At 40.2% G+C, this 71,003-nt stretch overlaps 3 protein-coding genes across 3 annotated transcripts; 1 reads left to right on the forward strand and 2 right to left on the reverse strand.

Annotated features, from left to right (window-relative positions):
• Nucleotides 1-1,111: 1,111 nt before the first annotated feature.
• Nucleotides 1,112-33,280, reverse strand: itga7 (integrin, alpha 7). Its single transcript, XM_073468550.1, has 26 exons — nt 33,060-33,280; nt 18,304-18,431; nt 17,609-17,688; nt 17,153-17,408; nt 15,724-15,855; nt 14,966-15,073; nt 11,328-11,535; nt 10,565-10,761; nt 10,354-10,442; nt 10,138-10,265; nt 9,890-9,985; nt 9,717-9,778; nt 9,256-9,425; nt 8,284-8,433; nt 7,543-7,658; nt 7,264-7,450; nt 7,097-7,171; nt 6,789-6,868; nt 6,594-6,671; nt 6,061-6,163; nt 5,720-5,935; nt 5,070-5,186; nt 4,669-4,782; nt 3,971-4,069; nt 3,662-3,787; nt 1,112-1,267 (listed from the first exon to the last, which is right to left on the reverse strand). The coding sequence occupies exons 1-26, from the start codon at nt 33,278-33,280 to the stop codon at nt 1,112-1,114; spliced, it is 3,492 nt and encodes a 1,163-aa protein (XP_073324651.1).
• A 15,618-nt stretch (nt 33,281-48,898) lies between these two features.
• On the reverse strand, nt 48,899-60,487 carry LOC140998233 (protein shisa-5-like). Its single transcript, XM_073468443.1, has 5 exons — nt 60,329-60,487; nt 59,022-59,175; nt 58,399-58,538; nt 53,411-53,692; nt 48,899-52,066 (listed from the first exon to the last, which is right to left on the reverse strand). The coding sequence occupies exons 1-5, from the start codon at nt 60,393-60,395 to the stop codon at nt 51,873-51,875; spliced, it is 837 nt and encodes a 278-aa protein (XP_073324544.1). The 5' UTR covers nt 60,396-60,487; the 3' UTR covers nt 48,899-51,872.
• Nucleotides 60,488-65,152: 4,665 nt separating this feature from the next.
• Nucleotides 65,153-70,977, forward strand: alas1 (aminolevulinate, delta-, synthase 1). The gene is made up of 11 exons (XM_073467996.1): nt 65,153-65,362; nt 66,734-66,975; nt 67,156-67,338; nt 67,439-67,585; nt 67,818-68,037; nt 68,527-68,711; nt 68,840-69,019; nt 69,306-69,470; nt 69,968-70,236; nt 70,355-70,517; nt 70,646-70,977. Exons 2-11 carry the CDS (start codon nt 66,759-66,761, stop codon nt 70,804-70,806), a joined length of 1,890 nt encoding a protein of 629 aa, XP_073324097.1. The 5' UTR covers nt 65,153-65,362; nt 66,734-66,758; the 3' UTR covers nt 70,807-70,977.
• Nucleotides 70,978-71,003: the final 26 nt, after the last annotated feature.

Here is a 71,003-nt window from a genome sequence, read left to right on the forward strand (position 1 = left end):
GTAATGGGTAACTTTTAAACTTTACAGTGTATATGGGAGCAGGTGTACACAGTTTTGGTTTTTGGTGAGCGTGAAACAAGACAACGTCACTTGTTGATGGCTGTTGGGTGTGTAGTCTTTCTAATTCTGTATTTTCACAGTCTCACATTTCATTTTTATGACAAACTGTGACTTTTTAATTGACAAGCATCACATGTGTATTTCACAGCACAAATCAAATAGAATAAGACAATTACTCACTCACATTCACTACCATGCATAGTTTTTCTGGATTAAGGTCCCGTGGACCGGACGGGGTGTGACTTCGGCTCTTTATTGTGGCTTTGTTGTTCTTATTCAAGTTCACTCAGACGATAAACTATTCCTGCACAGTACATTTGACTGACATATTAACAAAAAAGTCTTTCCTTGAATAAGGATATACAAAAACCATCAGGTGAACTTATTGAATGGCTTCTTCAGCCAGCCCAGACAACAACACATTCAGTGTTCTGCAACATCTCACTTTACTTATCTTACATACCAACATTTCCCCAATGTTTACCAGTGCTGACTGAAAGGAAGTCCCAAAACATCATTTATATATATAAAAAAAAGCATTTTTTTTCATTGCCCATATAAGTCGTCAGTCTTACAGTAGTTAAGGCAAAAAGTAGTCTTTGTCACGGGCAGTGGCTTCTTCAACAACAATGTCCAGTGTGTCTGTATGCGTCTAATATTATACTTTAGTTTGTGCATTCATGCATGTCTTTGCGTTGTGATGGTCTGTCCTCCTTCTGTCAGTGAGGTCCATGTGAGCGTCAGCACTCTGTGAAACATATTGAGCAGCTACTCTGGTTCTAATATTGTTGCAGGCCTTCAGTATTTACTGTAAAACACTGATATAGATGCACAGTATTGATTGACTACCCAAGGCCAGCCATCAGCGGGCTACGGGAGGATATAGATCCAGTCAGAGTGTAACGAGTACTGACACAGTACAGAGTGCACAAGATGTCATGATCTCAGTCCATGTGCACGTATTTAGTCCGTTATTTCCAATGCAAAGACAGGATGAGTGCCACACATGGTGATTTGAATTAATTCAGTCTGTCAGTGCTTCAGGGGGGAGTTACGAGGTCCCGTCGCTCCAGTGCGTGGCCCATTCCTTTTTATGGACGGCTCCTGACTTCTCAGTCTGGAACTGTGGCCGGTCCTCGCGAGGAATCTTCACCGCGTGGTACTGAGGCAATTTGTCTTTGTAGTGGGCCCGCTGGAAGAAGCCACACTGTCGGCAGAGGAAGGAAGAAAGCAGATAGGCAGACATAGAGGAAGAGACAGGAAGGGAAAACAATTGTTAACTGATGGCATGTGTAAGAATGCGTTTGGCCTTATTTCATTAGATAAAATGGTCTGGTTTTTCAAAATCATGCACTGCAAGAAACGTATAAATGCTATTTATTCCACTTAAGTAAAGTCTTCTAGTTCATCCCAGACAGATGAGAAGAAAAAGTGATTATCTGATGACCTTGTGCAGTTAAGGTGACTATTTAATAAAAAGGTACATCCACCCAAAAAGCACATCCACATGCTCTGCACTTCTACTTCAGCATCTGTCTTAGGTGTCCTTGATTCACACTCCAACGCCAGGCTGCCAAAGTGCGGTTAAGAAAAATTGCACACATTAATACAAACTAAAGCACCTTCTTATAGTAATTTAAAAAAAAAAGTTGATTCTGGCACCTGAAAAAGCCTCTTGGTCATGAAATGCAATTAAAATCGGTGTGTTAATAGATTGATAACCGTGTGTCAAGCGCAGCGTGAAAATGAATGGTCTTCATAGATTGGTGCCAGAATGAACAAGTAGATAATTAAACTGTAACGTCGACAGCAGAGGCACAACACACAGCACGGCAGGCATCTGAAAGCCCTGAAGAAGAGATGGCTGGATGGTGTTCAGTATGCAGATTAAAAAGAGAAAACAGTGCTCGAGTAAGGCATCACTTTATAATCCATTATACAACAAAACATGTTGCTATCCATGATGCAGTGACAGAAGGCACCATAATGGCGTTCATGTTGTTTCAGAGAGACATGATGATATGAACATAAGCACAGCTAACTGACCATTCACTAAGCCCCTCCCCCAATTAGCCACTGTCCAATCATATCTTGGCAACCTTAACTAGACATGGTTGTGAGCTGTAAACGTTAGCATGCCTGGCTAACTGGCCTACAGTAGTAACTTAGCATTAACATATTCACAAGCCAACTCATTAAAACTAACTAACTTTTGCCAGCTACATACATCATCGGTTACTTCTCATCCTAAAAGCCTTTGCTCTTGTAATCTTTAAAACTGGAAACGGTAAAGCGTTTAACTCATCTCTGTCGTGTTTGTCCGAGCATGCAGGTCAAGTAAAGACAGCATCAGGATGAAATCTGTTGAATTTGTATGAAGTCTGATCCTACATGTTTCCTTATTATACTTATAAGCTTAGCTTTAGACTGAAATACAAAACAATGCTGTAACCAAGCCCCCAGGAAGAGCGTCACGTGATGCACTTCGGCCCAAAAAGGGCTATAAGTGAAAGGCCCACTGTTTTCTCTCTTTTTTATTTTGTATTTGTAGTTTGTAGTGTTAGATATCGCTCAAAATCTGACACCATTATCAGTGCAAATGCAAACTAAATACTAAGCGTGGCAACAGTAACTAAGGGGACTGGGGCTTAACAAATGGTCAACTGTCTGCCATCCCCCTGCTGCTCTCTGTGTGTATTTGTTTTTAAGAGTGCCAAAATGTGCTAATACTTCATACTATAATGAACACCACCAGCCACACCAGAGTGAGTCTGGGAACAAAGCGATTGTTTACCGCTTGGAGGGAGAGGAGGAGGGGAGAGCAGGCCAGAGTGAAATAGTCTTTATATTATAGTTCTGATGCCTGCTTCTCCGCCTCCGAGGGTTGGACCCCCAAATGGGCGCGGTAGTAGTCCGTCTCATAGTGTGGGCGCCGCTCACTGCGCTTGAAGAACCCACACTGGGCGACAGATCACCACAGGAACAAAAACAATGGGAAATGAAATAGAAAGGGGATTTAGGGATAGAGAGTCCCCAGATGACAGTGAGAAGAGACAAAACAAAATGGATGACACACAGAGGACACACAGGAAAGGAACAGATGAGAGTGAGCTGGAGAGAATAAAATGATTATAGGACAGAACAGAACAAAGCGGATAGAAATAATTGGACTAACATTGAAAGTGATGACAAAACACCAGCGGTGTAATGGCCAGAGGGGACAGGGATGAAGTCAAGGAAACTATAAACCTGTTATGTACCCACTATCAATATTAGCTATTGAAGGTGCAGTTTGTAAGATAGTTGATTTACTGAGTCTCATTCCCAGATTGTCAAATACTGATGCCTTGGTTTGGTGGCAGGCTCGACCTACTTACCCAGAGTATCAGTATTTGACAATCTGGAAAGACTCGACAATCAACTACCTTTTTGCACCATTAAAGTACATTTTAATGAGGCACAAGTGTCCAAACTATCCTTCCATCTTGAATATTTCAATACTTTTTGAAACAACCTTTCACATAAATATCTGTTTTGTGACTTAGGACATAGAACAAGAAGGTGTAGGCTATAGAAGGTGTATAGAGAGTAAAAGTGTTACCTTCCACAGTATGCAGACCAGTAGAGTCAACAACAGGATGCCTGCCAGTACGGCTATGAGGATGATCCACCAGGGGATCCAGTACTGGTCAGCGAGACCAGGCTCGGGATAGATCATCACTGGAACCTGGAGGGGAAGGGAGGATGTCATCTCAATGAAAAACAGAAGATATACTGTACACCACTGCTCAAGGTTGCATTAATCTCTAACTCAGGTCAGACATGCCTGTGATAACAGGTGAAATTTAAAAGAGCCCATATTTAATATAAAAAAACATCAAAACGAGATGATGATCTGAAGTGTGGGTACCTGCGCAGCAGCATCCTTGAGGACCAGGTGTTTGATGGTGGACTTCACAGTGATGTTGGCTCTGACCAGCAGCTCCAGAGCACTGACTGCTGGGAACTCCTGACAGACAGAGAACAGCAACAATCAAAACCATTTCAACTATTAACAGTCATAATGTCCTTTTAATATTAACATTTCAGCCAATAATATGTGAGCAGGATCTATACTCATCTATAATCTGGATTTATGTTTGTATTTACAGCCATCATTGATATTAGCTAACACATGCCCATCACAACAAATAATAAGAGCGATGGCTAAAACTGGGAATAAGACTCATGTTAAAAAGTATTTAAGTAAATAAGTCAAGCCACAGAAGAAATCTACCACCTCAAACCCATTTTATTGGATTCTCAAGGAAAAAGCAAACACCATGTCAGCTGGATATTTTCTTGTTACTCTTGGATCTCCGTCTGAATATGAAACCAGCAGCTGCAGGTGATTCAGAGGTCAAAGCTGACAGCTGTATTCACAGTTTGCTGACCGCCTTAACATCAAAGCTTCAGTCTGTACATGCACTTGCTGCAGTGATCAGTCATTCACATGCATTTGATCAATGTTAGTGTCAGCAGCAGCTGTAACAGCTGGACGGAAGCTGTGCCGGGCTGTAGTTCCCAAAAGGAGCTGATGAAATGAGTACAGGATTTTTCTTTTTTTACCTCTATGAAACTGCTGTTCCACAGCCTGGCGTGGATCTTGAGGACGGCCTGACCAGAGAAGCTGTGGAGGGGACACTGAAACAGGATACAGCGAGCCGACCCCAAGAGACAATCCTGGAGGACAAGAATGACAGTTAAACACTCTGGGGACAGACAGACAGAAGCAGCTATAAAGGTGGTGATCAACAAAAGTAATGGAGCCTGCATCTTTTCTATTGTGCAACTATGTTTTAGGTGTGTTTGGTAGCCTGTAAATACAGCAGCTGGCAATCAATAAATCCTGGATTAGCATTAAATACTGAGTGTGCTTGTATGTGAGAATAAAGAATCCCCTTCACATTTCCTCTGTGTTTCATTCGACTTCTCTCTCCTCTCGCCTGCTCTCTCCTTTTCCTTCTTACCAGTTTGAGTGACTTGCGTCTCTCTGAAGCTGCCACAGCCGGGGTGGTTCTTCCCACGCTGCCTTTTGTCATCACTTGACCTTCTTCCTCTGGGTAGGAGCGGCGCGTTCGCCCAACCTTGTGAAGGCAACACAATTATACAGACAGAGATGTGTCAGTCTGGTTGAATGGTTGAATTTTGCTTAACACCTTAACAATTGTAATTTAAAAGACATCCCCTCTCCTTCACTAACCACTTCTTTTTCTTGATCTGGATGGAAAATACATTATATTTAAGGAGAAAAAGGAGTTTTTATCATCTTACATATGCATCCCAACATGAATACTCAATTTCTCTCCATTCTGTGAATACCAGTAAAGTACCCAGAGTTACCTTAGTAAAAGTATCTGATATTAAATGTACTTAAGTATCAAAAGTACAAGTACAAGTAATTACACATATATTTACTTGTATGTATATGTTGTAAATGGGTCAACTGACTTTATCTGATTGCAGATAAAACAAATGTATTTAAAAAATGTTTTTTTAAAAACATTAATCAACCACATAGTCTGCATCAAGCCTTCTCTGCCACAGACAGAGCTGAACTTAGAAAAAAGTCTTTAGTCTTTATACTGTAGGTGCTGTTGAAATAGGAAATCCTACTTACTGTGTTATTAACATGCAGTGGAAGTTCTGTAAGTGAGGAGCTGTAGAGCTTCAGAGGATTCAAAGCCCCTGATGGGGTGCACTGTGAGTCTGAGTGACCATCAAACTTCAAGCTGGCCGGATACAGGAGCCATTTCTCATTGGTCAGCTCATAAGGCCACATGATGTTGAGGAAGGCCGAGCCGAGCGTCTGCAGAGCTTGACCGGGGTTAGCAACCTGACGGAAAAGAATACATGTGAGGAAACTTTGCAGATTGGCAGTTTTATCTCATATCTTAATTGACAGATTATACAAGATGTGTACACCTGCACAGATACACACACACACACACACACACTCACCACAAATTCTAAATCCACAGGGCTGCCGATGTCCTCCAGACTGGTCATTGCACTCTCTCCCTTCACTGTCCCGCTAAAGAACAGCTGGTGAGGACGAGCAAGCCTGCAGTGAAAACACAATCACATCAGTTGGTCTGACAGCTGCAGACACACACACACACACACACACAGCTTCATATATATATATATATATATATCTGTTTACAAGGTACAGTAGTCTGAGATTATAGCAAGTCTCTGATAACTAAGATCAATTTATTTAATATGTGGCCACAGAGTTTAACCCGCCTTAACAAACAGCAGCCCTCTGATCAGCCAGTGCAACAAATAATCAATAAGTTGACGACTATTAAATTAATTGGCATCTATTTTGATAATCGAATAATTGATTTGAGTAATTTTTTCAGGAAAAAAAGTCTATGACAGTAAACTGAATATCTTTGGGTTGTGGACAGAAACCAAAGAAATGTGAGGACTTTGGTAAACACTGATCGACATTTTTTTTTTTTTTTAACATTGAAGGTGTCACTCACCCACTGACAGACAGAGGGAGCTCTATCACCACTTTAGCAAATGCTGTGACTGGTACCAGGTCAGGCTGCTCACTGATACTGAGGACAAAACCATGAACAAACACAGTGATCATTGCATTATGTAGTCCAAACAAGTGAAATATCTGCAGTTAAATAATCGAAGCTTGATGTGAAAAAAAGATGTAGAGGGCTTACGTTGTCAGAGCCAGATCTGCTGTCAGCTCAGTGGTCTCAATTGTGATGTTAGATGTGCTCAAGTTGATGGAGAACTTCAGCTAAAAAAGGGAAACATGAATGGATATTTCAGACAAAGAAATACAAAGCATTACACTTAAAGCTGACCAAAGCATGACTAGTGGTGAATTATGCTGATTTTGTTCCATATTGAAGGAAGGAAACATCAAAAGGCATGAAAGTATATGAAATAATAAACCAATTTGTATCATTTTAATCCATTTTCAATGCTGACGTTTCTTCAAGCTTTGACTTTTGTGTCTCCTCACCTTAGTATCTCGTTTCACAGGGTTTCCCAGGTCACATTCAATTTGGGAGCCATTCTGGTTCGCCTGGCATCTCATCTACAGTCAGTCAGGATATCAAACAAACACTATCAGCAAAAACAGAAACTCAAACAGACACGATCTCACCTCTACAACACTACAAGACATACCTGAGGTGGGACTCTGGAGCCGGCGTACGACAGAGTGTTCGGGAGGGAGATGAGCAGCTGAGCGGCATGAGCGTCATCTCCGTCCTCCTCTGGGCTCAGCGGGTCAGAGGGCATGTTGGTGACGGTGATCTCCAGCACCACCAACCTCTGGTTTGACAGGGAGAACACCTGCACATCATCCTCATCTCTACATGAAGGGAAAGAAGAAGGGAAACACACATTTACAGTTGTGTACAGCGACATATTATCACACTCTGAACAAGCTCTGCAGATACTAACTTCGGCAGCGGGGTGAAGAGGTCGGAGTTCAGAGGTCTGGTTCCAAACTGGTACTTCAGCTTCAGGTTGCTCTGGCAGATTTTGTCACTGCCGCATCCTTCTCGCAGGAAGTTCACCTTCAGACGGTAAACGAGACAGGCGTCAACTCTTTTATTGAATCTCAAAGCATATTTAACATCAACTTTTTCGGTTTTTAATACAAGATTTTATTATTATCATTAGCATGATTAATATTGAAATGTGTTTATATAACAAAAAGTTTTTACTGCAGCATAAATTAGAGGGATAAGGGAGACAAATGACTGCATGGGATGCAGCCATTGAATGTGTGTGTGAGATTTTACAAGGGTAAGAATCAGCTTAAGGCTCCAGGAGAGGATGCTGACTCAAAAACATCTCAGTTTACGCTGCTTTATGTGTGTAAATGATCTTCACAGCAGGTGCATGTTAAGTAACCACTTTTTCACAACAGAATCAAAGCAAGAAATCCAGGGTTTACACCACTTTGAATCCCTGTGTTGCTACAAAAAATCTCATTTATCCATGTTTATGTTGTTAGCCAAAATTCATTAATCAGCTGGATATGATTTATGTGTCATAATTTTGGCTTTAACATTCCTTAAAAACCCTGAATGTGCCCCATCGAGCTCGACTTGTTTCTACACTAATCTGCGGGCAAGTGTAGCCCATTAAAATTAATCCAGACCATAAAATAGTTGTGCTTCCTTTTTCGGTACAGACCTCAGACTGCAGTGTGTTAGAGGGGGAAACACTCAGTACAGGCGCCAGCTTCTCCAGCTTCTTAGCTCCTGAGTGTCTGCGTGGTGGCACAGGCTTGATGGTGTGGGTTATCGCCAGTGAGATGGGACGCAGTTTGTCACGGATGCTCTCCTGCACGGACAGCGATATGAAAAAGATTAACAGACAATCAAACACTGGTTCAAAGACTTGGATTATAGCGCAAAAGTGTGGGTATTATTTGAATATATTGAGTGGAAAGGAAACTATTCAGTGCCTTGAAATTCAGTACAATCTTTAAAGTAAGATTATTTCTATCTATTTTTGATATCCCTTACAATAATTTCACATATGAAATTAGCATTTGCGCTTGGAGGGATTTCAATTAAATATTTTCACATTTTAATTAAAATGTGAACGTTAAAAGTTAATGTGAACTGGACATTTTTCAAGTGATTGCCATTTTTGCAAATGAATGAGATTTCCACATGTGAAATATATACTTTCATACTGTATATGAATTACAAATATTCACATGGGAATTAGAATTTCCACAATATTTCAATTTTAACATGTAAAAAGACAATAAAGTCACGTGAACTGGAAGTTTTTGTTATCTAAAATGTACATTTTCACATGTGAATTACATAAATTCAGAGGTGATAGGCTTTTTTTCACATGTGAAACAAAAAATGGCACACGCAATGTTCTTTTTCACATGTGAATTTCACATTTACACACATTATTTTTACATTCAATTGGCTTTTTTCACAAGTGAATGAAATATCATATGTGGTTGAGTTTTTTAAACACGTGGATTCGATTTTTCACATTTGGAAACAATAAAAGACAAAAACATGATACAGAATCACCAAGTATTGTTTAGAAGCTAAGCAAATAATACAGCAATAAATAACTATATTAATAATATGCTGTTTCTGATCTGGACGACATGAACGCATAGAAGTTACTTACATTGAGCTGGAAGGTAGCAGTGGTGCACACAGGGTGTAGCTGCCGATGCAGCGCCACTTCTTCAGTCTGAGTGTACTCCGGCTCCAGGGAACTGCGGCCCAGGAAGTTGACACGGTGCGGGAGGCCCAACTTCCTGCGCTCTGTGTCGGCTTCAAAGTGCACCACCAGGGCTTGAAGGGAGCAAAACGGTGAGCGATGCATGAAGAGAGATGAAGGGATTGAAAAACCAGAAATGTCAGGACACACACTGAGAGCACTTAAAGAACCCACCAGGGGCCGAACATATAAGAAACCCCCATCTAAGGGAATACAGTATTACACAGCTGTGATTTAATCAAAATAAAGTCTAACGTTACACCACAGATAGGGTTACTTTTCACTGTAAATAGAAATGACTGCTGTCACTAAGAGGGTGAGCTGAAGTCCCACATGAGAGGAGAACAAAAATGGTTGTGACTTACTCATGTGTGGTGAGTAGTGTTCTGGGTGGGCTTTGAAGGTGAAGCAGGCCTTGACCTCCACGCTAAAAACAGCAGATGGGGAAAAGTGCAAAAAAACACCTGTGTTACAGTGTTTACAACAGGAAAGGAAAATCAGTGGCAGTTTAAATATTGGTCACGCCATCAGCTCTTACCAGACTCCTTCTCTCCCCTTGCAGTTGTGCTGCTCCAGATCAATGTATTGAGGGTTGATGGATATTTCTCTGATCACATGGATGACTGGACGAGACCTTAGGGACACATAGAAAAAGATTGATTGTGAACATGCAATATTTATGATAAGACTTTATGTACTGTATCTTTCAGAGCTAAGAATTTGGCCTTTATGTTTCCTGTGCATCAAATGCATCTAATTTGGGTTTTCAAACAAATCTTTTCTCACCTGAAGAGAACCACTGAGTCATTAAGAGAGCCCACTGCAAGGTCTGGGTACTGGTTATTATCAATATCCAAACCACCTGAGATGGAGTATCCAAAACGTCTCACATCAAAGTCACGACCATCCAGCACCTGATGGGACAAGAAACACAGATCAGTCTTCACGCATTCAGACACATACAGCTCCTCCACATACAGTTGTATGAAACTTAGGACTCACCTGAGCAGGTTTGGTTTCAATTCCAGCATCTGAACCTCTGTAGATGAAAACTTTGCCATCTCCATCAAACGGTGCCCCGACAGCAATATCTGCACAGATGTAGAAAAGTGAAACTGAGTTAAAGAAATCTACACCAATGACAGCAGCAGTACAAACTAGTAATCAGTGTATCAGAGAACCCTTAAGGTCATGACTTTGTATTTGTTCTCACCGCCGTATCCGTCCTGGTCCAGATCTCCGATGTTGCTGACCGTCATTCCAAACATGGAGTCGTAGGTCCCGTTGAGACGGATCGGCCGAGCCTGATCGTCCCAGTGGCCGAAGGGGTTCAGGTACACGTACACAGCTCCACCGATCTCTGCTTTACGGTCGAAGAAATTAGGAGCTCCAACAATCAGATCTGTCCAGCTGGGAACAGAAACACAGACAGAGAATTAAAAGAATATTTGAAAAAATGATAAAACACTGAAGTGAGTTTTGTTAGCCCCTTAGTTTTGAAAACCATTCCCTCTCAACTTCTGCTCTACTACATTTCAGAGGCAAATATTGTTCTTTATTTGGAGGGGGGGTTGTTTGCCTATCCTTCGCACCTGTTAATCCACAGTTGTGCAAAGGTTTTGCTCTGTGAGATTGTCCAACTATAAAATATATTGTCAATTTATAAAAATTAGCTCCAACTCAAACTGCTGCAGTAAAGTGCTGTAATATGTTCATTCATCTATAATTACTCTGTATCATAGAAATATCCCACTGACAGGGCCCGTTGTGCCAAATGTGTACTTTTACTTTTGAAACTTTGGACAATATTTATGTTTTTTCTAGTAAAAATGAAGTAAATTTGTGAATGCTGGACTTTTACTTGTAATTAAGTATTTCTACATTGCTGTATTTCTGCTTGATCTGAATGAACCTAATATCTCTTCGACCGCTCGTTACCATTATCTACGTCATGATCATGCAGACTGACTCCTCACCCGTCCCTGTTCAGATCCGCCGTAGCCACAGAGTACCCAAATGAAGACGCCAGCTCCTCCCCCCAGAAGATGTGCTGCGGCACCAGCCGGTACACGTTGTCTTTCCTCAGCAGCACCACCGCCCCCGTGTGATTGGCCCGAGGTGCACCCGCCACGAAGGTCAGCTCCCCGAGGCTCATTATCCCCATGGCTGAGTCAACGGAAAACCCTAGAAGAAGAAGACAGGAAGAGAGGGTCAGGGGTTAGTATTGACCATGGGGCTCACAGGCCCGTCTCCTCTCAGTGTAGCATGTTCTGCTCATCTTGTTACTAATGAAATGTGTGCCTTAAGTGACTATTGATTATATGTCAGACTCATGATGGGTGTAAATGTCCTGTGTGCTGTGTTTGCTAGTGAAAGACGATGGTTGTGAGAGCAAAGAGGCTGGTCGTGACGCTAACAGAGGGAGATGTATGGAGCTTCACCTAATGTCTCATGAGATTCATGATGCTGCTGCTCTGTATCAGCTGCCTCCAGTGAAGGCAGTGTGTAAACATAGTGGGTGGACGTTAATCAGATTTATAACCTAAAGCAACTCCTCTTTTGTGTGAATGTGCATTGTGTACGTCTGTGTGTGTGTGTGTAGGAATGTGAGGATGCATATAAATCAGGTAGAGCAAAGGAGAGAACAAGTGGAGGGGGGAGGTGTGTATGTGTGTGTGTGTGTGTGCATTTGCTTCATGACAAGACTGTGTTGAGATTTTATGATCAAGCCGTGAAAAATAGCACATCTTATCAAACATTTCACCTGAGTAGAAGCAACCACATGCATTTGCTTCACCAGTCTGAAACCATGCAGAGGGTGTGAGGAGGGAGGGTCGTTTGTTAGACCTGAGTAAACATGCAGAGGGAGACGACAACAGAGACAAACACTGGACAGCTCCAGGGTGGCAGGTGTGGAATGCAACAGTCTGCATCGCAGGTCCTGTAAAAACCTAACGGGCGGAGACAAAAGGTGCTACTTTTTCCACACAGGGTGGCTTTTAACACACAGGCTGCTACAAGGTCGTCTCTATTAAACTAAATGGGGAGTGGAAGCTTAAAGCAGCAAAAGCTTTTAAAAGAGGCCCTGAGACTACACTGCCATTCAGGCTACCAACTCCCAGTCTTTGCACTTTGACTTTTATTTTACAGTGAAATTGCACGTATACATATTTTTTTGTGTATACACAGACCTACATATCTTCATTGTACTGTACATATAATGTTGTCCTATGTTTAATATTCTTCTCTGTTCTATCGTAGCACCTATATATTTGTTTTATTCTGTTCTAATTTATGATATTTGACCTGTTTATACATTTTCTGTGTGTGAATCATGGAAGGGGCTACAACTGCAGTTGTGTAATTGTGTATTGTATAATGTCAACAAACCAACATTTTTTCTATAATGTTGAGTCAATGTGACTCAAGTAAATAACTTAGTATATTTAAATCACATTAATGCAGACTTATGCATAAATGTCTGTTTTTTCAGTTCTTACGTACACTGTAAAATCTTACTAACTAAAATCGAGTGAATCAATTGCCTCAAAATGACAAAGTAGACTATTAAATTTAAGCTGCTGAAAAGTTTACTTTACTAGGTAATTTTGAGGCTTACTCATTTTGTTTAAGTAAAGTCAACCTTATGCAATTCACAGTCTATAAAGTTAAGGGGAACTTCTACATGATAATGTGTTTTCAAGTGTTTATTATTGAGGTGTTATGCATAAAAGTAATTAATTTCAAATCAGCTTTTCTGTCTCTTGTAATAAATCACACATTCAGTTATTTAATTTACTCACATTGACTCAACACTTTTCCATTTTCTCTCTTTTTTGTTTCTGTTTTATACCACGATCTTGATTTCTAAATTATTTAAGCACTTAACACTTATGTGCAATTAAAACAAAATTATTAAAAGGTGTTTTGTTGTTCTTGTTGTTTTCTTTCTTTAATTTTTGACAAGCTGAACAAGATAAAGTCAGGGTTACAGATGATGACGATTATTGCTTGTTTTTGCTTTGACAAAACACCCTGAAATAAAGAGATCTGTACTATTCTCCGTGATGGGATTGACTTGGCCTTGATGGAGGTAAAAGGGACGTATGCTTTCATTCAGCAGGACACTGCTTCTTGAAATGTATTTTCTATAATAATCAGAAAAAACAGCGCTTCCTCTTATCATTTTAGTAGGCATGCATAGGTATGGCATATCATCTGGTTAGGATCAATGGAAGCATGTGAGTAATAAATGAAGGCTAAAAGGTCATGTGGGAATTAGTGTTGTCAAGGAGACGGCTCAATATGGAGAGCGGGAGGGTAAGCAGGCTCGGAGGTATGTGAATGAAGAGATTTACGGCAGATCCACACGCTTAGTGAAAAGTAATAACTGGAACCCCACAATCATAATAAATTAGGTCCCGTTAAGGAGAAAATGGGCTGTTATGGAAACTAAATACGAAGAGATTCATAACAAAATCACAATCTTTTCTTCAAAATAACCATTCTGGTTCAAAGTGAAATATCTAAACAACTTCTCAGGCTATCACCATGATTATATAGACATTCATGGTCACCAGAGGATTAATCCTGTTGACTTTAGTGATCCCCTCAGTTTTCCTTTCGTGCAAACCAGCAGGTCAAAGTTTTTACTGATCTAGTGAAAATTTCTCCTCATCTTCGAGTTTGATTGGAACACAGTTTGGGTCAAACATTCATGGTCTCCAGAGGATTGAGCCTAATTTCACTGGTAAACCCCTCCCGTATCTTCTAGTGCCACCGTGAGGTTGACATTTGTGGTTTTGAATAAAATGTGTTAACAACTATCACACACATTCATGTTCCCCTCAGGATGAACTGTAATGACTCGTCAGGTCAAAATTTTATGACCAAATACCTGCAACATCGATGACGCTCCCATCAGTCTCACTGCGCTTCGTGTTTAGTGCTAATTAACAAACGTTAGCATGCTAAGATGCTAAACTAAGAAAGTTAACATGGTTAACAATATATCTGCTAAACATCGTCATCGTGAGCATGTTAGCAAAACTGACGTTAGCATTTAGCACAAAGCACCACTGTGTCTAAGTAGCCTACAGCCTCACAGAGCTGCTAGCATGGCTGAAGACATTTGTTAGTTAAACCTTTTAATCAGTAAAACTATTAAGTTAGATTACAACAACTAGGAAGAAAACCACCACCTGGAAAGCTTCAAACCGACACACACATGCAGACTGACTCAACACACTACAGACGGCAGATATCTACAGACAGAACAGACAAACACCCTGCTGCTTCTCAAAGAGACAACCATCTCCTTACCATTGTCAAAACAGCAGCTAGAAGCAGGAAGCGTAAGATAATCACACCCAAAAATTCAATCAAATAAAATTAAATCATAATTTTACAAAAAAAATGTAAAGTTTTGGATGGCTGTCTCTTTAGAACAGTAAAGGTGATACAGTCCCACGTATTACATAGATTATACACTAAAAATCTATACGTAGACACAAAATTAGCAGAAAGGATTAAGACGAAGACGGAGAAGAGGGTGAGACTACTTCCACTACAAGCCCAAGTCCGGTCCAAACAAAAACACCTCACGCCTACAAACCTAAGTAGCTATTATGAGCTACATCCTCAAACGGTGTGGGCCGGCTGGAGGGCTCCAGAGTTTTGTACAGCAGTGCATCTTCAATGGGGCTAGCCATGAACAAGAGCCCTACGGCCCGAGACAGGAAAAGAAAAGACAGAAAGAGCGACAGAGGGAGGAGTGTGGGAGGGAGTGATGGGGTGGTGAAATGGTGAGGGGATAAATAGAGTGAAAAGAGAGGAAAAAAGGGGAGAGGGAGGTGCAGGTGAGACAGGCTGTGATTGATTGTTGTTTTGTCTTTGTGGTGCCGCAGTGGTGTTTTCCTTCAACACCACCGGGTACCTGGGGGAGAGACAACGTTTCAGGCTCAGACTGGTTCTGCACCACCCTCTTCTGACATGTTTTCCCGAACTTTCTTTTTAAAGGAGGATGGAATGAGGATAGGTCATTGTTGTTGGGCTTATTTCAATGGGTCGTCCAAGAAAGGGTGAGGCTAAACTGGCATCCTAAGGATCCATGTCTGACATTTTTCACCATCCTCCACCCACATTCACATGGGAAAGTGTTCAAAAAATGAGGTGGAGTCATAATGAGGGTGCTGTGAGTCACACACAGATAGGCTCATCCAGAAATACTCCACAAGGAATGACCATTTAGAGGCAGTTTGCTACTGTTATAAGCTGCTGTTGGGTCCAGTCTGAGCCCTGGTGTCGCCCTCCCCCGGCCCTCTCTTTCTCTCCTGTGCACGGGCAGCAGTGAGCAGGGAGGGCAAATCCTACCCAGGTAACTGTGGTAGGGCACAGGGATGAGCTGGGCATTAAGCTGTTTCTGATCTGCCACCTCGTAGGGTCCGTCGTCATAGAGACCGAGGTCGAGCAGAGTCTGGTTTAGGAGCTGGACGCGCATCTCACCTGGAACGGAAACAGGTGAGGGCCACAGCAAGATAACGAGAAAACACTAACACACTTTCACACACAGCAGACATCAGAATACAAACACATGTTACAAGTATACAGACGCACAAGTCCCAAATCTGTACTACATACTGATCATTAGGAGTGAATAAACAAGACAAAGGTGGCACTTTGTGTTGGAAAGTGGTTGGGACATAAAAGCTCAAATGCTTTTGTTCTTTCCGAAGATTTTTCTGAAGCTATCTCATCACATCAATTCACTTTTCCGTCAGCTGTGAGCAGCTCCTCCAGTTCTCTTGTGCATTGCATTCTAGTGTCAATTAACAGCACACTGCCAAAAGTCGACCCCCCTGTATACTCTCCGGTTTGAATATACATGAATGTACTCAAAACTTGCTTAGCTTTTGTGTGTAGTATGAATCTGGGACAAGTGAACAAACTCACGCATGTACCGTCACACTTTCTATAAATCTAAACACATGTTCTGTGTGGTGGACAAAGTGGAAACAGTCCTGCAGGTTCTTATAAAATAACATTCAGTAGAATCAGAAACATCGAATGCATCTGCCAGACAAAATGTTGACCTGTAATTCAATGTTTTACGATTATCATGCAGTACTTTGATCTAAATGAACCACAGCATTGATCTCATGTGGCAGGCTATGACAATACCACTACTCCACTGCTGCATCAGATAAATCTCAGTGCTTTCTTTGATTTAATGCTCGCCGCTGCTCTGCATAATTTCTGTGTCCAATCATGAGATTGGTTTATAAATCAATTGGATTTTTTTTTAATCCCTAAAAGGATTGATCTGTTAATCATACTGTTCTGATTAGACAGTTTACATGGATTGGCTCTTTTCTCCAGCTCACATTAGTCGTGACAATATTTCTTCTAATATTTCTTTGTATCCACTGTAAAAGGTAACAGGACTCAATAATGAACATCATTCTTTAAGAAACATTTTGTACTAATGAGGTCAGGGTAATAAATAAAAACTAGGGAATATAATTGAAAAACATCTTCAACATTTCTTTATTTCTTTCATCTGTTTTACCTGTATGCTGGATGTACAGCCATGCAGCATTTCCCTCAGGCAGCCTTAAAATGTCTAAAACATTAGACATCCTCTTGCTTGTTGCTGCCACCTGGTGTCTTAAAAATCATTAATGCAGCTATAAAACTGCAACATCACATTGGTGAACATCTCCCATTAAAATGTCTGTGTAACTGCCTTTTCAGTGATTTATTTCAGTAATCCAGCCTCCCACAGGTCAATCAGACACCTTACCTTTCCAGTTATATGTTCCCGGAGCCCCAAACAGAATGAAGTTGTTGTCCGGGGTGAAACTGACAGACAGGCCCTGCTGACAGAAGCCGAACTGCTCATGTCCCTGCGGCCGACCCTCGCAGAACTTCCACTCCCCTCCGTCCAGGTCATCTCGCTCTGTCAGGTCCTCACTCAGGACGTAGCAGCGTCCGATGGGGTCACGAGTCTCTGAAGGTTTACCTACACGTTGCCTGAGCTCGTACAGGTGAGCACAGGTCTGGAGTGGGAGAGGACGTGGGGTTAGAGTATTAGTTCTTATTGTTTATTTTGCTTAAGATAAGAAATTACTTTGACTTTCAAACTGCATGATCCTCTCAATAAAGGCTGAAAAGGAACAACATTTTTATCATAAGACAGGAAAGACCTCCCTGTAGCTTCCTGCCCTGATGCATTTACAGGATGTGGGTCTTTACTTACCACCACCTTCCCTCCGATCCCCTGACTCTTGACAGTAACTCCCAGCCACTGGTTGTCTTTGTTCTCTCTTTTCAGACTCACTGAGGGGAAACATAGAAGGAAATAGCAATCATAACAGTTTCCATATTGTAAACCAATTAGGATCTGAGCCACAGAGAGCACACAGCACTTTGTTATTCAAGCTCAAATTAAAGTTTATCTCTTATGCAATGCAAATGAGAGGGCAACCAAATTACTTGCAGCAACCAAATTGATCTAGCTTGTTCCGATGTTACAAAGTAGTCAGAGATGGAAGAAAAAGTTGACGATAATCTCAAAATTCAAGAAAAGAAAGCTTCGGGAGTCTGACTGAAAAGTCTCTCCTGTCGACAAACTGGGGCTGCAACAACAATTAATTCACACTATCAATACATTTGCTGGTTGTCTTCTCAAGTGACAGTAATCACTTGGACGATTAAAGGTCAGAAATGAGTAGAAAATGGCCATCGATGCTTTTATAGACTAAGTTAGCCTGCTTAAATTAGTTGTCTTGTCAGAGCAACAGCTGAAAACTCAAAAGAATTCAGTTTTGGCCGAAAAACAAAACAAGAAAACCAACAAAAATTCACATTTAAAAAGCAGAAACTATTGTTGCTATTTCATCTAGCAGGAAAGTGTGGCCACTAATCAATTTACCTCAACTACAGGACACTCACCTTCTCCATCAATATCCACCCTCTCACAGTCGTACTCCTCTGGGGTGATTGGACACCTGAACAAGGCTCCTGGCCGAGTGCCCCGCAAATGGCCCTGCCCCGCTGCCTGCGGCGCCCCCACGAGGATCCTGAAGGAACATCGATCACATTTCATCGTAATGCTCCGTATCAAAGATTGCTGATTCACAGTATGTGTGTCATAGGTACGTGACAGAAACTAGATGTTTTGCTTTTGGTGGCGGGGTCATCACCTGTTTGCATATCATCTAACACGTGACTGGTGAGAAATTTCACACAATAGCCTCAGCCGACCTCAGCCACCATTACTGTTGAGTACTAACACCTGCAGCTCAAGCAAAACTATTCAAATCCTGCTGAGACCACCTACAGTTAAACATGCTGCCATGTTATCTTAACTTCAAACTGATTCAAAACAGCTCTGCAGGGTCTGCACAGACTGCATCTTGTTTCAACTAACATATCACAAATCATCATCTTCATTATCGAGGCAAGGAAAGGTTTTATTCTCAGTGAGGTGGTTGCTGATATTTTAGGGCCAGTGTCACTGCCCTCTGCCTTATTAGGAGCGGCTGATTCAGGCGAGGATGCTATTTAAAAACCGAACGTTGAGCCACATTCCACCCAACACCGTCAGCCATGGCATATCCATGGAAGCGAGACGTGGGGAAACAGAGGCCAGGGAGAATAAAGAGCTGATTGTGGCATGAAAAAAAGACAAAAATGAGATGGATCGTCCTTAAATTGGGTGCCACAACACGTGCAGTTACAACGCACACATATAATTATAATATTGATGTTTGCTCAAATGACTTAACTGCACTGCGTGTGTGAAACATTCCCATCAGCAGCCCCCCCTCATATCTACCTTGTTATGTACACACTTAAATTAGAGCTATCTCCGTGGAAGTATTTTGCCTCTAAATATAATGCAGCAAGCTGATAGCGCTTCATGAAGCATGCACAGACAAACAGACAGAGAAAGTAGCTGTCTGAGTGGTCACAGACACTCCAGACAATCAGCCTCAACTCCTCATACTAATCTAGCCAAGTGCTGAATAATTGAGATTGTTGTCTAGTACAATAAATTTTGCGGTGGGTTACCTAACGCTAACGATTAACAGCATTATAACAGGCAAAACATTAGCATGTGCCAACGTAGAACCATTTGTCCCCTCAGCAACATGTACGTTACTCTGTGATTTGTTCAAATACTGTTCCCTGTGCAAAACATTAGTTAGCATTAGCATGGTTTCGATGTAGCCTAGCCTACATCTAATCTAACAGCATGTAAAGCACTAATCTTACTGCAAGCAGGATCTTAGAATTGGTCTAAGAGGTCCAACAGTTTTGTTATCAGAAGGGTAAAGAGCTTTATAGAGTCATGGGGCTAATAGTTACAAGAAGTTAAAACAGAGAAAATATGGTTTGAAGGTGATGGGAAAGGGGAGAGTCAACCATGTTGGATCAGATCTTACTCATTTTCATTTTTCATAACAGCAGCTGCCACTGTGACTCAACATCTTTTCTTCGACTGCAAGAAACGTTTGTCCTCACTTTCATCACACACACATACATACAGTTGCCTACACAGACACAGGACCTGCCACTGATATCGCCCAGACTGCCAGACAGCTCTACCTTCTATTTTCTGCTCCTGCCTTCTCTTCCCTGACGACTGCTTCTGTTCAAGTGCAGCCGTGCATGCCTCAGGAATGATTCCCCTCACCTTAATGAGTGAGAGCCCCAAACAGCCACCCAAAGTCCAGACAACTCGTGTGAAATAATGACCGCTGCACATCACTGGTGGTCCACTCATAAGGGAACCCAACCAAACAGTGTTAAGATAACTCAAACATGTGTTAAACTAAAGGGATTTGATAAAGAGGAAGAAACGTATCACTGAAAAGGACCTGATAAGTGATAAGATCTGATCCCTCTTAGAGCTCCACATTCCAGGGAGCTCTGGTTTATGTTTAGAAGTTAAGGTGATATGTCTCCCTCCACCCACATGTGCAGATACACGGGCAGGTGTCAGGGTGTAAGGTGGGAGGTCTGTTAAGCTGTTACACCGCCAGTATTTGGATTAGAGAGTTGAATGGCTCCCAAACCGTTCATGTGCCTAAACACAATATTCAGCAAACCCCAATGGATTCAAATCATTCTTCATGAGAAAACACCTCAGAGGACATTCAGTATATCCAGCAGTGACACAAAATGATTTGGGGCTTTAACCATCTTTGACCAAAAAAAGCCAGTTAGGGATGGCAGCCAACGTGACCTACAATCCTAAAGCGTCAGTATTTGACAAGTTGGGAATGGGATTTAAAAATCAACATTTCTTACAAATGGGACCTTTCACTAATTAATAAAGAAGTAGCAAAGGTAAAATAGCTGCAGCCCTGTTTGAGACCAATATTTCTCTTATTCCCTTTGATGTTTCCGTACAATGAAATGTATCTTTGTGTGAAAAATGTAAATAGTCATTAATAAATAGATTTAAGAAAACAAGGACGTGTTGTCTGGGTGTCCTCAACAGTCATTACAGCCTTGAACATTTTATGTGTGAATCTGTTTGAATGACTTGAAGTGATTGAGTTAGTCAGAGCTGAATAATGCCCGACAGACAGGCACACATGTCCCAAATCTGACACAGATAAAATGTCATGGCTGAGTGAGTAATGGTTTCATTTGTTTGCCCTTTACCCACTTCTTAGCTCACCTCATTGTTCAGGATTGAGTCAGACAGTATGATCATGATCTCCACTGCCAAGCTCGTCTTTCAGTAAACCCACATTTGACATGGAGTGTGTGTGTGTGTGTGTGTGTGTGTCTGTAATATGAGTGGTTGTGGGTATGTTGTTGCTGCTGCACACTGGGACAGGAGGAGATATCAGGGTGCTGAGCGTGACGGTGACGCTGTCTAGTGAAATACCGACGTAAACCCAGACGCCACAGAGCCGGCACCAGCATTACTGAAGTGTGTGTGTGTGTGTGTGTGTGTGTGTGTGTGTGTGTGTGTGTGTGTGTGTGTGTGTGTGTGTGTGTGTGTGTGTGTGTGTGATTTACATTGCAGGGTTGTATACACAGATTAGATAATGCACCTGGGCCCCGCTGCACCAGTGACCCCCTTGAAAACTGATTAAGACAAAACTAAGAGCCATGCTAGCATCAATGTGAGGCTGTACTTAGCTCACAATGACAAAGCTAACGTGCTGATGTTAAGCACATATAATGTTTCCCATTTACAACATCTTATTTTAGCATGTTAGCGTGCTAAAATGTGCACATATTCAAACAATGAGTCTAAGAGTGAAAAACATGCACTGATAACAGATACTGTATATAAATCATGCATTAACCATTTAAAATTAGTACTGACTGTGATATAGAGGACCAGCCAGCCAATCAGAGGACACATTAAGCTGTCAGTCACTGTGCAATCAAGTAATTAACAACAAATCAAAAAGCTACTTTCTTTTATACAAAGAGGGATAAGGAGGAACACATTACATCTACATCAGTCTTGGTAAAAACAATGGCTCAGATCAACATCTCTAAATATGAGCAAGGGTGCACCCCAAGCTTCAGTTCCTCCTCCCATTTTACTCTTCATATTAATAGTCTTTCCTTGAAGCCCTTTGCTGGTGAAATAAAGAACTTTTGTTACATTATTATTATCAGTGATGGAATGTAACTAAGTACATTTGTTTAAGTACTGTACTTAAGTTGGTACTATTTGATATTTCCATTTTCTGCTACCTACTTGATAACTTTAGTTACTAGGTATTTTGTAGATTCAGAGCCACAGTAGTGCATTTTTAAATGTATTTATTTTATCAGCATTTGGATTTAAAAAAAAACACAGATTCCAATATTGGGGAAAATGCTGGATGTCAAATCTCATAATCAGTCGACCCATAATGTACAGCGTATACATATATTTAACTGTATGTATTGTTTAGGCTACTTTTATTTTTACTTTCGAGACTTAATCCTTGAAAAACAATATAAAAAATAGTATACAACATGTAAATATATGTATAAATTACTTTAGTACATTTAATATCAGATACTTTTCATATGGGTGACTTTCACTTATATCAAAGTAATATCATAACACAATCTTTTACTTTTACTAAGTATTTTAGACCCAATAAAACATGTGAAAGCTTTTAGAAGGAATCCATTATTCGTAATGTGGGGAGATTTTGATTGTGCGAACATGGCCCAGGATACATTTTAACTTTGCCGTCAACAGAACAATAACAGTGTATTACAACACATTACCAAAACCTCTGAAATTCACATGCCTCTGCTTATTGGATAGAGATTTATGACCCCGTCCTCCACTGTCATAAAAATCATCCTTGTTTTTCTAACTAATCATCCCGGACACAAAACAGTCACACAGTAGACCCTCATTACACGACACTCATACCCATGTGTTCATTGAGGGGAGCATGTGCAGTGACCCCAAAACTCATTCTCTGCAAGCTCCTGACCACCCCTCCCCCCATCAAAACCCCATCTACACACAACCACACACAATCCCATCGTCCTCCACTCCTCCCCCACCCTCGAGAGTCACATCCCTGCATACAGCTTCCCATACAGGCAAATATAGGCAGTGAGAGTAAGAGAAAGACTGGACAACAATACACTACACATGTAACCAATATTCAGACCGCCATGCTGTCTCTAAATATCAAGAAAACTGTGCAAAAAGAACAAAAATAGCCAAAGTGTGTTAGTCAATCTCTGACACCATGGCAACCTTTAAACAGGATTAAGTCACCTAATCTTTACCCTGTGCTCATACACTTGCAGCTTGTAAAACCCAAAATAGTCAGTTTTCATTTTTTGTACTGCAGACTGCATGCTCCTCAATGTGCTGACAAAATGCACAACTCTTGTGTTGCTAGAAACCTTTTCAGAATCAATTGTATATACTCGATTAAGCTTAAAACGAGGCTTGGCAACAGCAGTGACAATAGTCACGTGCCTGCATGTGAAAAACAATCAAACAAGACACAAACATCTGCAGAAAGTTTTTCTTCCCTCCAACAATTTGTGAGGTCCTGTTTTGTTTGTTTATGGAAAGAGAGGACTCGCACGCAGACCAAAAAAGGAGACAAATCAGAGATAAATGATGTGAGAAAGAAAGAGAATAGACTGGGAAGCAGGTCAGGTGTTAATGTGACGCCCACGCAAGCTTAACTGTAAAGAGCCTCAGTGTGACTGCACATCATCCAAACAGTACGCTTGAGGGGACATAAGAAGAAATTTTAATAAAGAGAAACTCAAACTTTTTTAAACCCAACCCTGCCCTGGAATTTTCCAGGCGTGGGCTTTTTTAAAACTATTAAAGTTTGTGAAATCTTGAATGACCCTAAACATTTCCAATACGGACCGTTTCAGTTGATCCCTCCTAATCTGCCTGCTCACACCCGTTAACATCTGTCCATCGGAGAGCAGCGTGAGGCTGTCGCTCTATAGACAGTGGCTCTACAGGATCAGCATGGGGGCCAGGGGCTCTTTAGGCCTTCTGTTATGCTGAGGCAAGACTGTGACCTCTGACCTACACACACACACATACACACACACATATACATGCAAAAGAAAACATGTGCAAGCACGCAGACGTTAATCAAGGCATGAGTGTAGAAATGGAGCTGAATATTTGTACGTAACCTCACACACACACACACACACACACACACACACGTGCTGATGCACACCGGACAACAGAAGGCTGTTCAACAACTGTGTAAACTAAGGATCAACACACTGACTGCAGCCTGTCCAACAACATCCACTGTGACAATCAGTCTCATAAAACGAACCCTGTCTCACAAAACACCGCTTTCACACCTGACTCCAGTTTCTCCTTTCAGTTTCCCTGATGGGAAAATGACAGCTGAGAATGAGGTGACCGAGCTGTGAATCATCATGTTTTTAACATCTCAACTCCTTCCCCAGAAGAGAGGCAGAAAAAGGGTTGGGTAATGCACAATAAAGGGCAAAAAGAGAGACTGAGACAGCTGCCAGGCCAATCAAAAAGCCCTTTGGGATCTTGTGGTTCACTGCCCACGGATATGACTCAACTTCCTGCTTAAACGCTTTGCTCAAGGACATCAGAAGGGGAGTTTGATATCAATTTTAAAAAACAAATAAAAAACAAAAACCCTTTTACTTCTCGAGCACTGAAGATATATTTCGGGAAGGAGAAGGGTGCAAACATAATGCTTTTAGAGGACGATTGTAACCCCATCCACACTTCACATGCATCTTTAACAACCCCTAAGCTCACCACCTGCCCCACCGCTGATCAATAAGTGAACGGCCATTTCCAGACATAGATGGGGTAATGATTGGCCCTCAGGTCCAAAGTATAAAGAGGAGATAACCCTGACACCATCCCTCCACTGTTCCTTTTTATCTCACTCATCCATCTATTGATCTGTCTACTCTATTTGGTTCTCAAATTCTGCCGCTATATTAATTGTTCTTTCTTTCTTTCTTTCTTTCTTTCTCTTATTTTCCTTTTTAAGTGTGACATTTGAGCGTTCCATCCATCCATCCACTCATGGACAAGGTCTACCACACAGACACACACACATTCAATAAGTGACATCTATGATCAATTAGGAGTTTTAGGTCACCTGACCTGCATGTCATGTCCTGGAGGAAACTAATAGTCTGCGTGTGTTTGTGTAAATGGGTCACAGGGCAAGACATGGATGCAGAGGAGAAAGAGAGACATAGAGGAGAAACAGGGAGAGTAAAGCCAACAGAAAACTGGAATAATCAGAAAACCAAAGAGAACACGGAGATGAGATGAATGAACAAAGACTGATTAATTTACCACTTAACTACAAAATAAAGATTGAAGTGAGCCGCTCCTAATTGCATCATTTCCATTCTAGTCACATCAGCTCCTGTTTGGCTTTCTAATCGAGTCAGAGGAGATGATGGATGAGAGTGAGGCGCTATCTGTAGCAAGTAATATAACCATGTTGTGAAAGTCTGATACTGTGACAGCCCTCGTAGTGTACCTGTGTTGAATATACACTTGTATTACACTTCACAGGAATCAGCAGGGAAATAATCTTAAACATCATAGCGGGGTTCAAGGCCACAATTTATCCCTATAAAAGTCCTCACTACTCGTGAATCCATCACTAAGATTGAGTGCAATACTACCTACTTTCTTTGTAACTAGCTTACTGGCTTGTTTCAAAATAGTGATACCAAATCAAGTTGCACCATTAAAACTTAAGAAAAGTGCAAGTAGAGTCTTAGTGTGGCAAGTAGATGTAGCATGGCCAGCTAACAACTGCCAAAAATCACAGTTTTGGGGGTTCAATCTATATATTAAACTTAACTGCAGATCCTTTGAAAATTTAAGTATGACTGTACTTTGTTTTATTTGAGTCTTTGTCCACAGATTCATTTAGCAATTCACTTAAACCTGACAGTGATGACACATTAACATATGTGGACCTTTTTCAAGCTATAAGTGCCTGAGGATATTAGAAAAGATAAGCAAGTGACAGTGATAACACAAAGAAACGTTCCAGTAATTGAAACGTTTCCATCCAAAGACTTATGAGCGTAATCAATCAGCAAATCTCTTCTTATAAATACAAACAAAAAGCCTCCGCATCCCTTGTAATTTCCTGTTCCCGTCTGCTTTTCATGGCTTCTTTCCGATCTCAGTTTTGTATCAGTTCTCAGTAGAGCTGCCATCAGCTGATTGATTAAAATGCGTCTTCACCAGAGTCAACACAACTGCCTCTAAACGGACACACACACACGAGCGCGGACACACACGAGCGTGGACACGCGCGTATTTAATCAAAGGGGAGGCCTTCCATGATTTATTCATCCCTTCAGCTCCTGTCCCCATCAGACCCTCAACCCCTCCCCCACACACAGATCATATGATGTTCATAGTCAGCTCAAGGTAATACTCCAACCAATGAGGTTTGTTATGAAATAACAGGGAGAGCAAACGCAAAAGCAGAATCAAACGTGATTCATTAACAATAAATAATAGTTATGCGTACTAATAATGCAGTGAAATGCCAGAAAACTGGACCCTCTCAGGACTTTATCCGCCAACTATCTCTGCAGCACAGATGCAGAATCAGCTCCTGCTCCTCCTTCACTGCCAAACTGTGCATTTTTTGCTGCAACCTCCATCAGATCTAAGTTGTATGTTTCCTCCTGACTCTGCAGATTGTCCCTCTCCCCCCAGTGAGCACGTGGTCCGCAGAGTAATATTCCTGAAAGCTCTCTGCCAGGCAGCGCTGCTTCCCACCGAGCTTTTGTCCCGGCCCAGGCAGCCCGGTGTGGCGGTGTGGAGGAATGGGAGAATGCTAAATAGACAGAGACTAAGTGGTAGCTAGTAAAAAGCATTAATCGTATGTGTTTGTGTGTGTGTGTGTGCATGCCAGACTATAAATCCCATGCTATATACCCTCTGCTCCTTCTGATCTCTCCAATAAATAAGCTCTGCAAAAGGTTGAGTCCCTACATTTACGAGGCTTTCACATGAATGGCTTCCAGGAGATTTCACAACGAGAGAGAAAGAGCGACAGGGAGAAAAATCATGAATTGAATTAGGGAGGGAAAAGGGGGAAGGTTCATTCTCAACTCTTAAGCTGAGGGTGAAAAAGCAGCTTTTATGTGGCTATTTTAATGCAAATTAGCTCCCAGAATTTTTTCTTTGTGTTATGAATGTGTGAAGCAGTTATGCTGGGCCCCCATTTAGTAATTTATAGTGTATTAAACAAAGCAAATGCAAGGTACAGAGAATATTGTGTCTGACCCATGGAGGCAAAATCCAACAGCATTGTAGATTTTCACAATTCAGCAGAGCAATACAAAGTTAGCAGTTTTAAAGAAGACAAGTGAGTTAGATGAAAAGATGGAGACCACTCTCACATATGTAAGGTAAATATTAAGCTGTAGCTAGCAGCCAGCTCACCTGATGTAATCCAAGTCTCTGGAAGACCCAAGGTCCCAAATTTGATTTGAAAAGACGTTATTTACACATTTCTTTAAACAGAAAACTTCTGAAGTCTGCACCCATCTGAAGTGGGTGCATGAGCTCAAAATTTGGTGATCTTGGGACTTCTGGAGACTTGGATTGCACCGGATGAACTCCATGGAGTGATTTTATGCTGTTTTGTTGTTTTCATTTGTTTTTAAAGTCCCCGTTTTTAGTCCAGCACAAAGGCTAAAGGTGGATTTTGTTGCCTTTGAAAGGAGCCTTACTATCTGTTTGACCCTGTTTCCAGTCTTTATGCAAAGCTATATGCTTAGCTTCAAGCATGAAAGTAGTATCAATCTTCTCCACTAACTCTCAACAGGAAAGCAAATAAACTTATTTCCCAAAATGTAAAATTATTGCTTCACGACAATAAAATGTCCCCTCCTCATAGGGCTGTGAAATCCATGTCAATGTTGTGATGTTTGATTTAGTCGTCCAGTCCTTGCATTTCTGAAGTAAATTTGAGGATATATATAGCCTTAAAAGTTTCTTATCTCTTGCTTTGGACTTCTCTTGCAATCTCTGCAATCTTTTGGAGGTCATCCTAAAAATCTCTTCCACGCTCCACTCTTGTTTTTTAAGCTGTGTTAATCAAGCCTCCAGTTCAATGAGAGGATTTGTTCAGCTTCAGAACGCTCTGTTTTAGATTCTTACTCAGCCAGTGAAACCGAAGTCCAGACTGTCTGTAGGATTATATCGGCTACCTGTGGCCCCGCTGGCTTTGAGACTGAGTATGTCTCCACAAAAAGGCACCAAAGTAAAGTCCCTGGTAAACATGAACCTTACTGCAACTGGAAATGTTCTACCTTCCCTTTGACAGCAATGCAACGCAGTCTAATAAAACACAGACTAATAATGTTGTCAAAAACAAACTGAAAGCATCTGGAGGAAAAAACTACGTTATTACAAATGCCAATAAAATGTCAATAAAAGATATTCAGAAAGAGGAAATTGCTGCCATGATTGAAAACATAACACAAAGGAAAAGCAATCGGGTGAGAAAAGAGAATAAGGACTATAGATGTCCTTCAAGGCCGGATAGAGATCCTTCAACACGAAGCAATAACCGATGATTTGCGATCTATATCAGAGCAGAAAAGCAGAACTGCCGTCCCCACCTTTGTCAAAGCACTCAAAAACAGGAAAGACCTTCACATTAAATCATGAGGCTGAGCTCAGTATAAAGAAATGACATGAAACCGTAAGACTAACAGCTTCGCAGGATGCATGTTATGTACAGTATGATTCACAAGCCCTCTGCAGTGAGCTAAACATTTATATATGTACAACACGTCATGCTATATCATGAGTCCGTTCTAAGTATATTGATGTATCATACTAAAAGCTTGCAGTGTGTAGAATCAGCTGACCCTGAATATAGACCACCAGCAGTGCAGCGAGTGTTTTTATGGTTCACGTCCCTTTTTAGACCAAGAGTCAAGAGTGTTTTTTAATTAAGGCAAGTATGTGAATGATGTAACTTAAGTCACTAGCGTTACATGAGTGACATTACGTGAGTGACACTACGTGAGCGACGTGTCGTCAGCCTCAGCTGTACTTTGCTTTTACTGCTTTAGCAAGTGTTAGCATGTTCATGTGCTAAAGTAAGACGATGAGCACAAAACCTGCTAAACACTAGCATGTTAGCATTGCATTTGTAAGCATGATAGCATGCTGATATCAGCATTTAACTCAAATCACAGAGGTTTTTATGTTCTTGAGCTTACCCTCACTGATAAAAATGGGGTGGACTAAAAAATAGAAACACCTGTCGGTATAATGCAATGCAATTCAGCATCACCACAAACAAAACTGCTAACATGGCCATAGACTATCATGTTTGGCTGTAAAAGGGAAGAGAAAATGTAAAAATAAAGGCACCCATAATCATTTCCAGGCAATTATCAGTCTGGTAAGTTCAGAATAATGCATCACTTTTATGTTATGCAGCCTTTAAGACCAGGAAAAGATGACTCTTACGCCATATCACTATAAAACAATATCCAAAATCTAAGCTGATATATTGCTCATTACATGATAACGATATAATATCAGTATATCGCCCAACCGTCAAAGGCATGAAGCCATCATGCACCTGTACAGCAGTTACATCCTAAATATGTAATAATCGGTCTATAATAATAATAATAATCTCTACATAAAAATGTATCATATCATGAGAAGGTTATTTTGTTTTGCTGGAGTTTATGTTACATGCTATTTGGCAGTTGTATTACACTGTATAAACAAGCAGTAGCTGAATTCAGGGAGATTGGCAGTGGTGGGATAAAGCTCAGTGGGCTTCCTGTCTTCACCAGGCAGTGAACTATTAGCGGAAGGACTTCTCATAGTAGTATAAATAGCAGACGAACACATAACTCAGACTGAAATACCCTCTCATCTCCTCCTCTGTCTGGCAGCAGGAGGAGAAGCCCCCTAAGTTCAGCGTGGAGCCCCCGCTCCAGGACGACAACAACCAAAACAGATCTGATAGAAAGTTTACAGAAGTTCGGGAAGTTCAGATCGAGGCCCTGATCCCCGTCTGAGTGTGTGTGGCATACTTTTGCTTCCTCCCAACATGTCACTGAATAGGATCTCTTTACAGAACATCAGTCACTATGAGGTCATCGAGTCACATGGGGTGACCTTTGCCTTGGCTTTTGCTGCCATGCTGAAAAGGAGCAGTAGGTTTGCAGAAACCATAAGTCTCCACTGAAGAAAGATAATGTAAAACTGAACAAAAAGAGATTCATTCCATAAACCTGCCAGCTGCATCTGAAGCTGAATGTCTGCTCACTGACATTGTGTGGTCCTGCTTTTGCAGACATACACATAACTCCTGTGATGCTTCGGGGAAAAGAGAGGGTGAAACTATACGTGTGACAGCATGACTAAGCTGATTTCTATTAGCACTTTAACGTTATTGGTTGTGTAATGCAGACATGAGTAAGCACAGAACAAAGCATCAAAGCACTGATATCATTTTCACCCTTGAATCTGGTGGCATAAAACACAATGACTGCGACGCAATATGACTACAGGCGACAGTAACCCAAACCTGTATAACATAAAGAGAAAAATGACTCAAAAGCATCTAATTACACTAAGTTTGAGGCAAAGTGTTTCAAGACAGGACATCAGAAGATGATCATAGGAAACTAAACTCCCAAATCTGAGGTGCAATAACGCAGAGAGGGCATGATCATAAAGCTTAATGGAAATGTATTATTCAGACAGGAAAGATAATTGTTTTACTATCTGAATAATACATTTCTCTAACTGAGAGTGCAACAACATCGACTTGAAGTGTTTTGAACTCTCGCAGTCCACAGTGTCGACGACATCAGCATCAAGTCATCAGGACTCACTCATGGTCATGGTCATTTTACAGGCTGATTTCAGTATTTCATGCTCATTTTTTGTGTATTTGAAACCAGAAATTGAATAAATAAATAAATAGAGCAGTCATCGCTTCCCCAACAGAATATTATTACTGGCTTCTTTCTAAGTCACTGTCCAAAATGTAATAATTTTGCACTACAATAATTACATTACATCAAATCACAATACAAAAACAAGCAGCTCCCCTCTGCTTTGGTTGAGACCAAAAACAGAGCTAAAAGACAGAGCATGTTGGACATCAGGTGGTCAGAAGCATGACTGCTTCATAAACAAGCAACTGTTAAAAAAACAAATGCTATGTCATCTCAAAAGACGATGATATAGTACGTTGAAATTGTTCATTCCTTTTCCTTTAGCACCCAAGTGGCTGAAGGATTAAGTGTTTCTTTTTGGCTGAGAAAATTCTCCGACTTCTTACGCTAAACCATTTAAAAGTCATTTGATTATCATAAAAATGTCACAAAGCAAATCAAAATGCTAAAAAATAAAATTGAGACTTTTCTGGGGGATCATGGGCGGCTAATAACCTCAGAATTTCTAAAGTCATGACTTCAGCCGTGCAAGTCATACAAAGATGATGTTTTTCTGATGCAGATGAAATCACTGTAAAGTCATCGATGCATACAGTGGACGTGATGTCACAGCATACTGGCAACAGCGTTCATCATCCCACTCTCTTCCAGTAGATGCATCACATCAGCACATCGGGATAGTTTATTGACTGCCTCCTGGCACAAACTCCACTGCTGTAGCAGAAACTGGCCACAGTAGTAAAGGCTGTACAATACTTTGAGCTAATCCTAAGGTATTAAAATACGTTTCCAGGAATGCTGCTGGACAGTGAGCAGGTTTCCGAGGGGTGACATGACTCTCGCTGATGTCACTGGTCTCACCAGGCGACAGGATGACTCCAGCCCGGGTAAACTGAGGAGGCAACAGTTAAATATGGAGCTCCAGAACAGACATTCAAAAAAGTCTGGATTAATTTTAAAGGATGTACATTACATGAATGTTGCATTTGTTGAATTGAGGGGTGGAAAGTTATCAAGTACAGCAGCTTTACTCCATTTCAATCAACCTTATACTTCTACTCCACTTCATTTTGTAGGAGAATCAAATACTTTTTCTCCACTATGTCTAGTTACTCATTCGTTCATTTTATATTCAAATATAGGCTACAATATGATGATTTTATAAAATATTATGTGAACTAATTATATCAAATACTCTAAAATATAATAATGTAGTATAACATTCAATTTTTCTACTCAACAAATACTTTTGCCTTTGATACTTTGAGTACTTGTTGTTGATAATGTTTCACTACTTCTACTTAAGTAGCATTTCAAATTCACAAATTATTTATCGTAGTACTGTGCTACTTCTACCTCAGTATGAATATTTCTCCAGTCTTACTTACTGCTATATTGACTCGCCTTTAAAAATAAATGTCTAACAAAGGTTTTTAAAGTTGTATAGGACATTAAAGATGGTGATCTTTAGATGGTGAAGAAAATAACTGAATTTGTAGTTTTGTACAAAAAAACACTGTTGCTGATGACAAAAACCTCTTTAAATCCCATGTGATATATCACAAAACTCTTCTCTTTGGCACCTCATCACATGAAATATTAATCATAAAGCTTCAGGGGAGGAAAATTAAAGCCACCTCTTACTCAAAGTCATGCAGCAAACATTTCCAAAGCTTTGCAGGCAAACCTGTTGTTATAATTTATTCATGATTTCTGGAACCTGGCTCATGAGTGTTCCAGTCACACTGAACAGCTGTTGGCAAACAGAGGATTATAGGACAAACATGGTCACACATACACAGCAAACACACATTATAGGACTCAGTAGTATCTCCACTCCCCTAGATGTGAACTGTTCTGAAAAAATCACTTAAAAACCTTTTTTCCCCTTCTTCAGAAATCACTGCCTGCCAGCTGATTCAGCAAGCCTACTCTCATCCACTCTCCACTTACTGTAAATCATCCTCTATTAACTCAGGCTGCTCATGCTGCACATGTTAAAACTCCTGCAATGATTTAGCAAATCCAAGGACGGCTGCAGCACAGAAATGCTGACTGTCGCAGCCGCACAACTCAAATTTCAGCTTTTAACTGCCCTAAATATGAAAAAAACATGTTGTAGTGATGAATTTGTGCGAGAAGCAGGTGGAGATACAAAATCTGATTGGTGTAAGGTGCAACAAAAAGTCAAAAACACACACAGGACACACAGGGAACACTCAGTGCCGCATTGACCCACTCACCAGCTCTGAGGCTCTGGGGTAAGCTGTTGGTGAAGTGCTAGAGAGAAACCAAAAAAGGTGCCATGGTCTCCCAACTTATGCAGCGTGTGAGTAGTATCCAGGTTAAAGCCCCACACTTGGGTTAAAAGAGTCAACAGAGCCCATAGGAGGGTTGTAGTCCAAGGATGAGAGGAACAAGATGAGAGGGAGACAGTGTTCCCATGTCCCACCGGGGCTGCCATAGCAAGGTGCAAAGCAAGTTCAGCTCAAGAGGAGCACAGGGCAGATTCCTTTTTTGGCTCCCAGAGAGCTAAAAGAGGAAAAAAATGAGACAAATCCTGTGTAGTCTCCTCTCCTGTGTGGATGCCTCCCTTGTTTCCAGTCCTCTTTCTCTTCCTTCCTCGCTGCTGCTCTATCGTGCTGGCTCTCAACTCCGTTTGCTGCTGTCAGTCTGGAGAGCAGGCTGTGAAAATGTGGCCGCCACTAGTATATGTGTGTGTGAGAGTGTGTGTTTCTCTCAATGCATGTGCGCCTCCCCCTCCTCTAAAGCACTGAGGGAGACAGAGGACAAGTGCCTTGAATAGCCCGCTCACTCCTCCCCTCCTCCCCTCTCTCCCTCTTTCAGTCCCTCCCCTCCCCTCTCTCAGCTGACATCAACACTCAAGGGACTGCTGCCAAAATACCAGGCAAGGTTGTCAAGATACTTGGAGGCTATTGAATAGAGAGGGAGAGGGTGAAAAGACAGCAGACTGTTTTATCTGTTGAGTTCACACGGTCCAAACTGCCTCTTTTCTCTGGACGCTCGTTGGTCGGTACAGGTGCTTGTAGATCCGAGGAACATAAAAGGGAATCTTGAAAGTGAAAAAGCTAGATGGATGAAAAATCCAAAAAAAGCTTTTTTTCCCCTTTCACCCTGATCTTGAAAGCCCTGACGTCTGACTTCTGGTGGCAGCGATCTGGAATGAATCCGGGAGACAAAAGGGGTCAAAATGTGCACAGTGACCCAGGAAACTTTATTACAGACCTTTAGCTCTTCTGGAGAGGGTTACTGTGACAGAGCACTCAGAGAGTAACCAGGGAGCCAACAAAGGATAGAAAGTGTGAATTATAAGTGTTTCCGCCAATGATTTTCCTACTGAGAAGTATCTCAGACAAACAACATACCTCAGTTGTGCCCTCTCACCCACAGCTGCTGTTTTAACCAGCTGATTTCTGTTTCTCTTGACTCAATCTGTGCAGCTGTCAGTGTGTCACCTCAACTGTTCCACACAATAAACCTCACACACAACAGTTGCACACCAGCGACACGAGAAGATGAAATGCTTCATGTAGAGAGATGCGACTTCAGATTTCATTAAGCCAGCGTGGTTTTATAGGTAGATATCCATACTTCCAATCAAGTGCAGCTAACATCCAAAATGGATATATTTCTTTATGAACTCATCCCACAGCTCGACCTGTGCAGAGTAAATACAGATAAGGTGATATCAGTAGTCCCAGTAGTCCCCCTTTGTACTCATTCGTCATCTAAATACGCCTGATTTTTTGCACTGAAAGTGAATGGGGTCCATTCTGTGCCGAGACCCATCTTCCATCGAAGTTTTGTGGAAATCCACTCAGTAGTTTTTGTGTAATCATGGTCACAAACCAACCATCAAACAAATAAACTGACAAGGGTGAAAACATTGGATAATAAAAAAAATGGCTTCTGCTTTTTACAGTGCCAACACAAAAACGACATCTGAGCTCACTGAGGTTATAAGAGTTTATAAGGGGTATAAGGTTTAAGAGGCAGGCCAACGAGCATGATTCGTGACATCACAATATTCAGCGTACACAAGTGTGACTTGAAGCCTCCAGTGCACCGACACTGAGAATGGACTTGACAATGACATCTTGTTTGAAGTGTTTTAAAATGACATATCTGCATCATCATAGATTTAGGATTTCTTTTAACGAGGAACAAGGTAGATGTAATTTTAAGGATTTCAGCAAGATAATACAACATTTTGGTGGAAAAACTAAAAAATCTAAAACACAATATCAGTCGAAGTACAGTGTTTTATACACCTTTTAAAACATATCTGGAGGGTACCTTCAATTTATCCTCGATGTTCTTGCAGAGAGCCTCCATTTGACAAACCATGTGGCAGACTTTGCAGGCGGAATTAGCTTCAAGCGTTGACAAAGAGGCAGCAAAGTAAGAAAAAACCCTGAAGAGGATTAAAACTGACATAAGATTAGTGTCTCTGGGTGCTATCTTCAATTTCTACTGACACACACACACACACACACACACCAGGTTACTGGAGGGCAGCCGCTCTTAATATCAAAAACTCTCTGCACCCCGTGGCCCTCATGTGGTGTTAACTACATACTGACTATATGTTCAGTCGCCAATTTATAGTAAACTAATGCAGTTTAATACAAAAGTCCTGCAATAAATCCTTCTTTCATGAAAGTGTTACTATTCAGTTTTTGTTAAAAAGGCTGCAGTTCGTTGAGTTGCTTATTGGTGTTGCACTATACTGACAGGCGTTTCTATTATTTTGTCCACCCCATTTATATCAGCAATGGTAAGCAAAAAACTTCTCGTGATTTGAGCCGAACGCAAACTTCAGCACGCTCACATGCACACGACGAGAATGCTTACATGTTGATGTGCACCACATACTAACATTCGCTGAGGCTATTTGTTTTGTAGGCAAAATAAAATACTGACTTCATGAATTATTAGAATTAATTTCGAGGTGAGCATTTTTTTTTAATATATTATTTTATTTGTCTATTTGAAGAAGACAGAACAAGTTAATGAACATCATTAAAAATACGCGACGTAAACACGATTTAGCAAGAATGCTGATTTCCTTCAGTAGTCTTGTGGCAGGTAAAAGAAACATTACACATAACAATATACAAATATCCAATACACAATACAAAAATAAATGTCATACATTAAACAAGATAAACAAAACAGATTAAATAATAATAAAGAACATGTTCATGAATATCTATATCCAAAAGTTATTGGGACATTTTGCTAAAAACATAAATTTCAACCTGCTGGTGGCGCTAATATAAAAGTCTGAGGATCATCAGAGTCAATCGCATTTGTATTATTTATCCTTTAATTGATCCACAGAGGATTGTCCTGGTCAAGAGGGGCAGCAAAATGAAATAAAATTCGTATAAAAGTACAAACATGGACAGATAACATCACAATAATATAACAAACACTAGAGAGAATCTTAGTAGAATAATGGCAGGTGTTAAAAGGAATAACATGTGCACGTCTGTAAAAACTGATTTTAAAGTATGTTTAAATATGTCACGCCTTTCTTAGCTTGCTTATTGCAAAAGGAAAATGCTGATTTATCCTGCTCTGTTCGAGTGGTTGGGACCATCCTCTGGGGACCATGAAGGTCTGTACAAAATATTATGGCAATCCATTCGATGGTTGATGATACACATTGATACACGGTTCACTCTCTTGAAAATTTGTTAACACTTATCTTAAGTAAAGGAAAATATGGTAAAAATATCAAATATAAATAATGTTGGAAACTTTTTTTTAATCACTCAACCTTTGGTGATGGAACAGATTTTTAAAAATAACAAAACATGAATAATGCTGTCCAGTCTGTTTGTGTTTCCATCCTGAGCGTGTGGGAGAGTTCAGCATGCTTGTATCTCTTAGGAGCATCTTGGCAGGAGCGAGGTCACGCATTGGGGAGTTTGTGCTCCCACACACTGCTCACTGGCTCCATACAGAGCCCTGAATAATTATTTAAAATCTTATCAAAAGGTTGATTTCTGACCTGCATCGTGACCCCTGTCGGTTCTCGATCTCTGACTTGAGATATACGGTAAATACCAGAAGGATTCCACTGAGCAGAAGAAAAGGGGAAAAGACATGAGGAATGGTGTGGGACGTCGAGAAAATACTGAAAACATCTTAATGGCAGCTCGGGCAGGAGGCCAGACAAAAATGCCTTTAGACAGAACAAAGCACAGTCAGAGGGAGGGATGGAAGAAAGGGAAAGAGAGGAGAAGAAAGGGATGGAGAGGAGGAGAACTGGCTGTAAAGATTATTTGCCACATCGTCCATGACACAGGCATCCCGACATGAGTGCTCATTAGCAGTCTGAGCCACACTTCAAGGAGAGGGAGATCTTATTTTAGACGGCAAGCAGGGAGCAGTACATACGGGCAGGGTCATTTTTCCTGTTATAGCCCCCCGTCGCTACGATGACTGAGACAGCCACAGTCAGCACTATTACTGTATTGATTAATGGATAGTGCAGGATGCTGTAAGAGGGAGTGGTGCTGGTTATTATGGGATTAAATGCAAGCACACCCACTGTAGCTATTTAACTGCACGTGATCCCACAGGAAGAGGCTAAATTGAGCAGAGCACAGTGGTTTTGTCTCGCTGTAGGTGATAACAATGAGTTACGACTTTATGGATTTCATAACAACCTAATTTTATTGTAAGTGAGTTTAAGAAGCAAGGTAGTAAAAGTCTCCATTGCTTTGATGCAGTGGAAGAAACCAAAGCCCAGGGGTAACGCTTTATATTACGATCCTTGAAAGTGTTGGTGTTATAATCTTTATAAGATGCCAATTAACATCAATATCCATAGCGCCATAAACAGGTTTTTGTAGATTATAAGATATTTTGAGCTCTTAAAAAAAAACTTTTTTGCAGTTTATAGACACTTACGAACGTTTTGAGCTTAACTAACTTCCTGATTACATCACTGCTAAAACTTTACTAAGCTTTTATGTTGTTTAAAGGTGCACTATGAAGTTTTGATGATAAAAATAAAGAAATTCAAATTAAACATTCACAGTATCAATAAGAAATATTTATTTTATGTATTTCTGAATAAACGAGTCTTTGTCAGAGGGGAATAAGGTCCCCAGAACACAGTTTGAAGCTAAAAACGTGGCTCCTAAGACGGCTCCTGCAAATATAAACAACGTAATACTATTATATAAATTGTGTTGTCCTTTGAGGACAGTTAGTTTATTCTGTTTATTCAGTTATTAAAAATATTAATCAATCAATGATTTTTCTCTTCTGATTAAAATGTCACCCCTAAAACTGCATGGTGCACCTTTAATTAAGATTAACACATACTTGATTATGCATTTATCAGCAGGTAACTACTCACTTATTAATAGTAAACTAGGCTTTAACAAAGTAACAAAAAATGATCGATAACAAGACTTGTCACCTGCATGCAGCAAACAATGCTCAGCCACTGTGTTCCCCTTTCTTTCTATACAAAACAACCCTGAGGCAGAGGCGACCTCTAGTGGCTGCTGGCGTTTATCACAACAGAGGCGTTTTGAAGTTCACTAGAATTTCAATCGATCTAACGGCACCACAGCTGGATACTAACAAAAGGCCATTCCTGAAGCTCACGTTCACAGAGGTCTACGCATAAAAAGCAGCAGCAAGATAAAGTGATGAGTTTTACTGTCTTAAATACACAATATATGTAGATATTTCCATATATATATTCCTGAGATCTAGTGTATTTAATTCAAATGGGAGTTTCCACTGTATCAAAACAACACGATCCACACATTTCACATTCCAGTGAGAATGGTGGTGCAGCCAGGGTTTTTAAAACAAGGAGTGTTTCGGTCTAGTGAGCTGGTTTAGGGGTTTGGACCATAAGCGGGGTTGTAGGCCGGCTGTGCCAGTTCATGTGAATGTGGTGGTGGTCCATAAGGCTGCCCGGGGTAGGGGTACATTGGCTGTGGTGGACCGAATGCAGCTGGGAACAGAGTTGGATCAGCTGAAAAGACAAAAACACATATTTGGTTTGTTGTTACCGAAAAATGTTGGCCTGTAACAATAAAAATAATGTTTTTGTCAAAGATGTCTAATGACTTCCCTATCCTTTAAAAACACAAGACTTTAAAATAGTTTCTAAGATACTTAAATATCTGGCCAGTGTAGTTCTTAACAAACATTACTGTATAAAGTGACCATGGTAATGGAGGAACATGTCACCCAGTGCATAGGACTCATTCATGTAAGGGATAACGTCTGAAGAGGCGTCCATTATCAGGAATTCATTAACTTCGCAGAGGGAACCAGTTCTGGACTCTGTGTCGTCCATTAATAACTATCAGTATAACTGATTAAGGACACATTGAAGGGCATATCTGGTTTATATAAAAAATATTTTTATCAAAATCTTAAGTTTTTCACAAGCCATAACTCTGCTTCCCTGACAACACATGATTGTTTGACTAATATCTGGAACAATCATTACCCATAACGTTCATCATTCCAGTAAACAGGACCAACCTTAGATACGACTTGGCAACAGGAGATATTTCTAGTCCGTCTAGTCAAGAACCGATAGCATCCACTTTTTTTTTTTATCACGCTAGCTTGGAGAACTGTGTGTCAGTCACTGTTTATATGAATTGTTAAATTGAATGATGTCATGAAATAACTCACTAGCTTCCGAGTATGAGGGTGGTGGTCCTGCAGCGAAGGGCGGACCTCCATATCCTCCATGGACAGGTACAGGCTGGAAGCCTGGGTAGGATGGCTGATATCCGGATGGGGGGAGTGGCTGCTGGGGTGAAGTGTAGACTACAGTGGTGTTCGCTGTAGGTGTAAGTTAATTCAGAGAATAAGTACGGTTTGAGAAAAAGACACAAATACTCCTTTGAGTCAATTTATCATTAAACAAATTAAACAAAGAAAGAAACAACTTGTTAATCACTTGCTATGGTAAGTAACTTCATATTTAGCAGTACATAGTACAGTACAGTACAGTACATAGAAAAGGCTGTGGTTGCCTGAATAAAGTACACTGTCTTACCTTGGTTGCCTTGATTTTTTCGACACTTCTTGCACAACAAGCAGCAAAGCATCACAAAGCAGATGATACAACAACTGACGATTAAGGGTGAAACAATCTCCATGGCGCCTCCGAACATCATTCTGCTTTAGAAATGGAGAAAAGACATAGAAAGTGACATTTAATCAAGTGCAATGTTTAAGATACCAATACCAATATTAGTAATCAAGCACACTGATGACATATATGTGGAATAGATAAACATTTGCAGTAAAAATAAAAATCTTATGTTCAAAACTTAGAATTATAATACTGAGACGCAACTAACTACAAGTTACTCCAAGTTGTTCCAGGACATGACAAGATTTTCCAGGACATTTTGCTTTTGCTCTAATTTTCCATGTGTTTTCCATGACTGGAAAACTGGTCAACTGTTTTCCAGGTTTTCCAGGAAGCATTGGAACCCTGTGTAACACATACTATATAAGTCAGGGTCATGGTGAGATCATGGAGTTACGTTACGAGTATAAAATCAACAGCTCATCTAGAAAACATCCAGTTGTCTTCTCTTTAAGTCAAATCTGATCAGCCAGGCCATTAATCCATCGAATGTACATACATGATAATATAAGGTTACAATTGACTTGTACTACTTAAACACATTGAATATGATATACTTTAAGACTTATACTTATAAAGTATTATTCCCACTGGTGACTTTTACTTTTACCAGAGTCGTTGGGCACTTGAACATTACTTGAGTATTTCCATTTTATGCAACTATATATTTTTACTCCACTACACTTTTAACAAATTCAAATTCAGGGGCTTTATTGGCATGAAAGTTTAACAACAATGTTGCCAAAGCATCTGTCCAAATACTGGAACATAACATAACAAATAACAACACAACACCAAGATTGAACTCACTACATGTATTTGCTAACTTTAGTTACTAGTTACTTTGCAGATTACATGATGTATCAGAGTCAAAGTAGTTTTACATTAATGTATTTTTATCGGATACAGTTATTATCGAAGCGGATAATCGTACCTACATGGTGTTATCTGTACAATTTACTCTTACTTGTACTTTTGGTACTTGAGTACATTTAACATCAGATACTTTAAGATTTCTACTCAAGTACCATTTGTATGGGTGACAACACAATCTCTTTACTTTTACAGTACAAATTTGGGGTACTTTTTTACAACACTGGATGCTGGATGAGTACATTACTCGAGTACTTCAACTCCACCACATCTAATAGGCAAATACTCCACTCCATTTGTCTGACTGCTTGAGTTACAGATTCTTTAAATGTGACTCATTTTCCTGTGAAAACCCATCTTTTGTAAAACTAGTGATTCATTCTGATTCTAAATAAAGTTTTTAAAATCTTCTTGGACTTATAGGGAAAATAAATCGTCACACAGATGTTAAAAAGTTGTGTTTTTCTGACACCATGAAGAGTTTTTTAGAAATACATGACTGACGGGACAAGCGAGGCTACACACATATGATCTTATAGACTGTAACAACACAACAGTAGACATGTAACGTTAATCCAAAACATCAGACGTTATAGTAAAACTGACTCTGATAATGGGATTTAGAAAAAAAAACTTTACATCACTTAGATTTGAACTTTTTACAAGTAACTAAGTATTTTCACAGCGTGGCTGCTCTTAAGTTTCGGTTTCACTTTGTGACTGTCAAGCGTGCGACTGAGGAAGTGCGAAAGATTTTTTTTTTAAAAACACTTGAATAAAACTTACTTTATAGCTGCTACACGGTGCTGGAGTTAGTTTAAGGATGAATATTCAGTAGATGTTTACTCCGGGTCCAGCGACATCCTCGTCGTGTTTCAGCCCGGGGTTGACTGAGGGAGGACGGCCAGCTGCTCTGTGATCTGTCGCCCTGAAGCAGTTTCACTTAGGGACCGTCAATAAATTACTACTACGCTGACAAAAAGTATTTTCAATACCTTCCTACAGAGTTGCCCAAATTAGTAAGAAAAAAAATATGATTTGTTTCTTATAGCACACCTACTTGATAATGTGCAGGCCTAATCAATGTATTTTACATAGGTCTGCATATCTGAATGTACAGAGGGTATTATGGCCAGGGGTGATAATAAAAAAAAATCTCTTCCAAGTCCTGATACTGAGAAATAATTTCTTTGTGACTAAAGCAGTTTCATCAGTTCATCTACCCAAGGCATTTTGTTGAGGCATTTGATGTCGTCTCAAAAGGTCCACTTTATTCTCGAAATGTGGAGATTAAACTTGACATTTCAAGATTAAAGTTGACCTTTTGAGACGACATCTTGAAGTGCATCTTTCCTCACCCCTGGCACTAATACTCTTCCGTATGACTGAGCTAATCGGCCTAACTTCGTTTTTCTTTTTAATAACTTCAATGTCATGTGACTTACTGACTACAAATCAATGCTGAATTGTATTACTATACTGGACAGTGAGTACACATTTATCGTGATATATGTTATGTCACTATTTATTGTATTATTTTAGGATGTTGTGTCCTGGTTGTGTTGACTACTGTTGCAAACCAAATTGCTCCCAGACAATAAAGACTCTTAATCTAATCTTTCAATCTCTCAAAAAATATTTTCAATAGCTTCTATGTCACGTGACGGAGTGACTCCAAACCCCTCCCTGTATGTGCTATATGAGACTTACATACCACAGATTTTTATTCATGATTTCAACTAACATGGGAAAGTAAGCATGAAGGTACTGAAAAAAAATGTTTTTTGCGTCAGTCAAACAGTAATTTGTTGATGGCCCCTAAGTGAAACTCCAGCGTTTCAAAACCGGGGGGAGTACAGGGTGAGCCAACCACCCTGTTAGTGCCATCGGCTGGTGATGAAGATACTTTATACTGATACTAACAGATTTCTACGGAAGCCCTAAAGGGCCATGCGTTCATACATTTTATTTCCTCCGTTTTCCCATGATAACGAGTTAATTTCATTTGTTTTCTCGAGATCTCGAGTTATTATCTCGAAATAACAACTGCCGTTTTCTCGAGATAACGAGATAATTAATTTGAGATCTTGAGAAAACAAAACGATAGTGTAGTATATTAAATCATTGCAGGAAACATCATTCTGTGTAGCAATGTCAGAGGAGCAGGAGCATATCCATCACCGCGTCACATATCTTTTCAATCAAGGCCTGACACAGGCTGAAATAGCATTATGCTTTGCTATTACAGATAATATACACATTAGTGTGCATAATCTAAAAAGACGGTTAGCAAGGCTTCGGCTATATCGGCGGCGCAATCTAAGTGAGCCTGATGTCGTCATTAACTACATAGCTGACCAGCTATGTAGGCCTAGTTTCGTTATCTCGAGATCTCAAGAAAATTATCTCGTTATCTCGGGAAAACAAAGTTTCGTTATCTCGAGATCTCGAGAAAATTATCTCGTTATCTCGGGAAAACGGCAGTTGTTATTTCCAGATAATAACTCGAGATCTCGAGAAAACAAATGAAATTAACTTGTTATCGCGGGAAAACGGAGGAAATAAAATGTATGAATGCATGGCCCTTTAGGGCTTCCGTAGTTTGGACCATAAAAGGATCATGTTTTTATTTTTATTTTTATTTCTACTGTAATGTACTTTGCCACGAAGAGTGTTTGTTTGTTTGTTTGTTGTTTGTGGTTTATGTCCACTGGACAAGTGGGCACATTATGTACTTTCCACAGTAAAAACAAAGCAGCATAAACAGTAACAACAAAAAGGAAGCAGGTTGTGCAGATGAGGTTCAGAAAACCCCTCAAGATAGAAGGAATCTCACCTCAAAACACATTACAAGCAAATACAGAAGTCATGTCATCCACAAAAATACACACAAGTAAACACAGGATCAACACAATGCCCTTGGAGTTTGTTTTTTTTAATTTTTTTTCAACATACATTAAAAAACTCAGTTTAAAAGTGGTCATATTTTACAATTGGACATTGCTAAACAAATTGCCATTACTGAAGCTATTGTCCATAACGGTTCAATCATAAAGCATTTCAGCAGAGTTTGAGTTGTTTAAATTAAAGTGTCAAAATGTAGATTTTCACAGATTTAATTCAAATTTGACATCCTGCAGAGCGGGTTTGCACTGTCATCTCAATCTAATCAACACATTTTACAATCCCCTGAGAATGGTGGTGAAACCAGGAGTGTTTTGGTCTATTAAGCTATCCGGTTACAGAGTTTGGGTCATAAGCGGGGTTGAAGGGCGGCTGTGAAGATCCATCTGAATCTGGTGGAGTTGCAAAAAGCTGCCCGAAGGGATACATCGGCTGTCCTGGATTGAATGCAGCTGGATTGTAACCTGGATCATCTGAAAAGAGAAAAAACAAAATAGTTGGTTTGTAACGTTCCTAAATTCTTCTTTTTTCTTTTTTTTTCAAACAAAGATGTTGGCCTATAACAATAAAAGACAAAAAAAGATTATTTTATTTTTAAAGTAGAAACAATTTACTACATTAACAACATGAATCCAAGAGGAGTAAATCGTGAATTTGTTGGGGACTATTTTCAGATGCGGATTAATACACATTTGACACTCATGGTAAGAGAGGAACATTTCACCCGTATACATTTAAAATCTGATTTTAAAAAATATACATATAGTTGTAGTTAACTTCTGGTACACAGACTTGCACCTTTTAACTTTTTATTAAAGGAGACATATAATGCTCATTTTCAGGCTTTATCTCCTGTCTCTTTAAGGGCCCCCCTCCCAAATACCTAGTCTCCTCTGATTGGTCAGTTCGCACACGGCTGAGGCAGCACCGCTAACAAGGACAGTGCAGCTGTTTTAAATTAATTCTTCTCAAGTGCCAAACAAGCGATATGGCATAAATTCTGCAAATGTTCGACATGGTGACGTAGCATGATGTCACAAGGTCACAGAATTACAGGTGGGACTACTGACGAGGCGTTTCAGGAGCAATGTTTTCTGTGGGAGAGAGGAGCTTCTGTTGGTGCAGACTTTGACCTTTTTAGCTTTCAAGACCTTTTACATGCACAAGAACACTAAAGGAAAGAGAAAAAATTTAAAAAGAATAATTGTTGTTAATATTCTGTGCTGATAATTTTACCAGGAGAGTTTCATGCCGATCTGATGCGTAGAAGTGCTCTATGTACCTTTGTCTCTCGTAAAATTAATAGGATTTTTATTTCCAGAACCAGGTGTGCCAAAAATAACTCTTTGCAACTCTTTTGGTTTTGGACAACAATTGAGCTGCATTGGCACAGAGGAATAAGATATATTAGGCTTGAGGTACACAATAACTTTGACGATAACAAGTAAAGAGTAACACTACACTTATTCTTTAAAACGGATTATTGCTGTCAGTAAATGCTAAGAAACAACTGTGATCAATTGAAGACAATCCTTTAAGTATATAGATCACAGGACAAACGAATACATCCTCTTTTCTGACAAGTGGACTAGCAGATGGGTGATTTCAACCAAGCCTATCACACCTATATGTTCCTCTCAGGTTGAATCAGTCTGAAGCGTTTATAACTCACTATTGAAGTATGAGGGCGGTGGTGCTCCAGGGTTGGGCATTCCTCCAAATCCAGGCTGGGCAGGTCCGGGCTGGTAGCCTGGGTAGGCTGGTTGGTAACCTCCGGAAGGAGTGAGTGGGTGCATAGGTCCGGGGCCTATCACAGCTGTAGGTAAAGTCAAAGATGGGTAAGGTGCCAATTCTTTAATGTAATTTGTTTGCAAACCACTGACGCGTCAAGAATTCTCGGTTATACTGTGAAACAGAAGATCAGGTTTTTGTTCAACTGTAACTTCTTGCACATACAGTATATATATAAAAAAAGATTGTTGTCTGCAAAAAATAAACTGTAGCCAAAAATGTGTCCTACGTTGGTTCCCTCGGTTGCCTCCTTTTCGACACTTCTTGTAGCAGAAGCAGCAAGGAGCCACACAGCAGATGATGACGCCCACAATAAGGATGAGGGGGAAAATAGTCCCTAAGGTGCTTCCAAGAAGCGTGGGAAGTTTGTTCTTTCCCCCCCCTTGGCTAGTTCTGGAGAAAAGGACACAAAAAATGTCAGGGTTAGGGTTAGGGTTATAATTATTAAAATAAATACATTTTTCTTTGTATCGTGGGGGAGTACAACACAGGATCAAAACAAGAGCACACCCTTTAGAGCAGCGATCCTGAGCTAGGCGGTATCTCTGGTCACCACAGCAGTACCTCTGGGTACAGTAACCACAGCAGTACTGATTGTAACATTGCTGATTATCATGGTAGCGACCAGACGTGTCCTGATATCTGCTACAGTATTCAGCTGTAACATAAAAAAGACAAGGTGATGGTGAAGACGATGGAGGGAGAGAGTTACATGTGCATTCAAGCTCAAAACAAGCAGCAATGACAAAGCTGTAGCTACAGTATGAACCCTGATTAAAACAGATCCAGCTGGACTGGATCATTTTGCAGAGGAAGTCCTAAACATAGACTGTATACAGTAAAAAATAATACTCACCCCATACAGCTGGGAGCAGGGTCAGACACAAAACACACACAAGACTGGACAAGACACATGGACCCATAACTGCTGTGATGTAGTGTCACAAGGAAATGACTTTGACTCTGCAGTGAGACAACTGTTTCAACCTGTATGTTTGTCCCACCCTGTAGCGAGTAGCTCAGCAACATTCCTCACTTCATGAGAAAGACTCGTCACTGAGGCATTTGCATAAGATTTATGAACCATTAATTCAGATTTTATTTTGCTGATCCCTTGAGTTATTTTCATTCATCTAACCCAATAAATGCATAATTGAGATTGAAACCTTTCTCAGGGACAAGCTGAAAAAACATCTCTCACAAAACAGAATGAATCACGTGCATGTGACCCCGCCACAGTGTTCTGGGCTAAGATAATCGATGCAGCTTGTATGGGTATAGAAACTTAATATTTAAAGGGAAGTCTAGCAGTGCCAAATTTCAGTTTCTTTTCCTGAGAAGTTTAGTAATACCGTATATGGATGCCAGTCAACTCCACCCAGAAGTGCTTTGAAGTTGTGGGCTAATTTTTATCCGCCTCCACCCACTCGAACCCTGTCACTTTAGCACCTGTGACTTTTCACATTCATCATCATTCCCCTCCACACTCTCAATAATTGTACATTCAAATATCATTTTTTTTTTGTATTCATTGTAAAACTGTGTGTTTGTTGGTAAGTGCACGCCAAAAGACGAGCTAGAATCTCAAGGCACACCCGTATTCAAATAGCCTCTACGACACGTGTTATGTAATTACTCTGTTCATGTGTATTTGTATTCACTCATGCCGATAGTACTCATAAAACACTGCTTAGAAAATGACTCAATTCATTAGAAACTTTGTGAATTTAAACAAAAGCAAGCATTTAAACCAGACAGTGTGTGTGTGTGTGTGTCTACGCGTGGGTTACTTTGTATATTGCAATATAAATGCAAAGTTAACCAAAATCCCACACAACACCTGAACTTGCTTCAAGGCACACAAGTGATGGGAATTGCGGCTCTTTGTAGGGAGCCAGATCATTTGGGTCAGCGCAGCATGAAGAACCGGATCTTTCGAATCCTAAATGACTTTTCATTTAGTGCCACAAAGTCAGCAGTATTTTGACCTATGTACTCATATATCAATACAATTAATCAGTGTTATGTTACTGAAGTGAGACTTGTTATGTGAGGCATAAAAACATCAACACTATTATGTGAATGAATGTTTTATTCATATTGAGATGTTTTGTATGATGGCAACCAGCGCAACATACAGAAGTCTCACCATGCGCGGGTCTTAATTCTACCAAAGTGAGTAAAGCTTCTGGATCTTTAACAAACATGTTCATCATCATATTATTCTGTCTTGTATTCATTTATTGTCGTTATCATCCAGCCGGTTAGAGCAGCCATATGCACCTTACTGCCACATTCGCTGCTGCACTTTCAATCAATCAGAACGCTTTGATTGTTTTAATTGCAGTTTTTATACTTTTTGCTTTATTTTACACTTATTATCTTTGCACAACAACAATACACCCTTGTCTCTCCAACCTATTCTCTAAGCAAAAGACTTTCACGAGTGTACTTGCACAACCAGAGTGACAATAAACATCTGGAATCCAGACCAGCAGGACTAAGAAACCAACGTCTAATCCACTTCACACACTTTAGCCTGTGTTATGCTGTTTTGAACACTTCATTCTTGATAAGAGGTTAGTTTATTAACATTTGTTGGTAATTAAATTGACATTGGGGTACTCACCCTACTTTACTTAATTTTTAGCCATGTTTTAATGTAGTGTCCTTAATGCTAGCACACTAATCCAGACCCAAGCATGTCAAAAACTACTGGATGGATTCCCATGAAATTTGTTAAAGACATATATGTTCCCCTCGGAATGAATTGAAATAACTCTGACGATTTGTTGTCTAGTACTTACTTAGTACTTACAGAAAAAACAATCATTCTCAGTCTGCGTTTGGTGCTTATTAGCAAACATTAGCACGCTAACACACTAAACTAAAATGGTGAACATGGCAACCAATAAGCCAGCTAAACAAGTTAATATTTTATTGTGAACACTTTTCTATATCCGATTGTGAGCATTATAGCATGCTGGCGTTAGCATGTAGGTCAAAGTACCATTTTGCCTCAGTATAGCTGCTAGCATGGCAGCTGTGTGTTTGTTGGTAAGTGCACACCTCATACTAGACGTCTCGGTGACAGCAGGCCGAACACCATGTCCTAACCTTAACCCTTTTATCCTGTTTTTGACATGTCATAATATTGATATATGTTCCTTTCTTACTCCTGTAATGTATTCACTTATTGATTTAATAATTTCTTTTTTGTGCTCTATTTTAGTTTATGTGTTTATGTGATCTATTTTGCCTCTGAGTTGTCTAGTGGAAATGTGAAATGAGTTATTTTTTTACTTTTGAGCTTCCATATTGAGAATTCAATAATCAAAGTTAGGGGAAAACAGAAAATATATATTTTATTGTACTCTGCAGAGCAAGTGGTGTGTTTTTTACAAAATAAAAGTCACATATATTCTCATGGTAGCATCAACGTCAATTCTTCTTGGACGAAAAACACAGATGGCGCAATATTAAATCTCTGCTGGTATATCTGTCATAAAAACACAAATGTGGACAAACCACACACACACAAATAAAAACACTCCAACAAAAATCACGTTTAAGAATCAACACTGGCCGAAAGAATGAAATTACAGGCAGAACACATTTATAAAGACAGATTTCAGGAAAAAAAGGGCAAGCTCACAATGAAGTGCACATACAAATAACTTGGTCGATGTAAGAGACACATGCACATTCCTCACAAATCCACTATGTTGCAAATTACAAAGATATGTGAGGACATTGGGCCCCTTTAATTAGCAGACGTGATTTCTCTCATGTCGGCGGGTAAATAAAATAAGCCACAGCATAGATGTGAGTGAAAGTCATTCTGAAACCTGTACCAGCGATACTTTGACCACAGCCAACGTCAAAAACTTAGGAAGTTGTAAAGACAGGGATTTTCAAACAGACTTCCCCAAAAGATCAACTTCTGGCTCGTCACATGACCCATGACTGTACTTTTCCATGTTTGGCTGGATCATGGGGAAAAGGTCACTTTAGTAAAGCTATTGTCGAATTTTTAGTGATGACTTTGTTACAGAAAAACAGAAGTGACAGCAGAGGAAGGAAGGCTTATTAGTTTAGAGAGACTGTTTCGATTTCTAGAAAATAAAAAATAAAAAAACATTATGATTTGACAAGGCAAATAACACAATACTGATTAAGAAGATATTGACCTGTGAAGACTAAAAAACTAAAGGATTTAAAGTTTAAAGGCTACATAAAAAACAGTAAGGCTGGTTGAAGTCAATGTAAACCTGTATGATGACAGGTACATACAAGTAACACAACACTATGTGAACCAAACAAATCAAACACCCATGAAAACTAGAAAATGAGATTTGAAACTGCTGTAAAAGACAATGCATTCTTGAGCTCGATAAAAGTAATAAGGCTGAGAAGGCACAGTTGTTTCTTGCATTATAACTTTTGCACTTGTTTTTGTACATGACTGCATGAATGTTTGTTTGATTGAAAAGAAAAAGAAAATCTCCTTTGGTTATTTCATCCACAGCTAGCATTGCATTTCAGCTTAGATACACATGCTGTAAAATGGGCAAATGAGCACAATAAATGAAAACCTGAGTAGAAAAAGAAATCCTGTGTGAAATCTCCCTTGTGCATGAACATGTAAAACTTGAATGTAAGGTGAACTTTCCCTGTGTGTAAGGCTTATTTTGGTGAAGTGACATGATAAACATTCCCTTTTGCTGGAGGCTTATTCACTCTAACACTCTGAATATCTGACATGTAGCCTTTCCGTCATGTATCGTTTAGAGAAAAGTATTACGCCAGGACACACCGCCCACCTGTGGCTAACAGCTACCTTGCTAAACTGCTGCGGCTCAGCTGCTTCCAACACCATCGATTTTGCATCAATAAAAACTCTTTCACGCTCCACAAAAAAACTGATACTGAACACCCACTAACATCTGGCTTTTTTTCCAATGGGAATGGTTACAATCAACATACAATCCCAGGTCAAATGACTGCAGTGGTTGCAGGTGATCATCAGCTACAGCTCTGATGGGCAGTGATGGAAACATTCGCCTCTTTATCAGCACAATGCTGTGGTGCACGTTAAAGTTGTGGACTTTGGTGCATAAATACTTTACCATCCGTCTCTGTTCCAAGCTACTCAGACATCATTCAGTTAGCATTGAGCTGTAAGTAAAATATGATTTAAAAATAAATATGTCCACTGTGACATTAGATGTGACACATCAGAAAGAAGATAAAGGCAAACTGGTCCAGCAATGGAAAAGGAGACAATTGCCTTTTATAGCGAGTTTAGCAGCGTTTAAAAAAAGCTGCATATACACACACTCATTTTGTCGTACACCTGGTGCAAAAGAAGGATTCGCTTCATTCCAATATAAATTTAATTTAAATTTAGTTTATACAGAAAAAATGTTAAGAAGCGTGTGCTTACGATAAAAAAAAAATCAGTCAGAACTACTTTAGTCAAAGAAACTTGCAGTATGCTATATTTGAAATGCTCACATCACGAGGCAAAAATAGGCGACGTGCAAATCTGACGTGCTGCTTATGTGAGCTGAGTGGCTGCTCTGACCTGTTCACATGAGCCCTGAAGTAAAAAGTAAGATATTCTGTGTAGCACACTTGCTGCTCAGGCAGGCGGTGTGACCCTGGCCTTACACACTTTGGACTTGATTTGTTCCCAAGTAACATTATAAAAAGCATTAACTGCCTCCGAAAACACCAGCAACCAAAGAACACAGGGATGTACATAAAGAAGCACTGTATCGGTCTGGAATAAACCTGCAGAGAGCAATTTTGGCTGCAACCACCAAAAAGCGTCCAAAGTTTGACCACAATCACTGTAGATGGTAACTTAAGAGGTGAGGCAAGTTCGGCCGGTGCACAGTAGAGACAAGGACTGGGTGGGAGGTGTTGAGGCATGTTCAGACGTTTGGAAAATGTCAAAGAACTTCATCTAATCTTCAAAACCAGACTCAGTGGTTTTGTGTGTAATTCACCAAGATGACTAGGATGGAGCCACTACAAAATATTAAGAAAAAAAAAAAAAACAGTCTCACCATTTGTACATCGTAAGTCCATGCAATACGAGCCAAGAGGAATCAACGTTTTCCCTTGGCAACTCTTCAACAGAACAAATACACTACAACAGCTATAAATGTATCTTAACTTTCCCATATTTAACCATCAAATGCATGAACCAAGATTCATTTGACACATTTCCAGTTCTGCTAATTCCGAAAACACTGCAGCACTTTTGCAGTGGCTGAGAGTGTGGTCCTGTGGTCCTTTATCCAGTCTAGGGTGGCGGTGCAACAAAATCCGGGTTGTATGCTGGCTGGGCTAGGTAGTCCATGTGTGCGGCTGGAGCACCGGGCTGCGGATGGACAGGGGCCTGCGGATGGACAGGAGGCTGCAGAGGGTACGCTGGCTGTCCGGGGCTGAATGCAGCCTGGCTGTAAGGCATCGGGTTGGGAGGGTAACTAGGACCGGCTGGACACAGAAAGAAAGGACGGAAAGAGGATCAAGGAGCTGAAAATACTCCGACAGTAACCATGACGTCAGTTCTGTCAAGGCAATTTCCTATCATACAAAATCTGGACCTGACTCAACTTTATACCAGCAGTGGTTACTCCACCTCCACCTCTGACTGCAGCTTTTGTGATGCACCAAAATTGCATAATGTGCTTTAAAGCTACATTGTAATGTGTCGTTACCCCATGTTTAAGGGTGCTTTTCTAAAGTATGCTGGGTGTTTCTAAAAAAAAAAAAGTCTATAATCATCAACTTTGTGTAATGATCATGTTACTCCTGAAAACCTCAAGGCTTTTATTTGTCCATTTCCTGCAGAAATTAACCTGCATTTCTGAATTTCTGACATGTGACCCTAATACTTTTACACCCAAAGTTCATAATATGAGCCCTTTCTTGCAGAAGGTGCTTCGAATATGTCTTTTTTTTTAACTTGCATTTTTCCCCATTTTAGATTAAGCTAAGGTTAACAGAAACAATTCTAACTCATTAATTCCTGAAGTAGCAATTTTTGCGAGATTAGTGGGACCAAAGTTAATGCAACTTGATAAAAGTAACACTTTCTTCATAATCCATTCAATTTCTAAGACCTGTCAAAATTACATTAAGACATTTTAAGGCTTAAAATTCAAATAGTTTGATTTTAGACAACATTAATGCTGTACACATTCTCACTAATAGCAGACCAAAAGCTAGTCAACTGATGAGCCACATTACAGTCACATCCTTGTTTTTGTGGATCGTCTCAGCTGTTTTGTTGCCACTTCCTGTCAAATTCTCAGTGGGATTGTCTGTGAAGTTAGTCCATTAATCTGCTACTTTCTCCCTTCGTAGAATCACTTATGTTATTGAACATTACAGGCAGGGTAATTCGGTTACTGAATGCAAGATGCTACCCTTTATTAAAAAGAGATGCAGCAGCTAAATCAGCAGCTGAGGAGGAGATGATTTTGGAAAGCAAAGAACACTTATCAAAGTGGGTGCTTCAGTTTATTTGTTCAGTTTGAATGTGCTTCAATTCTGCATATGCAGGCAGGTCACTGAAGAACGCTAATTGTCCATTTGTTCCTCTTTCGCACTATTGTTTTTTATTGTTAAAAATGTGATGCATTAGTCATAAATCTCCTTTTCAAAGGCTACTTCTCATCTTGAGTCTAGACAACAAATATTTTTTGTCATTGTTTTTGTAGACAGAATTAATACTGGTAGTGTGTTATAAAAGGGGAAGTTGTCTTTGATTTGAGAACAGGCTGTAACAAATAGACCTGTAACTCTTTGTCTAGGTTAACAAAAAACCACACTCACTGGCTTCCTGATATGTTGGTGGGGGTCCTGCTGAGAGCGGTTGTCCGTGGTAGGGTGATGCTGACATGGGCTGAGGTCCGTAACCTTGGGGTGGGGGGTGGGCTCCGTAACCTTGAGGTGGGGGGTGGGCTCCGTAACCTGGCTGCACTGGTACGGGCTGGTAGGGTTGATACTGGGCTCCCTGGTAAGACTGAGGCTGTGCAGGTGTTGCAGTCTGCTGCCGCGGGTACTGCTGAGGAGCGGTGGTGACCACTGTGGTGTGGGTGGTGGTAGCTATCACAGCTGTAAGCAAACGCAACACAGAACAGATGAGAAATACAGCCAATAAAAGCTTGCGTGCTTAATCTCGGTTTCAGTTGAAGTAGGGGGAGTACAGCGATGGGAGGAATTGCTGAGCTGTTTGCTCAGAGGCTAACCAACATTTATTTTCATCACCACCAACACAGAGGCTCATAATTATTCATACACAATGGTAAAGCATTACCACAACACCAACAAAAAAAGAGATGTTCAGATTCCCTCAGAGAAGTTATTTGGTTGTGCAACATAAATAAATCCTATCAAGTCAACGTTCTACAAATTTTCCTGTCATATGAATTATGATTAATTTACTGTTACAAAAAACATTGCATGAGCTTATTCATTTTCACTGAAGAGAAGACAGGGACTCAAGTGTGTCATTTTCATTGGGCTTACTTTTCAAAATTAACGTTTAAGTAATTAATAAAAATATTAATACACTCAACTGAGTCAACTGCCGTGACAGATTTTGTCAGCACCAGCAGTGTGTATATATTTGGACTTTCCTAGCCTCTGGTTTTGTCGCTCAGACTGCCTACTGTCTGCCCTATGCTACTGGTGTAGGTTGTAGAGGCCTGATACGGCCTGGAAGGCAGACCTGCAGGCAATAATCAGGGATGGAAAATAATACACCTACTGTGTTTTCAGACACACAGTCACACAAAGCACTTGATCTATACTGTTATTATAGTAAATATTGTTAGAAAAAGAGACTGAAAAGGACGGTACTGATACTTTATCACAGATTAGGACTATGATGAAGTATCAGGTCTCTATCAAGGAAACTACACATGGTTTGGTTAGTACATGCAGAGATTTACACAGCTATTGAAAATCAACTTCATCGTAATTTGCTACTTGCTAGATTGATATAAATAAATGTATATAAAAATATAAACACAGAACCAAACCTCCACCCTGTGTTTTGACTATACCCATCACTGTGCAACTTAAGCAAAATAGAAATTGCATTGTTTAAAAATCATTATGTAAAGCCTAAGGGAAGAGAAGATATGGAAAACAAGTGTGTGTGTGTGTGTGTGTGTGTGTGTGTGTGTGTGTCCCGCCATATGCTTTTTTTTTCCCTAACAGAGAGGGAGTCATCATGACCACTTCCTGTAAATGACGTGGGATGGTCTGGAGTTTTCCCCCAGTGGTTGTCTTGGAAACTATGACTCACACGAGGTGGAGCGCTGACATTCCTGGATGTGATCCTGACAAGCAACAGCCCCAGTCAGGGAATCCACATTCTCGCCTGCTGTGTTTTAGCCTAGCGCTCTATTCCAGAGCTGAGACAATGCATGGAGCTAGCTAGTTAAAAGACTACACTGACAGGAAATGTGTAATATTTACGACCGTGAACATGTTCCAGTATTGACATGAATGTACACACACCTCAGGTGCTTTCCCCCACCATGGGGAATTCATTAAAAGAAGTGGGTTAAAGGGTGGACACAAATAGATAAGTGATATCAAGTCAAAGCACTGGGTAAAGAAGACAACTTGGAAGAAATCTGGCAGCAGTAATAATGGGTGGAAGGCAAGGAGGACTACAGAGACATGAACTGGAATTATATCCACCCTGTTGTAATGGAGAGACCAGAGGATGAAGGCTGTCTGTCTCTGATTGCACAAAGCTTGTATAAATGAAGGTGTGGCAATGTTTTCCCTGTTTAGGTACACACTTACTGTTAGTTTGAAATATTGAGTCCAATTTATATTTGCATCTCTCCATGTTTCTCTTTTCCTTCCTTACGCTTGTCTAAGCCAGCCTCATGCAAGAACCGCTTGTACGAACAGATTTGTTCTTAGAGAACACAAAAGAGGGATTCAAGAGAATTTGTGGCATTCAGTTTTCTCATACAGTATCTTGGTTACTAACTAAATTCCCTGTTGTATGAGTCAGGGAAATAATTGATTTTGCCTGAAACCATAATGCATTTACGTAACTTAATTTGGAATCTGAGAGATACCAAAATTCGCAAAAACAAAAGTAAGACAAAACCCAATGTATAAATATCATTATAAGTATCATGGTTTACAATTAAGATTAGAGTTTTTTAGATTTTAATTGCAATTGCACAGCAACATGAACAGCTCAGGGTCTTTATGCAAGTCCCTATCCATCTTCTTTTGCACCCTACAGAGCATCATCACCTACTTTAGGTTATAATATTCTCTTGTTATTTCTCTGTGACAGTAACATCCCTGCTCTATCACCTCTCATTTAAATCATTGACTGCTTTGCTTTAACACCACGACTGACTCTACTAAACTTATTATTTTTTATCTGCTAATTTATGACAACAGGAGCTAAAAGTTTGCAGAATGAAATTCCTTTTTGTAATATTTTTGTCAATGACATTCTCCTCACTCAGAGCGTAACCAGTAGCTTTTTATACCAATTTTAGTGGCGCAGATTAGAACAATGATGGTAATGACAAAATCTCATGCACCTCCTCATGAACAGGTGGCATTCATTAGGTTGAAATATGCAATTTACGACAAGTTTGTTCGTTTAAGAAAGACACAGACAGAAGTAAGCTTTACATAAGGTCATTTAAATGTTCATGCATTGGACCCACTTAGTCTGTTTGTCTCTGCAAGACTCCTCAACAGAGGTGAACAGACGCCAAGGTCGATGCATTTTGTTATGATCTGAGCCGTGAGAACTGGATCTGAGATGTAACTATGAAAGACTGGCTCGGTTACAAACATGTTGGAGTGTTTCCAAGGTCATAAGACTACGGTAAGCTTACTTCCTGAAGGTTTTGGATCAGTCACACCTAATCATAAGAGGCTTTCGCAAATGAAGATTGAGTTTCATTCTGACGTCTCGTCTCAAAAACCTTAGAGTCCTACTCGAACACAGCTCAGAGCGGAAACGATACAGACAAACTACAGCAGCAGTTAAACCTAATGGCGTATTGACACCAGCACCTTTGGCAGCGCCGAATCAAACCGAGCCGCGTTGATTTGTTTGGTCAGTTTAAAGACAGTACCGGAGGTGATTTACAGCAGATCTGACCAACTTCGGTTATGCATCAGCAGCAGACAAAAATGGCGTGTAGCACTTATTTTCACACATATTTTCACACCATGCTCGCTGAACTGATGATTTATTTTGACCAAACCAGAGGTGACAGTGGAAAGACAACCAAGACTGTTTTGGTCTTGGTAAGTAAGCTCGCCTTAGTACGACAAAAGAGAGAAACTTGAATTCAGAGGTTGTACAGTTGTATTTTTCTGTTTAGTAAGGAAAACACATGTCAGACTATTTCCCTTCTTAACATTTTGTGAGTTTAATTTGTTTACTTATTTACTTAGCATGCTAACTTTAGCAGATATCTCTACAACACAGTTCATAGATGTCTTTGACACGTTAAGACTGTTATTTCTTTACATTCTGTTGATAATGTTAGTTAGTAGTTTTTTGACAGTTTTAAACTAAAATTATAGCCATATGTTACAATTTGTCCCTTTAAGGGTAAGGTTGACTAAATTCTGTATGTTTTATGTCTGTCAACAAATCGCAGTCTGTCTGTGGCGCTCAGCTACAAGTCCATTCATCCCTACTGAAATGTAAATCTTTAAATACAGCTAAGAAATAAACAGTTTCATTTTTTAAAAGGGCAAATATCTCATGGTTATTTCTTAACCATCACAGCACTGTAGCTTAAAGCAAACATTAGTCAAACAAGAAAATAGTGTATTTGCTGGGGACTATTTTAAGTCACAGGGTGGGTTTGCGTATGCGGGACTGAGGTCTACTGCACAGGAATAAGCTACATCAGGCTGTGGTTACACAGGCAATACTTGTTAACTAGATGAACTCATTGTTGGTTAGGGTTTTACTCTTTACATATATCAAAACATAAACTATCGACCTATCCTTTGATGAAGGCAATTTCATTAAAACCAGAACTAAAAATCGGAACTGAAAACCAGAACTAAGCAGGCCTTGACTTGTTAAACGGCAGCATAAACTACAGCAGTATTCAAGTTTGGCTTGTGTTCCAAACAGCAATTATCACTGATGACTATACTGATTCAGCAACCTGCGGGATACACTTCTCACCACAGAAGATCATTAAAAAGCCCCAGTGAACCCTTGCACAGCCCCGCCGCATGATGACAAAAAACAAAAATATCAAAAGACAAACGTCACAGAATAAAGCACCTCTTTGTAACTGCTGTCAGTGTCTCAAATCCATTCATATCATTGTGATTTGAGGGAACGTTGGACCAGTTCTTAGCTTTGTGTCTCTGTGTCTGTGTTATAAGAAAGGTCAAGTCATCACAGTAATGAAAGTCATGTGGTGGGTGGGCCAAACACGCTTCAAGTCCTGATGTTCTGTGTTAAAAACTAGACAAATACTCCCAACACACTGGAAACCAAGAGTCTGATATCGTCATTAAAATGTGGTCAGAAAGTGGTAAATTTGAAAGGTTATGTGGTACCTAAATACGGCTACTAAATATGGAGACTACTAAGGGAAATTCCAAACAAAATTAAGGCTTCAGTGTGTGACTGTTACAAAAATGCATGCATCCACATTTCAATATACTTCTCCTTTAAGTCAGCCCCTGAAACTTTGACTGCTGTAAATATCAAGGCTGTAGAGCTCTATTCCAAAGCATCATCAACAACATTAATGAGGATTAATAGATAGTGGAGGGCTACTTACGTCTTGGCTTGCGGCACATCTTGTACAGGCAGCAGCAGGGACAAACACAGCAGCAGACGACTATGAGCACACTGACAACAAGGCCAACAATACCAAGGACCATGGGAAATGGTGAATAATGGTAAGCCTTATAGTCCAGGCTAAAAAAGGAACAAAGAGGAAATCACATGAGTCATTACTGATGTTGCAATTACATTATTGGCACATAAAAAACTATATTTGTCACATCATCACAACTGGAAAGCACAAGTCAGTTCTCTATTATACATACAGAATATTGTCCAGTTTGTAAAATCCCTAAATAGACATCAGACATGTACGTAAGTGAGACATACTTCATATTCTGTAATGTAAATCTAGACTCCTGCTGCAAGTTGCAACTGATTCACACATTAGATTCAGGCTGGTGGTCGTGCACAGGAAGACACCACTTCCTGTTTCTTGACTGCATAACTGTTGCAGCGGGCTGCAACAACACATCTATGACGTGATTACACCGGGACACAGAGAGAGAATCAGAGGGAACCCACTTCAAGTATTTCTGTCTCACCATCTAACACAGAAATTGTCAACTGTAATTAGAAGTAATTTATCATCTATTACAGAATAAAGCAGTAGAATACCAATTGTCTTGTTCTTCCTCGGTAAAACGCCAGAAACTATCTTGACAGCAGTATCTCTTGTTGCAGCTCCCACAACAGAATCCAACCAGGCACGTCTTGGATTGATGGTACGTGTAGTGCATATCTGTGTACGATTCACAGTCCCTGCTCCCCGCTGTAACAGAGCAGAGACAGAAAGCAGAGAGGAGCCAGAAAGGTTAGCATTCCTACGTCTGAAGACAAAACTAGTGGTTATTTAACTTTCAGACATGTGTAAAAGAGAAGTAGAGTACAAAATAAGATTAATGCAACACACACATGCCTCATTTCACAGCTTTAAGATTTTATATATTAAAGTTATGGTGTAAAACATCACAAGATGAAACACAAAATGGACAGAAAATGTATTAGCAGCTATTTTTTGCTACTTAACCAATTGTTTTAGTATTGTATTAAGCAAAAGCACCACGCATTATCTACTTCTGTTTATTGTGATGTGAGGATTTGCTGCTTTTCATAATCATATACACTGATGAACTGACTGTATTTGGGTAGGCAATATATGTATATATAACGAGAGTTATCACTAGTTGCAGCTGTACGATACAATTAGTATATATTTATTTATTCCAACACTAAGATCTGGTGCTACCAAAATATACCCTCAGTTGCTAATGTACTAGCTAGCTCAAAGTAATGCAGTGTAATACAACAGTCCTGCAATGAATGCTGCATTAGCTGATGAACGTTATAATGTCCAGTCTTTGCTGAGACTATATAGAAAGATGTTGAACTTTATGGTCATTGTCTCGCGTTATAAATGAGAGATGTTTGTTAATATTTTGACCACCCTCATCCTACAGTGGGGTGCGTTTAGCTGGAGTTGTTCACCCCCATGGATTTTCCATGGCAAAGAGACAGTGTGTCTATTTACAGGGATCATCACACCACATCCAACAATAGCGACACAGTCGAGGAAATGGCAAAGCATCGACAACGACTAGTTAACCACTTATCCTCACGTCTGCATCTTGGTGTTTTCTTTGTCAAACAAAGCCGACACTGAAATTGTAAAAAGAGGAACTGGTACCAGAGTTCTTGCCCTGTAGTTAACTAGTTTTAGCAGAGAGTCAGTGATGTTAAAACAGTGTCGGCGAAGCTATCGTCACTGGCATCGCCCCGAATTTGGTCTGTTTGAGCCGCCGTTACTCAGTTAGCTAAGCTAACTTAAGCTAACGTTAAAACACGCAGTAAAGAATTAAACAACGACACAACATTATGGGAGACACGGGTGAATACAACGATTAGAGGCTAAAAAACAAACTCACCAGATACATATTGGGCCAGGGTCACACACAGAGCCAACACAACAACAGTGGACAGGCCTGTCGCCATGGCTCCTCGGAAGATTCCCGGATTCAGGCAGGACTCGGGACTCTGACAGTTGGAGCGGAGCTGCAGTCTGAGCTGAGCGGCTGCTGCAAAGATCGTCTAAAAACACCGTTGCCCCACTCAGTCGAAGGCCCGCCCACCCTTCCGTCATGGATTTTTTTCCTCTCTGCCACGATGATCTGTGAGAAGCATTTTGTCCAGCTGAGGTTAATTAGGCCTAATATATTACTGCCACTGACTGAGTTTGTTTTTAAATTGTATTTTAAATCATAGTAAATAATGCATGCCAGACTAGTTTAACCTGTTTTGTTTTTTTACATTAATAATGCAAAATATAATGAACAATTTAATAATAATTATATATTACTAAAGGTTAAGGCCCTACTAATCCTAATTAAAGTAGTCCACGTTTACCAGTTGCAAAATGCATTAATAATTATAACATGATAACTAGTTGAAGAGTACTTCAACTTTTGGTACTAAAAATATATTTTGATGGTAATACTTTGCACTTTTACTACAGAAACCTTTTGAATGCAGAACTTTTACTTGTAGGAGAGTGTTTTCACACTGCATTGCAGCTACTTTTCCATAAGGAAAAGACCTGAGTGTTTATTCCACCACTGTTAACTGCAAAAGTACATTTACTTGCATTCCAGTAGGCTCACTTAAGAAATTTTGAGTTACTTTTCCATTGTATATACTTAATTCTGCTACTTCACTGCATTGCAGAGGGGGATATTGCACGTTTTACTCCACTACATTTATCTGACACCTACTAATTACTGAATGGATTTAGATATCACATGCAAAACACAATTTTATCAGTTTCACAATCAGTTTGAAAACTATGATGCATTGGAGCTACGATGTTAAAATGCTTCTTATATGTTGATTTACTAATTATTACTATCTGCTTATATATAATGTAAATAACATTTTGAAAGGGGACGTTCTACATGATTATTACCTGTCTGATACTGATTCTACACATTTACTTTCTATTATGTTTTTATGTGTAAGATCTAGCTGATACAGAGATGTATCAAATTGCAGTATTTACTAGGACCACCACTGTTGAATGCTCCAGTAAATTGAGCCTTGTGTCATGACAAAACTTTTAGTGAATGGTTTCTGTTCATGCATTTATTTATTTAGAATTCTGCATGATGTAAAAACAAGATACAACTAAATAATACAGGCTTTAAAATTATACTTCAACTTTGTGCTTTTCTCCAAGATGGAGCCTCTAAATTATAGTGACTGTGGGGCAGTTGTCCAGTGGGGTTATAACCCTTACCAAACGTAATGTATCTTCAAATGGCTGCTTCTATCTGATACCAGTCCAAAACTCGAAGATACTGTATTCAACTAACTATAGCCTAACTAAGTATGAGTGTCTTTTGCTCGATAAATGTTTGATAGATGATTTGCATAAATGTGTTGATTGACAGTTTAATATGATGAAGTGAAAACAAAATGGCAACTCAGTCTGACTACCAGGTGGAGCAGATGGTATTGCACAACGAACTTTGTGGTAACAGGAAATGCTGAGAGTAAGACATCTCAGTATTTTGCACTCTCACATATACAGGACTCGCCCACTGTATCTTTTTGCTTGAGTGGGTGCTGTTAGCTGTGTCCATATGTCCACTAATGTGTGCAGTTGGTAAACAGCCTGCTAACTATAGATAGGCCAGAAGTGCATCCGGCTGCTGAGGGCAGTCTGGTATATTTGTGGTTGAGAGAACGAAAGCACCTCCCTTAATTTTAATGTAGCCTAACATTTCTGGTCCAGACATGAAGCTAACTAATTAATTTCACGTGGCTCCTGGTGATGCCTTTCTGTTTTGCTTACTCATCTAACTCAATAAGAACAACTCAGAAGATTTGTGGATAAGATCTTGTTTTGGCCTCAAGACTTGAGCGGATATGACAGATAATACTGTGGCTCACACGTACAATATGAGGTTGTGGCTGATGCACAGATTATCTTTCTTTGTGACCATTTTCTGATTTCCCGTAGTGACTATAGGTGGAAATATCAGAATGTGAGAAACTATAAATCTTCCAAAAGTAAAACTACACTTTATGGAGCACAAATCTGCCTGTTATCATTCTGCAAATATTTATTCAGCATTGGATAATTTACATGCATTACTGGTAAATTAAGGTGTAAACGGGATTTGTATATTGCTGGTCAAGGTGGAGATAATTTTGACATTTTTACCCACAAAGTACATCATATTTTTTAAGCTGGTCACCAGACGTATAGGAATTATAGCTGTCGGACAAATGAAATGGAGTAAAAAACTACTATGTTTCCCTCTGAAACATAGTGGATGGAAGCATTTAGCATCACAAAATGTAAAACTCAAGTAAAGCACAATTAACACAAAGTTTTACTGTACTTTAGTAAATGTGCATACAGTAGTAACATTTCAACACTGCCCTGAGGTTATAAAAACTTATGAGGCACAAGGTGTGCCAAACGTAAGGTGAGTCAGACACGAGGTACCAGGCACACACATAGATTCTCATCAGGAGCCAGTTTAAACATACTTACACTGGCCCTGTTAACTGTTCAACAGAAATAAATAAATAAATAAATAAGAAAATAACATCATAAACTGATGTGTATGATGACATAATCTCACATTGTCATATGGCTGATGAACTTCCACCGTAGTCTCAAGACAAAAACATATAACCTATATAGCTAATACATTCAGTGTCATACATCTAAATGACAAATACTGTATACATATACTTTTTTTAGAGCCACTTGTGTCAAACATTTCATCCAGTCTGGTTTAAAAGCATAAACAAAAACATGTTGTATTTGTTAGTGTCCCAAAAATATTGAAGCCCATTTCCACCAGTTAAAGAAAAAAAACAATGAAAACTTAAAATAAAAAAAAAGAGAAAATGACCATGCTAAGTCACAAGTGTGCGGAAAAAAAGTCAAAATTATGAGATAAATGTTGACTTTTTATCTTATAATTGTGACTTTTTTATCTCACAATTTTGATTTTTATCTCATAATTTGGACTTTCATCTCATAAGTCTGAGTTAGAGGTTCCTTGCCATCACTGAGAACCTATCTTGGTTATCATGCATCACCACCCTGGTTAAGAAAGCACAGAAAAGGCTCTACCCCCAAAGGAAACTTAAGAAGGCTAAATTCCTGAGCAAGATTCTGGTCAGCTTTCACAGAGGAGCAAGAGGAAGCATCCTGACATGGAAACATCACAAACTGGCATGGTTCGTGCACGGCCCAGGACAGGAAGGCTCTACAGGGGGTGATTAAAATCGGCAAGACCATCAGTGGTACCAATCTAGAGAGCATCAGTGACATCGGTGAAGTGAGATGTCTGCACAGAGGCCAAAGGATATTTAAAGACAACAGCGACCCCAGCCACAGTCTGTTCACCCTGCTGCCATCAGGCAAAAGATACAGAAGTATCACCCACCTACAATGCTGTACTGAGTTCTCTCCCCAGACAGCTCAACAACCATTCACACCTGGGCTCACCTAGCCTTAGAAATCCACATGAAGGCCGGTTTGACCAACAACCCACAAGTGGCCCTAATGACTCTGAAACTCAGAGCTCAGAACACACTCCTTGGTTTAAAAAATGACAATAAATGTACCTTGTACCTTGATTTACCGTGGGAATATTTTTTCATCAAGCTTAGTTTTCATCTTTTTCTTTCTTTAACTGGGGGAAATGGGCTTCCATACAAGAAGACTGATAAAAAGTTAAATAAGAAATGTATGTCTACGTGTATAGATTGCCTTTAATCTTTAAGATCTAAATCAAAGACAGCATGTCAGAAGTCCAGCCCTGCATGTTAAACTTTATTGCCAACTCCTAAAGTGATCTGCAGGGGGCAGCAACATACTGTTTGTTTGTCCCCTGGTTTGTCCATGCTGTTTTTAGAAGGTCATTTTAGGACAAGGTCTGAAAACAGAAGACTTCATAGAGACCTTCAGTGCCAAGAGGAACAATTCACATTTAATTTCTTCTCCCATCTTCACTTTTTGATGTCTTCTTGCACAATCACACAAAATAAAGACAGACTTTTTACACAATCTATGTTATGTCTATGTCAAACATATCAGGTTCAGTGTCTCTTTTTCAACACCAGAGGTCACATGTGCACAAGAAATCTCTCTACTCCACCCACGACACGACAGCACCGTCTTGAGCCGAAGTTAAAATTCATGACATTTAAGAAGTATATCTATTCATAAACACGACCCTGTACCCTCGAAATTAGGCATACACCACTTGAAGGGGCAGTCTGAGTGTCCACTTTTAACATGGAGTCTACAGACATGCAGTAATGTCCTTGTGAATTCGCAGCACCTGACCCCTGTCAGTACTGTTGATAAACATACAGTGATTACAGTGATTTATATGCAATGTCTCTAGGTCACAACAAGTATATATATATATATATATATATATATATATATATATATATATATATATATATATATATATATATATATATATATATACTTGTTGTGTATGTATGTATATGTACGTATATATATGTATGTATATATGTATGTATATGTATGTGTATATGTATGTATATATATGTTTATATATACCTTCAAAATATCGACATAGAAAACACCTTCCTGGAGATAAGAGTGTTTTATTACATGTGTGACTCACACGAGACTGGTGAAATGGCCTTTGACGTAAGCGAGCAAGATCTCGCGAGACTTCCGCCCGGTCTCGGCCATGGTTGTAAGCTCTTATAAGCACTTGCACATCCTCGTCCTTTTCGTTCGTCCTCAGTGCAGGATAACGCAGAAGTCATCTTCTCCGGCTCTTAAAACAACTTATTTTTTTTTACCAGAGAGTCACATCAGAGTTGCTCCACTGCTATCATCCTGTCCACTACACGATTTACTAAGAGGATTAGGACACCAAGTGTGAAGTTTTCAAGAGGTAAGTTTCTTATTTTGTCATCTGCACCCTCACTTTTGGTTTTAGCTTCTTAGCTAACGCTAGCAGCCTAGCTAGCTAACGTTAAGCTCGGTCACCCGGCAAGGACCACGAGCGGTTGTGCTTTACATTAAGACTCAGCCTGTCTTACAGTAAATACTGTTTCTCCTCATGCTCTAACCTACCCAATGCTTTTAATGTTAACATTAAAGACAGCAAGTCGTGACTCTTGCTGTCTCTAATGTTTAATAAGCAGTGCATGATTTCCGAGTTATCCCGTTAGCAGCACTTAGAGCTCATGATCGCTTGCAAACGATTCAAAATGTCGACTATTATTAAGCTGTTAGCGTCAATAACAGCAGCTAAAGGCTTGTGTTAATAACCCCGTCCATGTCATGTTGATACGAGTGCAAGCAAGGGTACCGGAAAAGTCAAAGGTTTCAAAATCTGGCATACAGTTTTCACTGTAACACCAGTTACATACTCGCGGGTTGATTGTATGAGAGACAACAAGAGGTCTGATCAAATTTGTCATCACGACAAGCTTTATAGGTAGCTTATTGACCTATATTTGTAAATACAATTAGTTTCACCTCAGAATGGACTTTTTTCTGGCTCTTATCCCTTTTCCCGAAACTAAAAGGGGGGCAAGTGTGGGAGTGATCACTCTGTCGAGGAATGTGTAAACCTGGCTCCATCTGGGGGGGAGGTCATGACACATGGATTGACGTAAGATACGTAATTTTCGGTTTTACGCAATCAAACTTTTCAAGATTTGTTTTGGTTAACGTGTTTATTACAATGTCACGTTCAGAAACCTGTTGTAATGACCCCAGCAGTTCACCCATTACAGGAAATAAGATGGTAAAGGGATCATTTGAGAGGATGACTGAAACAAAGTGGAAAAAATCCTGTTCAGGGAGATGGTGTTGGTTTCAGGGAGGTACTCAAACCTCCCTTTTATACACGAGATAGCAGGCTATAGTAATTTAAAACGGTTTCACTTGAAGGTCTATTATTGACCTTGAAAATGGTAGTTTAACAAAACTGTTGTATTGTTGAAATAATGGTTCAAATTATACTACAGGTCTCATTTGTTCCCCCTCTTCTTTGGAGTGTAATCTATCCCTTTCAGATTGTTTTGGTCAGGACGATGGTATGACACCGTGGAGGTCTATTATGCATTATTATTGACTTATTGTGTGTAAATGACACTGAAACTGTGTGAACTGATTGCATCACCAGTAAAAAGGGGAAAAAATGGCCGCTGTATCTTTTGTTGCACTGTGCCTTTAAGCAAATACCCTGCAAAACAGGTTTCTGTAGCACATGGAAGTTTTAATTAAGTTTCGGCTGTCTTCTTTACTCCTCCAGACAATCATCGGCATCAGTTCTGAGTATGGATGTGCTGTTGCGTCGCTGTCCGTTCCTGGCTCGTGTGCCCCAGGCTTTCCTCCAGCAGACCAAAAAGTCTCTGACGGTGTATGCCCAGCAATGCCCCATCATGATGGAGCTGGCCTCTAAGCCCATGGCTCCATCAATGGCACGGGCCTTGTGCTCCTCCTCTTCATCCTCCTCTTACCAGAAGATTGAGGACACCATGTCTGCCAGTGAAGGTGAGGGTGACATATAAGGAGTTTTTTTTTTTTTTTACCTATTAAACACGGTCACTACATTATATTCAAGTGAAATACTCCAGTTATTGAAATAACTCAAGTATTGCTGTGTATGCTATTGTTTATAGGTTGTTAGTAGTGAATTATCTAAAGTTTAAAACTTCTTTTGTCCTCTTGCAGCCCCCAAACAGGAAGTGGAGCCCAAGCTGCCTGCTGGCCATCCTATGCCACCCCAAGGCCAGGCAGTGGCCTCCAAATGCCCTTTCCTGGCTGCCGAGATGGGCCAGAAGAACAGCAGTGTGGTCCGCCAGGTCGGCATTGAGTTCCAAGAGGATGTTCAGGAAGTCCGCACTGTCCAGAAGGGTAAGAGTCATTTAGAAATGGATTCGATTACATTGTTTTGACCCATTAGTCTGTACATTATTTGAAACTATTTTTTTGTCCTCCCTTGACCTTTTTTTAGAAGTGTCCCCTTCCCAGCTGAAGAAGCCGTCCATGGACAGTAACATGAAGGGAAGTGGAGATGAGCAAACTAATCTGATGAAGGCTCTCCTGAAACAGCGGCCTAAAAGAGTCTCCCACCTGCTGCAGGACAACTTGCCCAATAGTAGTAAGTTTTTTTTTTTAGTGCTTTCTGACAACTTATTGAAAAGGAAAAGTATTAACACAGAACTGCTATATTAATTTAAATGGAAGAGTTGTTAAATACTTATTAGTCATTTTGAAGTCAGTTTGTTTAAGTCGGTTTGTGTAAGGTGAGCGGAGACTTTCAACACGTTAGGCATTGCTCCATTCATCACAATGCAAGCCATATTAAGCAAGCTTTGTCTCTTCTGTTACAGTGTCCCGTTTCCGTTATGATGACTTTCTTGAGAAGAAGATAGTAGAGAAGAAGAACGACCACACATACCGTGTGTTTAAGACTGTGAATCGTCTGGCCAAAGAGTTTCCAATGGCTGACGACTTCTCGGGCTCCTTAGAGGACAAGAGGGAGGTGTCCGTTTGGTGCAGCAACGACTATCTGGGCATGAGTCGACATCCTCGGGTCGTCCAATCCATAATGTAAGTAATGGGGGAGTGGTTTGTGTGAGGGTGATGTAGTGGAAAAACACACTTGACTCCGTCCCTTGGGTCTCGATGTGTTTACATGTTATAAGACAAATATTTTTCTTGCATGTCCATGTCTCCTGTTGACGCAGCACATAGTAATTGAATACAACTTGAACCTCATGGGTGATTCAGTCCATTGTTTGTGTGGGTGTAGAGTGTTAGTTAGCCATAGTGTACACTTAAACGTCATTGGGGCCCAGTGGTGGGATGTTTTTCTTCTCCTTTAAGCTTGTCTGAGCTTGCCCAGCTCTCTTGTTGTCAATACAGCAGTAACACCTAAAAGCAAACTGTCCATTACTATTAGGCAACTCTCTTATCGATCTTAATTATTTATATTTTTCCATGTCTTCTAGTGTTACAAGAAAATGTTGCTGTTCAGCCTTAAAACAAACAGACAAGATAATATAAATGTTGTTTGTCCATCTTCTCCTCTGTTTCCAGGGATACTCTACGTAAGCATGGCTCAGGGGCGGGAGGCACCAGGAACATCTCTGGGACCAGTAAATTCCACGTGGAACTGGAACAAGAGCTGGCTGACCTTCACAATAAAGACGCAGCACTGCTCTTCACCTCCTGCTTTGTCGCCAACGACTCCACCCTCTTCACTCTGGCCAAGATGCTGCCTGGTAAACAAAAAAATCTGATATGTTATACAATGTGTGACAATCACGTATGAAATGGAGTCTCTTTGATGTAGCCGCTGTTCCGACCATCTCTCATTCTCACTTCCCCTCCGTCTTGTCTGCTTTTTTAGGTTGTGAAATCTACTCCGACGCAGGCAACCACGCCTCAATGATTCAGGGTATCAGAAACAGCGGTGCTAAGAAATTTATTTTCCGCCACAACGACGTCTCCCATCTCCGAGAGGTTTTACAGAAGGGAGACCCCACAAAACCGAAGATCGTGGCCTTTGAGACCGTGCATTCCATGGATGGTTAGTTTGGAATAGTCCCCATTATTTTTATGTTTTTATGAAACCATCTATAAACCTCACTTATTACATTGTTGCTCATTAGATGTCATGAAAATGTTAGGAATCATTGACTGGCAAGAAAGTAGATTACAGCTATACAAGAACCAGAATTCAATCAAATGTAGTAATTTTACTAGCAAAGGCAACATCATTTATAGATATGGGATCAGACTATAATGGCCTATTTTATGCCTGTACTTTGGCTACTGGCTAAGCTTTTCTTTCTGTCCTTCCTTCTGTAACACAGGTGCTGTGTGTCCGCTGGAGGAGATGTGCGATGTGGCCCATGAGTTTGGTGCCATCACCTTCGTAGACGAGGTTCACGCTGTGGGCCTGTATGGCGCCAGAGGAGGTGGCATCGGAGACCGAGATGGCATCATGCACAAGATGGATATCATCTCAGGAACACTAGGTCAGTACATAAACACTGAGAATTTGGACATTAAGATGTTTATATTTCACATAAATGGCTAGTTCTATCATTCTATTTATCTTTCCATTCATAGTTTGCTCTATTTTTAATTTATGTTTTCATGAAACTGCTCCTAGCTTGTAGGGAATCTCGTAGCTCTCTGTTTTGTTGTTATACTCAGGATCAGGCCTCGTCTGTGTCACTGAATATGCCAGAGGGCTTAAAGAAGCTGGAGCAGCTCTGTTGTTGCTAGGAGACCGTGGGCTCTTGTTGCACTCTTATTGAATTACTCCCGTTTGTTTGTCGCTGTCAAGCGGAGGGGGCATTTATTTCTAACTCAGAGCTCAAAGGCCCCTCTACCCCTGCAGCTGCCATTTCAGAATAATCTAGTTTGTGAGATTACAGTGGGAGGATTTTGTGCAGACCACTGAGTTTGATATAAACAAGAATTTATGCTTGAATGATACAAACCACTAATGTGACATGTCCTATTCCAGGCAAGGCCTTCGGTTGTGTAGGTGGCTACATTGCGAGTACCGCTGCCCTGGTGGACACGGTGCGTTCCTACGCTGCTGGTTTCATCTTCACCACCTCTCTGCCACCGATGCTGTTAGCCGGAGCAAGGCAGTCGATCCAGGTTCTTAAAGGCGAGGAGGGCCGTACACTGAGACGCAAACACCAGCGCAACGTCAAGCTGCTCCGACAAATGCTGATGGACTCTGGGCTGCCGGTGGTGCACTGCCCCAGCCACATCATCCCAGTCCGGGTAATTATTGTTGACTTTATTGGCGAATGAAAATATGATAAACGCAAATTGTATACCCAGTCTGTCTCCCCACAGCCTCCATTCTAATGGCTCTGTATATTTCTGTAATTGTTTCCAGGTATCAGACGCTGAGAAAAACACAGAGGTGTGTGACCTCATGATGAGTCGCCACAACATCTACGTGCAGGCCATCAACTATCCCACCGTTGCCAGGGGAGAAGAGCTCCTGCGTATTGCCCCAACGCCACACCACACCCCTGAGATGATGAAATACTTTGTTGGTAAGACAATCTAGTCTTGTACACCTGAAGTTAAAATTCACTCTGTAGATTAAACGTGTCCCTCATTTGTATTAGAGAATTTCAGAATAAAGATTAACTCAACCTCCTCTCTTCTTTTTCCGCTACAGAGAAGTTGGTGGACACGTGGAAAGAGGTGGGCCTGGGGCTGAATCCCCACTCCTCAGCAGAGTGCACCTTCTGCCAGCAGCCGCTGCACTTTGAGCTGATGAGCGACCGAGAAAAGTCTTACTTCAGCGGCCTCAGCCACCCTATCTCAGCCTGCGCATAACACTACTCACCACTGCTGGCTAGAGATGGCACATACATGCTCGACACTCATTCCTTTGTCACTGTCATAGAATGCATTAATTATTCTTTGATAAGTCCTACTACACATATTATTTAAGATATTCTATGTTCAGATGTTCTATATGCGCCAAATAAAATATGAAAAGAAAAAGTTTGTTTCTCTGGCATTTCTTTCGT

This window comes from Pagrus major, chromosome 6 (assembly GCF_040436345.1).
Source record: "Pagrus major chromosome 6, Pma_NU_1.0".
Lineage (NCBI taxonomy): Eukaryota > Metazoa > Chordata > Actinopteri > Spariformes > Sparidae > Pagrus > Pagrus major.

Bases quoted from the DNA above. Each gene is read 5' to 3' on its own strand.
- LOC140998233 (XM_073468443.1), bottom strand. From the start codon at position 60,395: ATGGCGACAGGCCTGTCCACTGTTGTTGTGTTGGCTCTGTGTGTGACC. The intron at 58,539-59,021 runs GTATTCTACTGC...TTCCTTTTTTAG, and splicing joins GAGGAAGAACAAGACAATTG to CCTGGACTATAAGGCTTACC. The intron at 52,067-53,410 runs GTGAGTGTGGTT...TTCTGTGTCCAG, and splicing joins ACCAACATATCAGGAAGCCA to CCGGTCCTAGTTACCCTCCC.
- alas1 (XM_073467996.1), top strand. From the start codon at position 66,759: ATGGATGTGCTGTTGCGTCGCTGTCCGTTCCTGGCTCGTGTGCCCCAG. The intron at 67,339-67,438 runs GTAAGAGTCATT...ACCTTTTTTTAG, and splicing joins AGTCCGCACTGTCCAGAAGG to AAGTGTCCCCTTCCCAGCTG. The intron at 68,712-68,839 runs GTAAACAAAAAA...CTGCTTTTTTAG, and splicing joins TCTGGCCAAGATGCTGCCTG to GTTGTGAAATCTACTCCGAC.
- itga7 (XM_073468550.1), bottom strand. From the start codon at position 33,280: ATGGCAGCCCCGGTGGGACATGGGAACACTGTCTCCCTCTCATCTTGT. The intron at 17,689-18,303 runs GTGAGTGTCCTG...GTTTCCCCTCAG, and splicing joins GGTGGATATTGATGGAGAAG to TGAGTCTGAAAAGAGAGAAC. The intron at 6,869-7,096 runs GTGAGGAGACAC...TCCCTTTTTTAG, and splicing joins CTGTGAAACGAGATACTAAG to CTGAAGTTCTCCATCAACTT.